The sequence below is a fragment of the Phlebotomus argentipes genome, unplaced genomic scaffold (genome assembly GCF_947086385.1).
Source record: "Phlebotomus argentipes unplaced genomic scaffold, Phlebotomus argentipes genome assembly contig_42, whole genome shotgun sequence".
In the NCBI taxonomy this organism is placed as follows: domain Eukaryota; kingdom Metazoa; phylum Arthropoda; class Insecta; order Diptera; family Psychodidae; genus Phlebotomus; species Phlebotomus argentipes.
In genome coordinates, this window is record NW_026776171.1 from 1,656,232 (window position 1) to 1,718,056 (window position 61,825).

The 61,825-nt window shown below is 40.7% G+C and overlaps 1 protein-coding gene across 1 annotated transcript; it reads left to right on the forward strand.

Moving 5' to 3' along the window:
- The first annotated feature begins 17,932 nt into the window (after positions 1–17,932).
- Positions 17,933–60,042, forward strand: LOC132257169 (alpha-2A adrenergic receptor-like). The gene is made up of 3 exons (XM_059753956.1): positions 17,933–18,577; positions 58,933–59,094; positions 59,164–60,042. The coding sequence occupies exons 1-3, from the start codon at positions 17,933–17,935 to the stop codon at positions 60,040–60,042; spliced, it is 1,686 nt and encodes a 561-aa protein (XP_059609939.1).
- The last annotated feature ends 1,783 nt before the right edge of the window (positions 60,043–61,825 follow it).

The following is a 61,825-nucleotide window of genomic DNA, read 5'->3' on the forward strand; positions in this document are numbered from 1 at the left end:
TATATGTTTACTTTTGCAAAAGCGTAGTGAGTTTTTTGACAGGAACAATACGCAACAAAAGCATAAACAATCATGGAAGCTAACAAAGTGCCTAAAATTTCTAGAATGAAAAAATATATATATTCTGAGTCATGTGAAAAAAGCAGAAACAATGCATTTGTCGATTTTAATCGTGGATTTTTTGCATTTTTATGATGTTTGTGTTGAATGAAGCAGCACTTTGGCAAGTGTCTTTGCCTCCATCTTCGGCTCCTTCACAAGCCTGTCCGACACACCTAATTTAACACCACTTCCCACTGTCTTCTCATCCAGTTGTGTGTCAGTGTACCTGAATAAACAGGATAAACTTTGGTTCAACATCCATTTCAGCCCCTCATGCATAAAACAAACATTCAAAGTGGAGTTTCTCGAAAAGTTTCTGCAAAACCCGTCCTGAAAAATTATATGAATATTTTTTATCACTAATCTATTGAGATAGAAGCACTTGGGGAAGCAACTTTGACTTGCTCGCCGGGAGTTTTGGGCGGAGGCGCAAACAAAGACGCGACAGGAGGGAAATTTTATGCGTTTCTCCGTCGGCCAGAGAAAGCCCGCCTTCGCGCGGAGGACATGATAAGGAGATAATGATTTATATGAGGGGGGGGGTGTAAGGGGTGAGGCGCATGTGAGGTATTTCGATTGTCACAATATTTCATTTCGCTCCAAGGAACGCCTGAGTGACGGTCTTCTGCGGCGGGGTGGCAAAATGAGCGGCAGCCTTCAATTGTGCCGCCTTAAAGCTCTCTCCACCAGTGCACGAGAGCTTTAATGTCGCCTCTCATCACTTCCGTCACATTTCCTGCAATTCTTCCTTCGCAATTTTTACCCGTCATTTGTTTTTGGCACAATCTAATCGAATTATTGTCGTAAATTACCCACACCGTCGAGCGAGAGAGCTTTCACTGTGAGCTTTCCCGTGGGTGGCGAATGGAAGACGCAAATTGCGGCGACGAGTCTAATCCGGGTCCCTTTGCGGCGCTCCTTTTGCCATATTTTCAACGTGGGAAAAAGTGATGTGACATCTGTCTGCCGGAGAAGTGATTTCGTCTCAATTGAAGCATGAGAAATGCTCCTTCGAGACGCGCTCTCAAGGAATGGACACCTCTGGCAAAAAATAGGACCTCCTCCACCCCCCGCGGCCGCCATCCACCCCGCTGTTGATCGGCAAACAAGCGTTGATATGGTAAATTGAACACGACCAAGCATGATGACATTGGAAAATGCTCGTCAGAGATAATTAATTTTCCTCATTAAAAGATTACAAGGGACAATTCGATGAAATTTCAAAATTGACAAAGAGATACTAAACAGAAATTCTCGCATTTCATTTCAATTAAATTTTTTTCCTCCCCTACAATTTCATTTATTTCCACGTCTTTGTGTTCACACCCTTCCTCAGACTGACTACCCCGCAGTTAATGGAAAACTCGCCACAGAGTGAGAATTCAATGCTCACCAACAGTTTACATTTTCAATATCGGAAGCGATTCGGTTTTTTTATTCGACCTTTTCTAGCATTAGTAGTGAGATTTTCCCTCATAATACAATGTAGAGTTTTGTGTTGAGGATTTTGAAAAAGTTTTATTGCGCTTCAATGCGTTCGTGGAATCTGGCTTAAGAGCATCGCAGGAAATATTTTTGTGACTCATCATTGAAATGTGCAAATCAAGGGGGAGAAAAGGATGTTTAAAATCTTTACAACATCCAAAAAATATGTGTTTTTTTCATTATTGACGAGAAATTCACTAGAAATTCTGAGGTTTTGAACTAAAAGCGAGGTTTTAAAACAAGTTTTCCTCCAAATGCAGCGTTTTCATGGCAATAATTCTACCAATATTGATCTAAACATCCTGAAATCTAACTAAAAAAATTATAAATAAAGTTTCGAGGCTTCTCCCGTTATTAATCTTCAACCAGAACATTTAAATGGCAAAAATATGTGAAATTAATATATTATGACTTGATATATCTTCCCCTTGATGCAAAGCACATATTTGTTCTTATTTCCCAATTAAAGTGAAAAACTTCATTTGCAGAATTGGATTCATAGGTTGAGTAATAAAGCATGGAATACATATAATGAAAGTTTCTTATTTGAACACATTGCAGAGGCAGTGAGTGGAATGAATGAGATATTTAAGTCCTGTCTTCATCATTTCAATAAAAATGAGCTTTCACCCCCTCGACTGGATGCTCGAGGGCCACGAGAAGCGACTAATATTGCACGATGGGGTGAGTTGAGAGCGTAAGCAAAAGGAAACTTTGATCCTGTGCTCACCTTTTTCCCCCGTTCCGCCGCGTTGCACATTGAAACTCGGAGGAGATTTCCCGACATTCTGGGAATCATGTCGAAATCCGCAAAAATGGAATTTCTGCGATGCGACCACCAGAATTGGGCTTTTTCCCAGCCAACACGTGCTGAATGAGGTGGGAAAATTAACACAGTGAGAGAGAGAGAGATATGGCTCCAAGGACCCACATCACACGACCTCATGGGTGAATTAATTGCTTTTCCAAGTGACTGATTTATTAGGAAATATTGCATGGAATCCACTCCATTCTCTGTGGCTTTTTGCTCGCACAATTGGTCCCTTTTTTCTCCACCTCCGCGCTCGCGCCACGTCTGTGAATTTCGCCATTCAAGTCCAATTTACTTTCCCGCTAATATTTCGCAGACTTTAACAAGACACTGTGTCACACCAGCGCCTTTTTCTGCACAACAAATCCAATTTCTGCCTCGCCCTCGAAATCTCTCTCACACTCCAAAACACGCATAATGACGAAGAGTCTCTCACAGAGTGTGTGTGTGTGTGTGAAAATGTGTGAAAATTGATAAATATAGGCGTCATTCGTGGTGAAGAGAATAAATATCTATGCCTAAAAGGGTTCATATGTTTTGCCACACAGGGAAAAAGAACGCACCAAAGACATATTGCAGCCTGGAGTGGCGAAAATGAAGAATAATTGCGATAATGGGTGAGGATATTATTCACAGATTCATCGTGTCTCTTCCGTCACCACCGCCCTCAAAGTGCCATGGAAAGCTTGGAAGAAAAAGTGGCCCTCCAATTGAGACTCGACAAGTGACGAAATGCCATTTAATAGAAACAATTTTGGTCAATTTCTTCAAGAGTCTCTCTGCTTTTCGGGGTGGGATTTTCAGGGCTGCGTTGTGCGTCCAGAACCACTTTTCCCAAGACTTTTCCTCTCTCTCTCTTCCTTTAGCTCTCTCTCTTTTCCCCATGCGGCGAATGAAGTTCTCCTGTTTGCACACTCTGCAAACTATTCCACATAATGCGATGTGTGTTGGGGGAGGGTGAAAAAAGCTCAAAGCACCCTCATCAATAGGTGTGAAAGCTGCCTAAGAAAATAGAATGATCAATAGAAATATACGACACACTCCAACAAATATGCAAGAAACATTTACTTAAAAAGTCAGAACATGTGATGAAAATTGTGTGAAATTTGTGCTTTTTTTTGTGCAGCATGATTTTCACATGCCATTGGCGTATAGATTATTTCTTTATACCCAAAGAATTATATAGAGGTAATTCGCACACGTTCATTTCCAGCTCGATAAATATATTCGTAAAATATGCATGAACTTTCCTGGGTGTATGAAAGCCGATACATGAGGGAAAAATCGACCAAAACAGTATTTCCCAATCCCAACAAAGTCTCACTCGCCACCCTTGGCAAATGGGGACATTTTTGCTGTGTGAATATCTCGCCTTCAAGCGCACACGTTGGTGGATGAAATTGAAATCGAAATTGTTGTGTATTTGCGATGGCTATATGTGATACACCCTGGCTACATTTCGATTATTATTAATCATTTCCATTTATCACAGATATATCCTCGATCAATCATTTGGAAATCTCGCAAAAATAAACAAGCGCCCATTCGCTTTGTTCTCATATCCCACCAATGGCACTTCTTGCGAGCCAAAAGCTTCTTTCGCCCAGCGGAAGAAATCGACTCACACGAGGCGAAGGAGTGAACGGCAAAAACGGGGTAAATCCAATGTGAAACACATACATTCAATTGCCATTCTCCCCTTTTTTTCATCCCTGTGGCCAAAGCGGCACAGCTTTCATTTGACTTCTTGCGATGACTCTCCCCGTCTTGTGCCTTTCCTCACTGGAGGGGGGGGGGAAGTATTTAAGAAAATATAAGTACATAAACTCAGTGGATTCCTACATAATAAATTGTATGTAATACAAGTAAGATAAAAAGTTTCTCTGACTCTTGTAAACATTTTAGCAGTTTTGGAAGTTGCAGATTATGTAATGGGTCATAATAGCGTTAGCAGAAACTTCCGTCGCTCCTATCTTTTCTTGCCTCATTTAATTTTCCCTTGAGTGACTATAAGGTGGACACACAGGATAATTTATTCCACATTAAGTGGTGGAATATTGGGACACAAATATAATTTTTAAGCATTAACATCGTGTATAAGAGAGAATTGATTTTCCCAGAGGCAAGTCAAAAGGCGATTTTTGAGGAATCTTTATGGTCTCAATCAAATATTTAATTTATTACCTTGTTTTTTAATTTGAAAAAAAAAAAAAATTATATTTTTGACAAAATATTTAATTAAATCAATATTTACTGAATTTTTAATTGATATTTTAATATTTTGTAATTATACACAGATTTTTTATTCAAAATTTAAATATTTGAATAAAATTTCTCAATAATCCAGTAAATTTCCTTTAATTTGATCACAAAAGCTGCCAATTTATCCACATAAAGAGTTGAATTGTTGAGTCAACACGCGGGAGACATAAGATTGACGCTTAAGGGTTGATTGTGCACGAGAGAAGGACGATACATATGGATGAAGTGAAGGTAAAGGAGTATCCCGAAGTGTCCTTATCGAGAATGACCGTCGATTTCTCCTAATGCTTTCATAACCATGATTTTATTAGTAATTCAAAGAAATGATGCTCATTTATTCATCCATTCGCCCAAGGATTACACTCGATGGACAGAAAGGAGGATCTGAAGTAATTTCTCGCCCAAGAAGGAATTCTTCCACGTCAAATAAATTGCACTTAAGCTATTCCCAGAGACACTTTTAATGCTCTCTCTCTCTCTCGCAATTGTATATCGATTCAGCAGCGATTTGCAATTTGGCTCCACCAGAAAATCATCCTGTTCTTTATCCCTTTCTCCTGCTTAAGCTTTTTCATTATCTTCCCACGAAAGTCGGCAACGATGCCGAGCGCACACAAAAAAAACCAGCAGAAGCACAAGAGCTCAATGGAAAAGACTCTAGAAGGAAAATCCCAAAGTTCAACCTTCGTCAAAAAATTTTATTCTCTTCCTGTGCACGAGTGGAGGAGAAGAATAAAAGGGACTTTTTTCGGGGGGATGAGTGTGGAAGAGAGAGAAAAGAGCACAAGATTCCGTTCTAGATTTCCCAATGAAACTCCCGTTGTTCTTGTCAGCTTTAAGCTCACTGTGTGCTTTCATTATGGGGAGCCACAGTGAAAATCTTTATACTTTTTTTTTCGGTGTCTCCACAACTTCTTTTCCTCTCCTTCGGGAGATAAAATAATTTAATTTTCTTTTCCTCCTGAGAGTGGCCGGAAAAAGGGGTTTGGTGTGTGTGTGTGTGTGTGTGCCCATCGGTGGGAAAAAAGCACAGATTTCCACAATCTCTATAGTCCTCTTTAATTTCCCATCTCAGCCTGTGGCGCTGCGGTCAGATTTAACGGATATGGAATCGTTTATCAAAAGATTTAGGGGGAGGAAATTATGGGGATTTTTCCACTTTATCCTTCACTGTGGCATTTCAACTGAAAATTATGGATTTTTAATTGTTTCCCTTGGATGATTATTTCAATTTCTGTATCACTTTACTTGATTTTCTTGAGGTAGGTCTCCCAGTGTCTTATCTTTAACATTGTTATTTGCAATATGTCTTGACATTAAGGGTGTTTATTCGGGGTGAAATTAATCCAGCACAGGCAGAAAAAAGACAGAGTTAAATAGCAACATTGTGTCTGAATTAGTGAATTGAAACGGAGTGAGTAAATGTTGCACGCGATGGTCGGTGAAACGCGAATTATTGAGTCATCAGAGGGTATTTTTGAGTACCCTTGGTTAAGGGGGAAATAAATGGTATATGGATGAATATCTGGCTCACGCAAAATGTGCGCCTCCAAACTAATGATGGGTTCGAGCGCGTCAGCAAATTGTTAGTTTCTGGTTTTAGCACATTGTTGGGCAATATCCTGTTTGGGGGGGGGGGTGGCATTTTTTCAAGGGGTGGCAAAAGTAGCATTTCGGCGCAGCCATTAATGTCAAATTACACTATAATTGCAGAGCTTTGGAGGCATGGCACAGTGTTGTTATTTTATGATTGCATGTTTTCGCATTTGTTGAATATTATAATTTTGCAGTTGATTTATCCCTCCAGCCCGAAAGGGATCGACAGATCGCATTTCTATGGCGGCGCACAAGTGATACATCGGTGGGTGGAATTTTGGATGGAATCGGCAATCTGTCGCATCGACAGAAACGTGACATTCAATATATATGAATTGCTAATTCATCCTGCACGGAAATTTCTCCATATATATACTCACCACTGCGTCCTGGCGGGGCTCAGATAAGCAGATGTGTCGCCGTGTGGAGTGGGACTTGACAGAATTATTCATCATTCATCCCTTAAGCAGCCGAGGGTTCTCTCAAGACACTGGCGGGAAAATGTTTGCCAGCGACTTTCAAAAAGTGACAAGGGAGGATCTGCAAATGGAACATCTGAATCACCCCCAACACCATCCCCTCTCATATGAGGAGATTGTCGAACTAATGATGCGTTGTTCAACCAAATTGCACGTCAAGACATCAATTCGCACACCGCGCGCGACACCATCGCGAATTGAGGGCAAAATCGTCCGGAAGAGAGTGAAAAGTTGATTCACACAAAATAGATAATGATTTCAAAGAGTGCCGCGAAAGTTTCATTATCATTTCCTATCTATTAATTCTGTTCAAGAGGGGAAAATTATGAAGAGCTAAGAAGTTGAAGGTTTTACATTCTAGAATGCCTATTTCTTGACGAATTAGCAATTTTTTCTTTAAATTTCTCTTGATCCTGACCTAGAAAAGAATTCATGTTGATGTTTTTTCTAGGTTATGTGATCAATTTAGGCCAAATTTAGTGAGAAATTATTATTTCAGCACATCAAATCTTATGCTCAAGCCAGAAGAAATTAAAAATGGTTGATAAGATTGCTTTTCTTGACTTTATTCTTTGTCTTTCAAGTTGGAAGAAATGCAAATTGGCTGACATAACCTCAAAAATAACGTTTCGGAAAATCTTTTAACCGTTTTTAGAATGTAAATCAGTAATTTTGAGTTCAATCTCCAGATAAAACAGAATAAAATCTTCTATTTGTGCCTTTTAGAGACTCTGAGATATTTTTATAGGTTATGTTCACACGACATTCATTAAAACTTGGAAATCAATGTACAAAAGGTCAGAAGTTTTCAGCTAGATTATCTCCCCCGTCATTCTGTTTGCAAAAAAGCTAATAAGAAAGCTTCATTGAAAAATGTGCAGCGGAAAATGTGCACAAAGGAAGAACCCAGACTGAATATATCCAGAGATGCGAAAAGAAAATCATGATTCGAAGTAATGTCATCCCATGAACATTAACTGCAGGAATTTTCTCAAGGATCAACTTTCTTCAAGTTAATTCTCGAGAGTTGCCAATTTTTTCCTTTTCTTCCCAACTTGCAATATCTTCTCAATTTCGAGACTCACGACATGCGATTATCCGCTGGATCTTGCCTTTGAGGGACACAAGACTCCTCTTTCTATGCAAAATGAGAGATGGTAATTGCATATTCGCGCGGGGTGAGTCTTTGTTGGGACGATAGAGTGATTTTTATCAATTTCTGACCTTGTTTGCATCGCTGTCGTTGGCAAACTTGCGCGAATGCTCTTCTTTTGTCGCGAAAACTTCATCAGCAAAGACGCCTTGTGCACTCTAAAAGAGGCATCTAGCTGCTAAATAAAACTCTTTCCCTATGATGAAAATCGCGCAAAACACCCTTAAGAATTTGCATGTTCACCAATGAGTCTAAGAAGTGTGTCTAAGAAGTGCAGGTATGAAATCTTAAGGGGGAAAGAAATACTCTTCATTGTGACTCTTAAATTTGATAATTTCAACAATTATCTCTTCCCTCTCTTCACTTATACAATTCCTCCGGCATTTCTCCCCATAACGATAAATCCAAATTACCTCGTATTTTTCACATGAATGCTGGAAAATTCGACTGCGATGCTGTTGGAGTTCCTTTCGCCCATTCGGAAAATTGAGTTGAGCAAAAGTGGGCCAAGAGTATTGGAGAAAAGCAATTTTGGCATTTTTCATCGCTACTTTTGTGGGTTAATTTCTCCTATTCACGCATCTCCAACCCGATACACATGAGAAGGGTCTTTTTTTCACCCTCTCATCCTCCCCCCTGAGAAAGAAAAAAATCAATGGGCTGTGAAATTTAACTCAAGTTGAAACAAGTGGAAAGTTCTGCCGGGAAAATCAAGTCGATGGCCACAAAATTGTCTCTCCTGGATGGAATTGAGAGACTTTCATAGGGTTTGGCGAAAACAGAGTCTCTTTGATGAATTGTTGTTTAGGAGGGCAAAAAAGGATTGCGAAATGCTGACTCTTAAGGGATGGGATAATAGGAGGATTTCATTTATCATAATAAGTTAAATCACGCTGTGTCACTGACATCACAAAGGCAAGATTCCTTCCCAATGTTGGGGGCTCAGGAGATATTTAGCGATATTTCCCAAATGGATTAATTAAAGCAATTTGACGTGAATTGGTGAAGTGTATCAGTGGGAAAATAGGGAGAGAGAGAGACTTAATCAAAGTCTTATTAGGCGAAATTTCCCTTTTATCTAATTTGCACGTGTTTTCTGCCACCTGAATGGCAGTTGTGAGCACATTTTGAACGTGACAGGAAAATATTCTGGAATATTTCTTTGTGTTCTATTTGAATTTCTTCAAGGCATTCATCCAAAATCTGCACACATGTGCAAAACACACACACAATTTGAGCAGCTTGCAATTTTGTGAAACGAATGAAATTTACATTTCACCTTCCACAATTAGTCGCTATAATTCCACAGGTGAAAATTTCGCACAAAGAACTAAGGCATCATCCCCGAAGCGTTATCATCTTTCCGCCCTTGTCTGCCATCAGCAGCTCAAATATGCCACACAGCCAGTGTGTGTGTGTGAAGGAAGAGGGAAAATTCACCCTTGAAATAATATCTAAATTATGGGAAAAATCCCTTGATGAGACCCAATGAAGAGGCAAAATGCTAATCAGACCGCTGAACGAAAGCTCCGTCTGCAGAGGCGAACAAAAAGCCGTGGGTATTTTATTTCAATCTTCAGCATACACGAAAATGACGATAAATTTATGCAAAGTGAATTTTTATGGCGCCCTTTCATGCATCCATCGATTTCGAATCGTCCACAAGGCACTTTTTCACTTTTCCACCCCCTCCGCCGATGGAAATGGTGAGTATTATTAACTGGTTGGAGGGCTTGGATTTTAATTAAACAACCTCTCACCACTCCTCAGCAATCATATTGCGCCATCCCCCGGCCCAGATCGGATTTATGGCATTTAACAGTGTGAATTGGAAATTTTTGGGTGACATAAATTGAACTGTGAGTCGGTCTGAATTCATGCAAATGAATTTGCAAAAAGCTTTTGTGCGCGACTTGTGTGTGTGTGTGTCGACTTTCACATAATAAAACATGTAATTTCAGCACTTCCATTTCCTTTCCATCCAGACCTTAAATTTAATTACATCTCGCAGTTGTTTGTCGGTGGCTTTTGTGCCACACTTTTTATGTTCGCCACTCGCATTCCTGTGCGAGCAATTTTTGAATGATGGAAATTAGCAAACAAATATTTTTCTCCTTAATGCACTGTTAAAAAACGAAGCTCAGCGATCCAGATGGATGAAGAGTGCTGAAAGCACCAGAATTTTCACCATCAGGCCAGATTAAGATCGCAGCTTGGTCTCTTCAAGACACGTGGCACCGTGAAATGTCAAACTCTTACTCAATTTTTAAGGAAAAAAATGCACTTTATGAGCGTGGAAATGCCTTCTATAGACTCAATTAAAGGAAGAAAAGTCATGTCTAATGTTCAGCATACATTAATGAGTGTTCCATTGCAAAGATAAGGAAGTCCATGATATTTAGTAGTACATTTATGGGTATATACTAAGAAAAAACAGCCAATTTGGATTGAGATCACGCCTAAGTGTGACAATCCAGCAATATTGAGGCTGTGTAATTGGAAAATTTGCCAATGATGCAATAAAACATGAGCTTTTTATCTTCGAAAAGCAATTCCAACAAGCTCGCTGACAAATACTAATTTTAACTGTGTTTCCGGCATCATCTCATAACCCCTAAAATGCCACACATTCATCCTTTCGCCCCCCCCCCCCCACCCTCTTCGTGGCACATTGGAAAGTTGTGTATTTTTTGCTCAGGCAAAAATTTTTAAGGGCGGTGCGAGTCGAAAGGGATGCGCGCAAAATGTGTGAATGTCGAGGGTATATAGCTTAAGTGGTATAAATATTTCATCATTTTTTCATTCCACCCCACCACGCACAAAGACACCTCTCTCGAGAGATATAAATTAGTCTTTTTTGCGATTCCTGAATATATTAACACCGCGGGAATGTTTAACAACCACAATGGTGGCAATAAATCTTCTCCACTTTTGTACATTTTTTTAATAAATTTGAAGATTAAGATCAATTTTCCGGTACGTCAATCTCACTCCACGTTCTAAGTTTTTGGCATTTGTGAGAAGAAAAGTGCAACTCATTTTTCTGCATGCATAAATTGTCTTCACTTCTTGACACACCTTTTGGGGGTGGGTGGAAAAAGGCGCAGCGATGATGACTAAAGTTTCATCGACCAGCGAAATTCTCTCCGTCTAACTTTCTATACTCCAAATCAATAAGTGTTGGGATAAAGTGTGAACTTTTATGACGCTTCCCCATGTGACGTCACGTCTCAAGGGATGTGGAAAGGCGACTTCCTCTCTCGTAATTGTGCCCCAGAATCTCTTGCTATCGACCGTAAACTCATGATGTTGTGTCTGACATTTCGCTGTTTTGTTACATCAGCAAGACGATGGGAATTCGCGTGACCTCTGACTTTTCCACACACACACAAACCACTCTCATAAGAGGCTGTGTGCGGGGGAAATTCGGAGGGAAATACTGCGAGGAGCATTTTAAAAATGATTATTAGAAATTTTCAATATAACTCACTCATAAATCAATGTCTTATTTGTTCTCCTGCTGATGGCAGTCAGCATTAAATGTGTTCAGTCACGATATTTCCGCGATTCCGCTGTGCTGATCAAGGGGGAGATATTATAGTCAGAACTGGTGTAAAGCTCAGCTGAAGTCTTTGAAGTACTTCTGAAAGACGTTTCTAAACAAATTGGTGCAGTTTTCATAATAGAAATTTGAATTTCTTACGATTTGTCATCAGAAAAAGATCATAAAAGTAATTTTCTAGGTTATGTGAGAAAAAGAAATAAGAAAATAACCCCTAAAAACATCTCTTCTTCACGATCAAAGTGGAAATATTCTTATTTATTGGCAAAATTCAGCATTTTCATGCAATAAAATAATAGAAAATGCCTAAAATTCTACGAAAGTGAAACATAACCACTAAAATGTGACTCAGATTTGAAAAATGTCTGATTTTTTGACGTTTTTCCCCAAGTTTTGAGTCAAAATCTTCAATTTTGGGATTAAAAGAGAATTGCGACAGCTAAAAAAATATAATTTCTGTCTTTTAAATGCTGTTTTTTAGGTTATGATCGGAAAAAAGTACAGAAAAGTGAGGTTAAATAATTTCTCACAAAAATATTGACAGAAAATCTTTTAAAATGTCTTCTCCTCAAATTCCAGAAGATTTTAACAAGTGGTTGTACAGATTTTCTCCACGTTATCTCTCCCTTGGCAGTGGTAAAGGGGAACATATACCCAGTAAGAACTTCATTCGTCATATGTAAGAAAGTCTTGTTTTTAATCACAAATTCAATTTCAATTGTTGCCATAAAACCGCACCAACGATTCGAAAGCGCGCGCGAGATCTTTCAATGCTGCGAAAATTGTCCCTTTATCGATTTTTGTGCCTTGCTTGGTTGGGAAATTTACATTTTTGCTGGCATCTTCCGTGTTTAATTAAATGTGAGGACAATCGAGAGGCATTCTGGGTTCGCCTGGGAAATTGATTGCAAGCGCTCCGACCGAGGGTGCTCTTCCCCATTGAAAATGGCCACAATATGCGATGATATCTCAATTGGTGGAGAGCTCTCAGCCACGGCGACTCGATATCGGTAAATAATTCGTCAGACTATGAGCATCCGCTGGGTGTACTTGAGAGGGCACGGCATTAGAGGGAAATGCTCTCCAATTCAATTGACATATCTCCTGGTGGACGGCCGCAGGAGTTGGGCGCGCCTCTGCGGGACGGATCCTGATCCGTAGATAGTCGGCATGAGTTTGCCCATTGCCCAGTGGCAGGGTGGATTTGAGGGGCGAATCCTTGGGTATTTTGTGTCAAATGGATGAGTCGAGAGCAAATATAAAATAGATGTGCAGCTTATATACATGGATTACACAGTTGAAATGATGATGATGGCTCGGTCGGCTGGTCATAACCCCATTTTGGCCATTGTGCGAGAGGGTGAAAGACAAAGCGGGGGGTGGCCACCATAAGATGGACCCTAGAGTGGAATGGAAACCAATTATGGTTTTTGGAACCACTGACCACACCAAATAGGCAGCTGTTTGTTGGAAATTGTTTTCATGTTCTAAAATTTTGTTCTTGTTTCCTCTCCCCCACCCCCCCAGTGGGCGCGACCAGGGGGGGTCGCGCCCACTGGGGCGCAAAAGCGTCACAAATGTGCAAAATTCTCGTGGCACTGCATTCAGCCCTTCAGGACTGCCGTACTCTCTCTCGCTCTCACTCACCCTCTGGGAAAACGGCAGCCCTAAAACCACCGAATTCATGCAGCCCCGCTTTGAGCTCGTTTGGTCGCTTTCGCATGGAACTTAATTAACCTAAAATACAATTATGTTTATTCCGAGAGGTCTTGGGGGAAACTCACTATCAGTATCATCACATATTTCGGCATCACATTGTTTGGCTCAATTCCTCAAGGCGAAGAGGAGCGTCTGGGAAACACTTAATCGTCAATCCTGCGGGAGCCCAGAAAAGTTCAACCAGAAAATAAATACATAAATCGACTAGTTTAGCCTCACCATGATTTCTATTCAAGCTATCATATTGAAATATCTGTCAGAATTGCAGTGATGAGCGAAATTCTTTACATTTTCAGGGTAAAAAATGCTTTTCTTACCATTTATCTACCCATATCTTCCTAAGTTTTCATCCGATTTTCACAAATTGCACAGATTTTGAAAGGTTTTCAAACGACTTACAATTTTCTAGAACCTGCCAAGCTTGTCAAACCACCACAAGATGGCGTTTGAGACCTTTGTAGTCAATAAAGACATTTTTATGTATTTCACACTAAAAATATTCATATTGGCGCTATTTCTTGACGGATTTTCAAGAATGATGGCATTTTGAAAAGGGCAAAAGATAGTCTACAATTTTCCAGAACATATAAAAAAAATTCACAAGTTTGTATTATTTTTCCCATGTAAATTCACAACACAGATCAGAATATTCCCATTTAATTCCCCGCTCGCAAATATTCCCATTAAATCTCTATTTATAGATATGAAAATTTATCCATTAAACATGTGATTACATGAAAAAAAAATGTCACGTGAAATCTATGCATGTGTTTAATCCTGAATCGCCAATATTTACAGTTGTAGTTGTGTAAATCCCAACAGAGACAAACTCTCCTGAAATATCCGCGTGTGATTAAATTGGTCCTTTTTTCAGCATAGACAGTAATTTGCTGGGGATTATGAGGTGATTTTCGCGAGCACAACAATTGATTGTATTTGATGTTGAGTTATGTGTCACTCTGAGCAATATTTTTGTTTATCAGACCAGCAGAACACTGTGCAGAATAAATTGAGTTGTGCAGGCGCTCGCCACGTCCGCTTTTCCCACGGAAGTTTGGCATTTTTCACACAGGCGGCGAGATGGCGGATTGCCGGGAGGGTGGGAAAAAAGGGCGCCAAGGGCGGGGGAAAGTGCAGCAGAGCCAATGAATTTTATACACGTGTGGAGTTGTAATGCTTCTGTGAATTATGATAAATATTCAATGGAATTTATTGGTAATGCCACTGACTTAATGAACTCCGTCTGTTGAATATTTATTGCGGCTTCCACGACGACTCTATGGCATCATGTGTGGAGCCCTTTGTGCGCCATTGGGGCAAGACAAAGCGACTCCCTGGGAATGTGTGCTGACATTGAGCTGGAACTTATGTGCATTCTCGGCCGGAAATGAGGACAAAAGTGCCGATTAAAAGCGCCTACAAGTGATATTCATGCGATGGAATTTAGAGACAGTCAGAGAGCTTCAGTGGACAAAGCGCGCCAAACAGGAAATATTGCACAAATTTGCAAGAAATTTCTGAGAAATTGTGAAACTCTAAGTTACTTTCTGGTCCAAATGATTGCAACGAGATAATCCGCGTTGTGAATATGTGTGACGATCGCTCACTGGATGCTGAATTTGGCGCTGGAAAAGGCTATTCAGTCAGGTATTCACTGGAAAGCTGCGCTTACGGAGCAGCTTTGAGTCCTGTTGCACTCAAGGGAAAGCTATTGTGGCCAGAAGTGGTGTACAACTCAGTGGAAAGTCAATTCTTGAGGAATCCTGGATATCAATCAAATATTTTATTATTTTAATAGTTAAAAATGATTGTTTTCCAAGGAAAACTGCTGAATTATTAAAAAAAAAATTATTATTTATGACAAGATATCAAAAAAAAAATTCAGTTGTATTTCTAGATTTTGAAGAATATTTTAAAAAAAAACTTAAAAATAAATAGCAAAAAAGTTACAAAATCTTCCTTAAGTTGGATTTGAACACCTAAAATTAGGAGGAAATACAATTGGAACTTCAAAATGCTTTTAAAGTTTAAATTGCTGCTCAAAAATCGCGAGTAAAATTTTCCTCGTTTGTATGATTCGTTTTCTGAGTGCTTTTTCCTACGAAATTTACGTTATTCTTTGAAAATCTCTGGTTTTGTATCACAAAAAGCTCTTGTTAATGTTTTTTCTAGGTTATGTGACTTATTTAAAATAGATTGAATGAATAATTTGCATTTTCTCAGTTGAATTATGCTTAAGTGTAACATAACCTCAAAAACAACACATCGAGCTTAAAAAGTATGTATTTGGAAGTCTTTCAGAGCAATTTTAGACTTGAAATCAGCAATTTTTAAATGTTTTCTCTAGCTTATGTTCGAAAACTGCTCAAAAGAGCAGTTTGAGGAAGTGAAGTACAGATTTCAACCATATTATTTCCCTCTTGGATTGTACTCTCAAAGTGTAGCGCTAAATAGAAATCGAATACTGTACTTTTCATCCGTTCTTCCTTTCTCCTTTATCCCTTGAATCGCTCCTGTCGATTTATATACACTGCAACATGTTGCAGCTCTTGCACAATTATGTACGTTCGAGTCTTTGTCCTTCCTTTCACTCTATTTGGCGGACGATTTTTTTTTGCTGAAAGACGTATACGAAATTCTCCCGGATGGCGCATGATGGAGCCCCAAACTTGTGCGGCGATGGAATTGCTGGGCCTTGAGAGTCCTGGCGAAGGAGCGAGAAGTAATTAAGCAGAGCACGAAGAGTACACTGCACAGTCATCCGTCAGCGGCACATCTCATCATATTTCCCACCGTTTTGTTGATTACACTCGGCCTGGTGTGTTGCACGCCAGGCGTCGCTGCGCGCATGTGCGACATCGCGTGAATTTGTACGCGCTAGAATGAGTCCGACACTCTCGGCGGAGCCAGCACGTTGATGCTCTTCCATCTGCAGATATTTCCCCATGTAGTGGAGCAAACTCGCACACATTGTGGTGCGTCTGGTGGGTCTTCTGGGAGCTGCCAACCCTCCGTCTGCCGCTTTTTTGCTCCCACTTCACCCACCCAAATCCGCCTTGTGACTCTCGAGATGGTGCGTTCTGTTTCAGTCTCGATTTGGATCTATCCCAAACTGGTTAGACTCCAGCCAGACCTCGGCACCGATCCCCGATTGCACTCGCGAGCGTGTGTTCTCTGTCGTGTGCAGGACAGGCATTTCTCTTTCCCTGGACACTTGGAACGGCGAACTCTCTCTGTCCGGTGGCCAGATAGATTATTTTTTCCCTGAGATGTGTGCGGTGATTCGCGGGGCTGACGCTAATCCGGAAGGTGTGTGATGGGGTGCTCAATGGCATCAGCGTCTTGAGTGGCCATCGGAGTGAATGATGACAAATCGAACTGTGAGCGGGAAGTCTTAGTGTCCGGTTCAGCTTAGCAGCCCTTTCGGCCAGTCCCCAGGACACTGCAGGGAAGCTCTCTGGCGAATCGCTGAAGAGTGTGGTGTGACACAGATAGCCAGTAAACATCTAGGGTGCGCATCGGCAACACGGGGTAGAAGGGAAACGACTATGGGCCACTCCAAGTGGCACCCTCACGATCCAGGAAGCCAGAGCCAGAGCGAGAAGTGATCTGAGACAGTGGTCTTTGACTGATGAGGAAGAAACGCAAATCAAAATTCAATGTCTAGATGTGATGTGCTCCTTATGATCATTTCAATACGCCGAGCGACACCCACAACATGTGAGAGCGCGGCCTCAATTGCGCTCTTTCTTTTATTTGCCTATTAATAACACTCTTCCTTAGGATAAAATTACAAACACTGTGCGTGGAAAAGTGTGTGGAGAAGACAGTATCTATGAGCGGATGAATCCGGGCATTGACATTGATATTGTCGCGTAGTGAGATTGTATTGCTTAGATGTTAATAATAAAGGAGAAATTATAGGTGAAAGTTATTAATTTGTGTGAAGATAATAGAATCAATTCCTACCGAGTCGTTTCAACTAACTAAGAAAGAATCTGTACAAAACAAAAAAAGAGTCGGCTTTTCGGAAAAAAACGGGTAGTTTTAGCTGCAAACACAGTTGGTGAAGATTTATGGTATTTAGGATAAATCTATCTTTTATATACTTAGCTTGCACTCTATCGTCCGAGTTAACACTATACAACTTTAGGCACTCAATGTGGCAAAAGGACCCACACACTTTAGTCAGTACAGCGTGAGAGTTTGTGTGTCGGCCCAGGTGTTGGCTGCAAAGTCCTTTCGGAGCAATTAATTATCTCAGCCATGATTAGCGGACAGGGGAATTGTTGAGTGTGCATGATTCAGTGAAGAAAGTGTCGTGCGTGAATTGGCAATGGAGCTCCGATGCCAGGCAATTGAGACTGTTGAACACTGAGTGTGGGTGAGAACTTTCCATCAGGGCAATGCCGGTGGCAGCCTCGAGTTGTTGTGTGAATATTTGAGCGCACACACGGCAAATGGTGTGATTTAGGTGTACTCATCAGCTGTGGGACCAACGAACAATACACACCATATTCTCGATAGCAATCGATGAGCAGATCGGGCCATCAACATCACCAGTAATGCCAGAAACATCCATTTAACGAATTTATCATCCATATATTGGTCGAGAGTGTGAGACGAGCGAGCATTTGAGAGTGAATTTAATTAGAAGCTAGAGCGTTTTCGTATGCAATAGATGGGTATATATAATCACAAGCAATAAGAATCACACAGAGACGCGCGCTTAGTGGGCAATGGAGAAGCAACAGTGGCCAATGATGGAGTACCCAGTGGGCAACATCACCAATGAGGACTTCCTGGCCATGATAGGCAATGTCACGGGCCTGGCGGAGCCGACAGGGGGCGCCAATGACACCCTCATCAACGCCACCCTGTCGCCAATCTCCACCACGAGCGCCGCCGCCATTCCCGGCATCTATCCCAGCGGCTACACGATAGCGCACATCGTGTTCGCCTCCATCGTGGTCACCATCCTCATGGTGATCATCGTGGTGGGCAACATGCTGGTGATCATCGCCATTGCCACGGAGAAATCGCTGAAGAACATCCAGAACTGGTTCATTGCGTCACTCGCCGTGGCGGACTTCTTCCTCGGCCTCGTCATCATGCCCTTCTCGCTGGCCAACGAGCTCATGGGCTACTGGATCTTCGGCGCCTGGTGGTGCGACATCCACTCCGCCATGGACGTCCTCCTGTGCACATCCAGCATCATGAATCTGTGCCTGATCTCCCTGGACAGGTACTGGAGCATCACGAAGGCCGTGGAGTATCTCAAGACCAGAACACCCGCGCGCGCCGCCATCATGATCACCGCCGTGTGGATAATGTCCGGCCTCATCTGCATCCCACCGTTGCTGGGCTGGAAGGCCAAGCAGCCCGAAGGACCTTTGCCGCAGTGCCAGGTGAGCTGACCTTGTGCGCTGTGGCGTACGAAATGCCAAGAGAAATTGCCATTCTTTCCCTCCCCCAAATTATACTCTCACACATAATATCAAAATTACATAAATCATCATAATCCCAAGCACAATGGAGAGCTTTTATTCATACGGAACTTTCCTTCTCGCTGCACAACATATATATAAAGTCCCTCTAACCCCCGAACTTTAATACATCAAAACTCACTTCTCCATATGCACTTAATCTTCAAAATCTCTCCCACGACGAGTGAGAGATAAATAATAAACATGTAAGTGAAAGGAGATTTTCCCCGAAATTGTTACTTCTCTATTGCAACCAAGGGGCAGATAATGTGCTTTAAAGCTGTACATCACTTTCACAGTCTCTGTGCAGAATCTTGAACACTTCAGAGACACTTCTGACTGTCTTTAGAGGCATTTTCTAACTCATTCCTTACTTCTGCTTAGATTTCGGATTCTAAAAACACGATTTTTAAACATTTTGACCAAATTGTGAGGTTATGAATGCGACTTGAAAAATCCTTCAAGCCTGGAAATATATAAATATGACGAAAAAACAGTTTTTCCTAGATAATGAGGTTGAATTTGTCACTTTGAAGCACAATCCGCGGAAATAACGAAGGAAAGAAACATTTTTCTTTCCTTCTCTTTGCGGTTATGATTTATTTGAAAGCTTTTTCCACACCAATTTGAAGTGTTTTCGAATACAAAATGGTTTTGGTGGTTTTTTAACCGTCAAAAACTGTTATAAAATCAATGTCACAATTTAGAAAAAGCAATAAATTTGATTTTTCTATGCAAAATAATAAGGAAAATGCACCAATTATATCTGCTCCTTAACTTGAACCCCCAAGAATTTATCCCTCAGTTAAGATTCTCCGGTCACAGAGCTTTTTCACAGCCACTGATCGTGAAATTCCACGGGAAAATGGCATCTGTTTGATTGACTTGAGCTCAAAGTCAGTTTGGATTTTGAGAGGAAAGTCTTTTGGACGAAATGATGATAAATTGAAAAAGTTTCTTATCACCGAAAAACTTGGACTCACGCGGATTGTCCAGAGAGAGAAGGGTCACACTGTGGAGGAATTTCCGTCAAAACAAGACTATTAGAGAGCTCCTCTGGGTCATTGCCAATGGGGTTTTTGAGGGTTAGAGAGTCGTTTCTCCGCAGTTTTCCTCCCCATATCTCCACTTAATCGCTCAATCCTGAATATTTTGCCAACTGAAACCACCCTCGCATTCCGTTGTTTGGTCTTTTGGGGGGTGCTGACATGCTGTGTGTGTATTTGCTGTTCTCCTGCTGCAAATTCCATCCGCAAGCTCAGGGGGAGAGAAGCTTTTCATCCAACTTGGCGCACACTGTTGCAGAATTCCGAAGAATAGAATGAAGCTTTCCGCTGAATCTCGTGATTCATTCATTATAATAGTCTATTGAAGCGCGATATGAATGCACCGCGAAGCATCTTGCAGCGAAGTCAGACGCCCGTCTGTGTTATTTCGCCATGTACACATCGTTAAAATAGCATTTTTTCCCCCCAACCCTCCATGGCCGCTCCTGGTCTGGCTTTTATTAAATTCTAAAGGCGCCAACCCATGAAATTTCACCTCTTCAGCAGCCACCGAAGTCAAGTGGGTGGAAATGCAAAATTCCCAGCTGGTTTCATTTCAAAATTTTACGATCCAGCACTAAACGGAGTTTGCCAATTGCCGCGATGCTCGATTGTGCCAAAGAAGGACTAAAAAAAAAGGAAGAAAAAGTGCGCGATTCTTCCTTCAATGTGTTAATGAATTATGGAAATTGTCAGTGAAAAGACCGCATTTTCACTTTTTACTCCTCTTTCCAGGGCATTTGGAGATTATCTCACGATGAAAAATCGCCTACAAAATAATCATCTTTACCTGGAAAAATTATTGATGAGCATTAAATCCAATTATGCAAATTCTCCACAGAATCCTTGAACACTGGAAAATATCTGACGTAAAAATTCCCCCTTTTTTTCTGTCGGAAGTTCAACACTGAGAAATATTTTTAGAATTTATAGAAGTTTGTGTGTGAAAAAAAGAAGAAAATTAGATTTTAATGGAAATTAAGGACTTTTTCTAGGCTGTGCAAAATATTCGCAGAATCACAAGAAAAAAAAACCTACAATATTTGCTTTGCTTACTCGAGTGAAAGCTCTGGCGATGCTTCTTCTCAGTGCCGAAAAGTTGCGTTGGCGGTTTTCCGGCGAGTGAAAACTTTTATGACTGTTTGTTGAATTTGACTTTTTGTTAGGGCAAAACTGAGTGGGTTGACCTATGGAGATGTGCAAAAATAAACCCTCAGCCTGATGAGTCACGATGGCAAACTTGTGGGTGAATATTTGAGAGATAGACTCGATGTCCTGACGCTTGCTCCTGGGCCAAATATAGAGAGTGTCCCAGAACGTGCCTGGATTCGGGTGGGAGGAAATTTTCATGAAACCCACCCCCATAATGTCAGTCTGCATGACGCTGGGGGTGAAAACAAGGGGCAGATAGTATGCCTTAAATCACACACACACACTAATGCTCAAATTAAATTGATCTTTGAAAACTTCGCTTGGAAGCTTTCTTACTTCGCCAATGAGCATTAAAATTGCTGATTTTTAGTCAAAATTGTCCAGAAAGTTATCATAAATATTTGTTTTCTGTGTTCAAATCAATATTCTTGAGATTATATTAGATCTTAGCACATTTTGCAGTATTTCTTGGCATCAAAAGCTCAGAATATGCAATGTGCAATGAAAACAGATCATTTAAAACGCGAAATATTCTCTTAAACTGTCTTTAATTCGCTACATAACCTAGAAAAGAATTATCATGATCTTTTCTACGTAAAAATCATATGGAAAGAAGTGTGTTTTCCTTCCTAACACTTCCGCTGAATTGTTCACCACTTCTGGGTGTATTATCTCCCCCTTGGGTGGAAATGCATGGAGAATGAATGATCATGTCCGGCGACATATAATTAATGATTGGAGGCGAAAGTCTCTGGAAAATTGTAGTGGAATTTTGACGAGGCGCGCGCGAACAGTTCGACGATCAATATCCAATCATTAAAAGTGGTCGCCATAATTCAATTAATGCCAACCCCTCGGATGCGTGGAGATATGGGAATTATCGCAGTCACCCTCCAGATCACACTCGATTAATCTTCCGCACGGGGGTTTGCAGCGACGAAGGAAACTATTAGCTTCGACCAGCCCCAAGGTGGCCGATAAATTCTCAGGCTTCACCGCCGACTTTAGTGGGGTTTTTGGATAATAGCAACAATCTCTCCGTGAAGCCCCTCCGCCACCCGATATCCGCCCCCACATGTCGGCGGGGGGGGGGCGGGGGAGGGTGGCGAAGAAGCCCCTTGAGAAATAATCTCTTTCTCAACTCCCTCAGCCGCACACGCTTCGCCATTGCAATTTTCATGGCTCGTGCGGCAGTGAATGGCGGAATGCCCGAAAGAAATACTTCCGCCGGAGTTATTTCAAGTATTTTAATAAAAGACCCTCCCCCAAAAAATCACAACTGAATTTATGTCATGTACAATCTTATCTGGGCACAGCGGAAAATACATATTTTGCACGCTCAACCCATTCGCCGTCGCGCCTTTTTCCGGGCTCTTTTTCCCGCGCTGCTCTATCAATGCGATATAAAATAAGCAATTCACTTCAAATGGAAATGCCATTTTGGAGTCGTACAGAAGTGCCCAATTCTTCGGATAGCGACTCAATAAATTAGTATAACTGGGAAGAGATACTTTGGTATGTGAATCACCCCCAAAAACGGTTCTCATTGTTGAGTCTCCTCACTGAGAGAATTTATCTCCTATGCAGACTTTCCCTCATGGCCAGATAGTTTCACAAGAGTTATTTAGGGTAGTTTCCAGATCTGAAGGATATGTACATATTGAAATCGGATGTGGAATGCTTTTCAGGTGAAACTTTCGAGAGATAAGTACGCATAAATCAGAGGGAAATTTGTAGAATATATAAAGCTCGTGTGGGGATAATTGTCGGAATGAGAAAGAGAGAAAAGCTTCAGACGGGATTTTAGACTGGATTTTTTTTCCCTGTTTGAAGATAAGATGGATGAGATGCTATATTCCATGCAATTCTATTGATTAAGTGTTAGTTCGATTGTTTGATTCTTCGCTCCATTTCCGAATCAGTCAATATTAGATTCCTGTGCTTTCCTCTCAATGTACATTGCAATTAAGGATGTCGATTGGAATTATGTGAATTAATGAGAATGCAATCTATCTAATAAAATTATTCCAACCAGCACAACACTATCGATTTCCTCTGGCTATGAATTATGCAAGGGGGAAATAATTATGCACAATTTCCTGACATTTTCCAGAAATCAACTTGAATGAAACATTTTAAATAATAAATTTTTTATTTTATCACCCGGAAAATTAACTAAAATCTAACTGACAACTTTATAATTCAGATTTTCAGACGTTTTCTTCCTCTAAATTGACATTTAAAAATTCTTTTTGACCATAATTCTTGAGCAACTCTGAGAGAATTTTTTTAGCTCAAAATCAAAGTGAAAATCTTGAGGTTATATTTAATTTTAGTACGCAAATGTAATTGTAAAAGCAAGAATCTTATTTAAAGCTGTTATTGAGCCTGAAATAAATCGAAAAAAAAGCTTATCTCCCCCTTGGAAATGAGTTTGTCGAATGAAAATGGAAAATTAAAGCGAAACATCGGTTCTCTCATGTTATCTAAATATTGTGTAGCCGCAATACATGAAAATTGCTGTAGGTTTTCCATCACAATTTCCACACTGTTTAGCCCTTCAGCGCCCCCTCGATTTGTTTACCCTGGGCGAGAAGGGGTCGCAATGTCTTCTGTCTGCGGTTCCACCCTGCAGGCACATCGACAAACCTGGCCCACAATCAATACGGCTCCTTCTGTCGAAGACTCTCAGGTGAAATTGAGGTGACAATGATGGGTTTCATGCCACGCAAATATGTACATATTTTGCTTCAAATATTGAGTGTGATAATAGAGAGATATTCCAGGCAATATTTGTCACATATCTGATTAATGTTTCACTCTGTTCGGGGGCACTTTTCTCGAGGGGGGGGGGGTGGAAAACTCCAGCGCCAACTAATCGCGATTGGGGCGAATTCTCAGAGGATTTATGGTAGCTCTTAGAGCACTGATTTCAGGGGTTTTATGTCCGAGAAAAAAAGTCGTCCATCTGACTCAGAGATGAGTGTCTCGAGTTTGGTATATATCACGTTGTGGCGTAAAAAGAGCACCCACTCCACCCCCGCAGAGTTGTAATTCACAGCTGAAGGACTCTCAGAGCGCCACTTCTTTGACGGACGCAAACACCAATTTCGTGACCATTGACTTCAATGAGCGCCTAATGAGAACTGTGTGACACACACACACAAAGTTTAATTGAATTGCCCATCCGAAGTACACTTGGTGAAATTTGAAATTGGTCCAAATTGAATGGGGGTGGGGGCAAACGATATATCGGATGTGGCTTTGATAAACAAAGTGGGAGAAGAGTTGGCGAAATTCACATAAGAAGTACATCGAGTGGATGTCAATATTGGCCATGGGAGAGAATTCGGAGAATTTTCCCAGCACATGACTTGTAACTCAATTAAAATCAAGGACTCCTTGTCTAAAATCCATGTGTTTGGCAGCATTTCGATATGCTTTCCCGGTGTTTGCACTTCAATTAAGTCAATTGCGCTGCACGCCAGTTGGGGACGAAGAAAAACAAGGGCGGATGTTTTGCTCCCCAGAGAGAGAGATTGGCTGCCAAAAACATCCGCCCATCCCGTGAGATGAGAATGCCACCCCCCCTCCACCCTCAATAACATATAATTAAGTGGATTGTAAATCTTTTTACATTGCCATAAATTACATTTCGCCCAGCACAGATGTAAATTTTATACGGCGATCTCGTGATGCCCAAGAGTTTGTCGGTCATTGTGTTGCTCTGGCCCCATTTTCTGCTGGGGCTTCCAATGGGGGGGAGGGAGAACCATTACTAACCACCGTCAACAGCCCCTGCGGCACATTGAAAAGCAAATACTGTGGCGGGATGCGGAATGGGGTTATTTATGATGGTAAATATGCGGTAACAAAAGAAATTTATATTATTCGTGCAGTATCACCCACAATAAGGTAAATGCGAAGGAGCACGATCGACTACAGGGATGTGAAACTCCTTGGCAGTGCCTGAAAAGGACGATGAGAGAGATTGGTTGCTTCGCTACAAGTGTAAAAGCTCAAAAGTTACACCAAAAAAAAATTCATATCGTTTCTCAAGAAGCTCTCCCGGTAAGTTTGCCAAGTATCTTCTCCCAATGGAGAAACTATACACAAATTTCTTTTCGTGAAATTTGCTTCATTTCACGATGAGTATAATTAAAATTGCTAAAACGATAAAATTGCAAAGAGTTTAATGCGATATCTTGCATATGCACACAGAGGAGAAAAAGCTGAGAATCCCCCAGGAAGCAGAAGCATTTTGAAAGCTTCCCCCGCACTTCAAATAACTCCCTTGGCGCATAGTTGCAGTCAAGGGGGAGATAATAAGGTCAAAAATGGCGAATAGTTCAGTGGAAGTATTTAAAAGTGCATTAAAAAGTCACTTTCAAGAGGAATTAATGCAATAATTTGAGAAAAAGAATTTTTCTTGGCATCTTTCTAGGTTATGTGATTAATTTAGAACAAGCTTTGCCACTAAATAACCTCAAAAATACTGTTTCGGGATACAAAATTGTCTATTTCAAGAGCTATTGGATTGAATTTCTTCTCCAGAATTGCAAATTTCGACACATTTTCGATTTATAACAGAATAATTTCTAGGTTATGTTCCAAAGTGCATTCAAAAGAGCGCTTAAAAAATTATTCCCATCAAAATATCAACTGAAAACTTCAAATATTCCCAATACACTGTTTCTCTGTAAGATTTCAGGGTCAAACAAGTAAAAAATTGCGTCTTTTTAAGGCAAAAACTCCTAAATTTGAGGTTATGTTACTTTAGGCGGTTGGAAAAATGTATAAAATTCCGAATAAGGAGAGAAAAATAAGAAAAACACATGTTTAAACTACTGCCAAAGTGTCTGGACGTGTCTGTGATCCTTCACAGTTGAGTGTACAGAGTTTAGCCGTATTATCTCCCCCTTGGTTGTGGCAGCAACAGTGAAATGCTGAAACTTTAACTTGTTGCCCAACTCAGGCCACGAAACAATGCATTTCAAGTAGTATTCTCGCACCGTGAGTGCTCAGAAGAGTTTTTCATCCGAGCTTTCATTGGCTTTTGCTGCACACCTCTTTTGTCTGGCGCGTCGATTGTCGGATTGGCCGTCAGTGGCGCGAGCTTTGGCATTTTCGGCGTGATTAGCAAGTAAAGAGAGCCCTTTATTAATTTATTCTCTCATTTTCAGTCTCTCTAATCGAATCACTTTGCAACAGTAGATTTTCACACTTTCCCCGCCTAAGCTTCACAATTAGCGTTGCATGAATTCCCAACATAATTCACTTATGAGATTCGGGAGAAGCCATAGAGTTTGCAGACTCTTCAACCCAGGAATCTGTCTGTTGCACCCGAAATTTAACAATGTTGAGCTTATTAAATTTGTAAAACGGGCTGAGAGCTTTCATAATCCATCCTGGGGGAGGAAAGTTCACTATATATGGTTGAAGTTGGTCTGCTACTGTTAAACCATAATTCCACTAATGTTTACTGTGATGAATTTCATTCACCAAAAACTATTCTTGTAAAATCGAAAAGTCATTGTAAAGTGATGATTTGCAAAAGTTGAATATATAACCTATTTTTCCACGTGAGTACCTGGAAAATCGTTGAACTTTTCCGTACGGTTATGAGAAAAGTTTCTCCACTGTGTCATGTGATAATGCAAGTACCTTTTTGGAGAAGAACACACGTCAGAGTGGAAATTTTACACTATTTCAAAATCTTCTAAATGCGAAAATACGCAAATATCACTTTTCTTCTCCTCCTGCGCGAATTAATTGAGACAGCAATTTTGGTTAATATGAAACCACAAGTCATATGATGAAAATTTACAGGGTTTTTGGAAGAAATTCGCCCACTTTGGATTCTTTGCAAGACAGAGAGAAAGAGAGAGCTTAAGACAAGTAAAGCTCAACACCGCATGGCGAATAATTTATGAACGATTACGCCACGGAGGGTGGGATGCATAGAGACGGTCCAAGGGGTGGTTTTTCCCCACAAGGGCGAGAGGATTTTCTCCATTATTGAGCAACTAACACGAGCCCAGAGGCAATACAGACGAAATAAACTCATGGCAAATGTCTTTCCTCACTTCATTAAATTATTAAATGACTCAGAGGGCCTATGAAGGCTTTCACGGATATTAACAAACGAAATGGCGCTCAGTTTTGAATGCTGGGACAAGAGGAGTGGCGAAAAGCGGGGTCATTTTTCCCGCGGAAAAAAACTTCAGAGAGTAAATTGAGTTTCTCAATTATTCACACACTGATTTTTATTGACTGTGCCACGAATTACGAGAAATAAACTCCGTGTAATACATATGCAGTTATGAATTTAGAGCTTTTGCAATTGACTTTGTATTATATATAAATGTTTTATTACCCAGGAAAAAAAAAAGAGAAAAATCAGCGTGATTGTGTTATTTTTAGCGCGTCTGTTGGAAATTGATTTAAAAGCCACTTTTCAACCCCCGCCAACATTATAATGAAGGAAGCTGAATTTTTAATTACACTTTTAACAATCGTGCATTATTGTCCCAAATTATTATTTCATTGGGTGTCGTTAATTAACGCCATGCCCATAGTCAAGGGCTGCTGTGGAGCTTTTAAAGCACGATGAGTGAAAAATGATTAGGGCCTTTCTTCGCCTTCATCATCAAGCGCCGCCAAATGAGTCGCTTTTTTTCCGCTTCCCACGCAATTCACCACAATCAGGAATTAATTGTGATGCATTAATGAGGAGAGCTTTTATCTGGGCAAAAGTTTTCGCGGTGTAAAAAAGCATGGCAGAAGCCTTTGAATGTCAGTGTCTCGTGATAAAAGGCAGAGCATTTCACATTGGAGGCAATAATCAAATATTTAAATGCCTTTTTACGTCAACCTTTCGGTGGTGAAATTTGTCTGAGGGGCTGAGATAAATCTCACGAATTGCGATAAAGCTCCAGATTGATCATCGTCAAGAAAGGGCGGCGTTGGGGTTGTGGGGAGTATTTTTTATTTACACACTCTCTCGCAATGCGACAAGGATGGAGAGAGAGAGGCTCCTTGTGTAGTGTTGGATGTTGTCGTAAAGATGTTCAACTTTATGAGGGGCTGATGGTAAATATTCCGTGGCGTTTGACTGCATTCTGACGTTGGGGAGTGCAGAAAACCCCCAAAGAGAAAACAGACACACACATCGAATGGGGAGGAAAAGTGCAAATAAAGTATAATTTTTTCACACCATCAAGTACTCTCTGTGGCAAATCGAATTAAGAAAGAGTGTAAAAGTGACTCTCCCTCATCAAGAGGATTTTCTCCAGCATTTGCCACTCATCTCGACTTGCCAGCAAATTATTTGCTGCTGGAGAGGCGGAAAGAAATTTTAGCTCCACGATACCATCGAAGAGCCTCAACAATGGGGCGATGGCAAAAATTCACATGTGAAATATTCCGCCAGAGACATATTTAGTGTGATGTGTTGAATAGTCGAATGGCTGTCGCCTTGGGGGGGCGGAAATTCCGCAGAATTCACAAAACTACCCCAGCAATAAGTTCGCCGCGCGCGCGCGAGGGTTGGTGTGAGGAAAAAGAGAGTGCTCTGTGGAAATAAATCAACTCATGGATGGTTTGAATTTTCTTATCGGCACAGCGATAGTTGCTGCCGAAGTGGATGTGCGGAAAATGGACTAACAGCCAGTGGACTTTTCTGCTCCATTTTTCGCAATATATGGCGCTTTTTTCTCCCTTCCATTCTTCTCATGTCATCCTCTTCGATTGTCTTGTTGTTGTTATTGAAATTCAGAGGCGTCAATTCAGCCCACCCCCATTTCTCCCCCCCCCCCGTCATTGTGTGCTCAGCGAGACAAAATGGAAATTCATACCAACCCCCGAAACATTTCCTAATCCATCAGAAGACTCCAGAGATTGATTGCCAGCATCCAGTACGGAAATAATCGAATGTTTTTGTCAAAGTCTAACTTCATGACATGAATAATTTTGCATCTCATATGCATCATTAAGCATAGCATTTTTAATCCACCCCCAGAGCGTGTCCTCGGATGCTCTCAAATCTTGCAATCATTCCAAATTATCGCCAAATGGATAAACATTGACTGGGAGGGAGGGTGATTGAGGGAAATTGATTTGAAGGACAATGCTGGGAGAGAGAAGCGACATCAATAAGGAAATTGACTGTCTTTTTGATGAATTTTTATCAATTGACTCCTTGAGATGTCACCATCCGAAGAAATTCAATCAATTTATACGGAGAATTCGCACTGTTGACGATGATGATTCGCATGAAAAGAGGGTGGCCTTTTTGAATATTTATGCGTCGCATGGTGAAAAATTGATGGAAATTTTGCAATTCAGAGGAAAACATTATACATCGCACTATACTTCTAATTGAATATTACTTCGTACTTCACTCAAATTCATTATATATCAAAGCGTGAATGGCGTTCTTTGAAGTCACTTTTGGAGAAGGAACAATCTTTCGTGTGCATCAATTCAAGTGCTGCTGAGATGTTTATTTACCATTCCAACACCTGACAATTGCAATCAGCATCAACAGAGTCATTCACTCTCTGTCGAGAGCATCACTATAATATTCCTTTTACTTCCAGCACTTCTCGAGTCAATGGAGTTATTTGGGGGTGTGTTTTGCTTAAACTTCCTCGCATTTTGACACACTAAAAACTTTCCTTTATGGAATATGTCGCAATCACGGGGGAAAATTGTGTGAAAATTTTAGGGACAGTATTTCCCTTTCCTCCCTTTCTGTCTGTGGGGGTGAATAAAATTTTTATGAGTGCCTGTAATGTTACCCCAAAAAAGGCGACAACAATTTTTCCTCCCGGTGTGACTCAGTTACTTTATATTCACGTTAAATTACTCATACAGCACATTGAGGCGATAAGGGAGAGTTGGAATTGTGTATGCACGCATAGGATAGGAAATCGTTGTTGTTCCAGTGCTACGCAAACAATATACCGCTTAATTGTTAAAAGATAAAATCAAACAAGCTCCCCAGATTTCACCTGGTGCTCTCAAATTGTCGAGAAACGATTCGTGTTGCTCGTGGAATGTGCTAGATTTTATACCATTTCGCCTGGGTGGGGGGTGTTTTCGTGACGAGGGGATGGGGAGGGACATCCCTAAGTTGGTCCCATGTGTGATGAGTTGTGTGTGTGTGGGGAAATCCAAAGTTTCCAGTTTGAAAATTAATTTTCTTGTTTATTTCACAACTCATTTAGAAGATGGATGGGGGTGTGGAACATTATTTACATTCTCAAAGGCATCCCTCAGATATGTGTATTTGCTTCTCACACAGTATTTTCGCAAAAGATTATGTGTATATAGCTTTGGGTTGCTCGGAAAACACGCGACACACGCGGACTTTTTTTTTATATATATAATATTTCTCATGCGAAATTCATGAAAATTACGTCAAAACTTTCATTTTAATTTAATACCATGGCCTCAGATGATAACACTTGAGGCTATTCTTAGTCCTAATTCTCTGTTTTTCACTCTCAAAACTTTTCACACCTCCTAACAATGTTTTCTGCGCAGCGCGACAAAACTGTGTCTTTGAGATTTATTGCAAATATCAAAAGAATTGCTACAATTTTAATGGGGAAAATAATTTAAATTTGAATATTATCAGGCAAAGTTTGAATATTTTCCGGATATTTCATTACAAAATTAAATATTTGATTATTTTCTCCACATATCGCCGCCAGAGGTCAGTAAAATCGGCATGAGGGACGCTAATCTCCTCGCATTTTTTGCATAATTTTCTCTCTTTTTACGCATTTTCACACTTTATGACTTCCTCACGTGATCCTGGTTAGGATAAGAGGAATTTTGAGTGCAAGAATGAAGCTTTTCGCTTAGAAGAAGCCAAGTTTCATCATCAGCTAATCAGCTGATCAAGTTTGACAGTCAGGAAGAAGTTCCGATTGTATTTCCCAAAGGCGAAATTTTGGCAAATTTGTGACTTTTTCCTTATTTTTGCCAAAGTTGATATACAAAATTTGAATAAAAATCACAAATGCACCAACATTATGCAAAATGCCTTTCATTTGCTCTTGAAATATATGCTGTGAAATCGTTGTAGCAACATTTTATGATACACTTTCGTGATGGAGAATCTCACACAACAACACTAAAAACTCATGACTGGGGTAATTAAAGTTTTCTACTTCCGGAAGGGAGGTTTATATATATATGAATTGTAATGTCATATGTGGCGCCATTACTCAACCATTCACGATTCATGCAAATTGCATTAATGATGTTATCTGTAATTAAATTTATGTGACTTGCTATCTATCTGATTTCACCCACAAAACCTTCTTCCTCGCTTCATTCTGAATTTTTTGGCACTCATCTCTCGTCCCGAACACATCATTCAAGAGAGGCGCTTTCCCGCCCTCCGTCCCGAGAGAGGACGGTGGAAATGAGGACGAAGATGAGGAGCAGGAAAGACAAGAGCAATGACAATTAAAATGATGACTGGGGAATATTGTGGAAAAAAATTGAGTCATTTCAACTTTTTTCTCTCTCTCTCAAGAGTTTCATTATTTCAATGGTGAAACAATTACAACCATAAGAAAGCGCCCAATTTTGCCGTCTTCCACCTGGAAAGTGGCCAAACATTCTTATGGCCATGAGCGCATTTCTACAAATTTCTTACATCCCTTTTTCCCGTTCCCTCCCCCCCTGGAAATGACAAAAACCATTTCCACCCAGCGTCAAAGTCCAACAATTGCTCGCCGGAGAAAGGTTAAACAGAGGTGAATTTATGGAGTGTCTGGCAAATTTCTTGCTGCAGAAAAGCTCTCTTGCAAGTCTGAAGAATCTTCATTCAACATTGGCCAAATGTGACATGCCATAACTTTGGCATTTTGCTGCAGCAACAATATAAGATATATTGCGACTTCTATGGCACTATTTTATGAGTTAAAGCAGAGAAAAAGCTCACCATCGCACTTGCATGATATGTGCATATATAAAGCATACGTTTCCCTTTTTTTCTACTGGAAAATAATTTTCCTTTCATTGCAGAAGTGAATATCCTGAATAAGTGAAAAATTTCACAGAGAATCTGACTTGTCACGAGTGAAACTTGCAAATTTGTGTGGTTGAAAGTGCAAAAAAAGTGCTTTGCATGATAAATTGTGTTGTTTGCAGCATTTTAATCGTCAAATTCACTGCTCAGCATCTCAAATACTGTCAAATGCCATGCTCTAATTTGGAGAGAGTTGCAAAAATAATTCCCCAAAACTGTGACTATGCAATTTTGTTGTTCGTAATAATTTGCCACACTGAAAAAGCTTCTGAACTTTGTATTAATCGAAGAATTGAGATGCTTTGTGCATTGAATTGTTGGAAAATTCAATGCAATTTTGACGCCATTTGCCGGGAAAAGAGACACAATGTTAGTTTGTAAGTACATAGATGGAGTGTGACACTTGAGTCGCCTGAAATTTCAACTAATTGTATCACTTTGTTGCGTAATTCTGCTCGTGCGATGAAAAGGGAGAATTTCACGATTAAATTAAGCTGCACTTCCCGTGCATTCTCCAAGTTGTTTCCAAGAAAATTCCAACACACCGTGCAAAAGGGTGCGCCTGGGATAATCATGATGGATCACGGCGTGGTATTAAGGTTTTCACATGAGCTTTTCATTCCTCCAGATCATGTTTTTGTTGTCTTACTTTAGGCACTAAACTTTTTGGGGGGGAAAAACTTCATGTATTTCCAACATGCATTCGAATTTTGGAAAATTTACCCTCTCTATTGAATGATGTTGAACATTCTCCAGAGAGCGAGAGATAGGGGAAAAACTACCGACAAAGTCTAACAAGAAGTGTGTGAAAATTGAGAAGTTACTCAATCTGTTGCGAGTAGCATGTCGAAAGCTTGTTATGTGCTTGACCAGGAGAGCTTTGTATGTTCATCACGGCATGACCAGCGGGTGCACTTCCCTCATTGCTGCATGCGCCGTTTGTTTTGGTCAAAACAACTTCACAACTATTTCACATAACATACAATTTTCATATGAACATCACTTGAGGTAATGGTTGGAGTGTAAATTTGAGTAAATCACGACATCACGAGCATTCCAACATGACACAGTTTTCCTGTACTGAGAGAAAAATCGAGCAAAAATCGAGGGCTTGAGCTGCTCAAAACCCTTTTTCTGTTCTGCGTTGGATTAGATTTGCAGCTTGGTCTTGAAACAAGACACGTGGCGCCGCGAAATGTCGGTTTTTGATCGTAAAGATCTATGAAAAGCAATAGATTCTCATTCCGAAATCGACTTGATTTTAGATACTAATTACTAATTTTAGTATTTTTTTTATTATTATGTCTTTTATCATTATTAAAATTGCCTAAAAAGTGTGTTAATTTAATGAAAAAATAGTCAAATCTCAAGAAAACGTGAAAAACTCAATTTTATGACTATTTAAGCTTGTGAATGTTGATTTTTTCTCAAGAATACATTGTTTTTCCGAGTGTGGGCATAAATGTGGTGCTGGAGAGTGCATGTCTGAGGCGGTGGAAAAGTTGCCAATCCTCTTCAATCCACTCTCAATTAGGGTAATTATCTGCTCAAGCTGCATTGTGCGGAGTGTATTTCTCCTTCTGTACTTGATGACCTGTAAATGATATTTATTGTGGAGCCATTGTGCTCCATCTAGGGCCAAATGGTGTGCGAATTCGAGGTGCACGTGTGTGTGTGTGTGTCGTGGAAATGGGGGAGGAAATGTTCAGCTCGCACAGTCTTTTTCTCATGATGGAGGTGAGTGAGGTCATTATTCACATTTCCGGATTCCGGTTTGCCATTCATCCATCAATAGCCAAGGCTCCTGGCTGAGGTATGGAACGGAGAGGTGCCAAGATTAAATGTCTATCAAATCAAACACCCAAGGATGTGTCTCCTGACACGAGTGCGATGGAGCGTCTTGGGCTGAACAAGGCACCCGGATTTATTTGGAGAGGTGTACAAGATTGGCAATTCCGTGACATGAGCCTTCACACGCCTTCCCCTCCTTATCTATTGAATCTATCACGTCAGAAAAGTGGAGGAGGGTCTCTTCGATATCCAGAAAAATGCGGGCAATTTTTATTGAGCTTTTGTCCACTGTTTGCTATCTCTATTTGCGGGGGAGAATTTCCCAGGGCAGAACACACATTTTGCAAATTGCTTGATGACAAAATACATAAGTATTTTTCATAGTGGAAAATCGCTAATGTGGTAAGAGTTTAATTACAATTTCATCGCCAAACTAATTAAGCTTCTTTCATAGCCGCGAGAGGAGCTTTTTTGGGGGCGACAATAGTAAAAGCTTGAAGGGATAAATGCAAATTGTATGTGGTTTCCACTTCATCTCAGTCTCTTGGTGGCACTTTCAGCCCGTCCATTGTGGCAATTAGTGTCAAAGAAAGCTGCGGACGAAGTGCGACAGAAGCGAGAGAGCTTTCAATTGCCATATATGCAGATTTTATTGGATATAGTTGGAGAAAAGTTGGCAAATGCGTCTATATTTCACGTTCTTTTGCAGTCGATTTTAATTATTGGTGCTCATGAATATGAATGGCTGGTGCGGCGATGATCTTCAACAAGTCCCTGATAAATGGCCTGGACTTCCTCAGCAACTTGCAGAATTTATTCAATGCCACCCCATCTGCACGTCTCACTGGCGTCACTGCCAGGGGGGGTGTGAAATTAAATTACTTTCTCTGCGATAATCCCAGCATAAACAAAAACCACAAAGGGAGTGGCGAAGGGAAAAAGCGCACTGTAATTACGGAATATCTCTGGACAATCAATGTCGAGGGAGCTTTCAGCGTGCCGGATGTGAGTCGCCGTCAGACTGTGGCTACAGAGGAATTTTCCAATTTCATTCTGCAGCGCTTATTGTGGCAAGAAAAATGGGAGATGCGGTCGTGGCGGACTTCCTGGACTATTTGTTCGGCGTTGTTGGCTCGGTTTTAATTGTGCTCTCTCACTTGTCTTATGCGCCAATCGCCTTTGGGACGTCGTCCCACAAAGTCACCCAAGGTATGAATTTCGCCCCCCCTTTTCATGCCTACTAAACCATCGCGAGCCATAAAAAAAGCGACAAAGAATACTCAAATACCCGGCGTCTCCATCACACTCTTGACCAACTTTCATATTTATCGCTGTATTTATTGTATGTGTGCCACTTTTCCCCATTTCCCACCCCCTCCCCCCACCCCACTTTGGTGTTGTTCTGCAAACTCCGTATTTATTCTTTGGCGGGTTTGAGGGTGTTATCATGAGCTTTCAGTGTGGGAATAATAGAAAAACAGAGAGAATGATGGAAAAAGCACGCAAGGAAAGTTCCATTTGAAAAGGCATGGCAATCGAGGCGGTGGATGAAAAAAACACACTTCCGACCAGAATTACCTGGAAAGTTGAATTTGATGTGTGTATTTTTCTCCCACCAACAATATGGCCACTTTCTCGCCGTTGAGCTTTTCCACGCCAAATTTGCTCATTTATTTGCACGACAAAAGCGCGGACAAAAGGTGCGAATTTGGGTGTGGAAGATCAAATGGGAAATGTCTTAACTCGTCCTCTCGCTTAAAGGGATGACGCATCGGCCAGTGTTATGAGTTATCAGCAATATGTTTAGTAACAATTAGCTGTATTCTCACAGTGTTATGAGCCGTCGACACGCCAATGTCTCATTGAATTCGCCTTGAAAGGAGGCAATCAGGAGGGCAATAAAAAGAAAAACAAATGCTCACAACTGTGAGGACCTTTCTTCGCATTCTATTCACGCTATTGAATGATTACATATATATTGTGTCTGCAGATGTGCCAAGCGACGTATCAATTAAATTTGCTGAGGGAGGAGAAAATGATCTATGAGATATCGTGAATTAAAATACTTTGTCATACTTTAGGCAATTAGAACCATTCCTAACGAAGCTGCCAGCAAATATATTACAGCCTCTCTTTGCGTCAAAGGTAAAAGCTAAACTTTAGCGTACCGAGAGAAATTGATGGTAATTCTCTACTACTTCAGCCTGAAGTTTATATCTGATTTTAATTGTCAATGCTTTTCACCGTATCGTATGAGTTATATTGAATAATTTATCAATTATTTCCACGCTTATCGCAAGTATCATTAATAAAACATTATTAGGTGGAAAGCAAAAGGTATCTTTTGAGCTTGTATACGTTGGGGCTTTTACGCTGAGTTATTTGCGTCAAAAGCTCTCTTTCAAACATCATAAATTGTTGTAAGTAGAAGAGGGAAAATTACATCTAATTTATGACCCTTGACCTGGGCTATTTAGCCCAGGAACTTCTTGTTGTATTCCGTCGGGACGAAAGTTTATGTGAATATGCAGACGCAGAAGAATTACTTCACAACCCCCAAAGTGAATCTCTCTTTTGCCATCCTCTGAGATTATACAATTGAAAATTGAATTTTTAATTACGCAATATTTTCCATCAAACTTCATCGTGAACCATTTTCCCCATCAGCGACGCAAACAGAAAGCTCAGAAAGCTCTGCTCTATGCAAATTAGTAACAAGACCACGCACAACTCAAAGCTCATTAGGTAATGGCGACTATTTTGTCGATGTTCGAGCAAAGCTCTTTTATGTGCATGCTTTTCAGCAGAAAAATAATAAAAATGTTTCTTCTTCACTCTTGGATGGCGCGAGATGGACGAAAAAAAATATGGCGAAGAGAGAAAAAGCGCACAAAATGAAAATATTTATGCTTTTCCACCCAAGTTGATATACGTGGAATTAATTCACCGCTTTTTCTGCCCTTCGAACTCTTGTCAAGGCGCGTGTTTATGAGTTGGAAAGAGAGTCTTAGTGGCATGAAAGAAAATAAATGTCGTTACAACAAACACCTCACAGAGGGAAAATTGAATACGTGTGCAAAAGAGTTTTCCCTTCATTTTGCCATCCAACGCCCAGCAAAGCCGAACACTTGCACTTCAATGGGGGGGGGAGGATTTTCCAACCCAGAGGGAGAAATTTTCCCAGAGCTTTTTGCACTCTTTATGGAGTTCCTCTCGCGCACACAGCAATTTGAGTGCCCTGGCAAAAGCGCTCCGCGCGTCTCGCCAAACTATAAGCTGATGGTGTGTATAAAGGCGCTGCGGCAGCCCTTTGGAATTTTGATGAGGGGAAATTTATTTAATTTATTTCCCTTATGAATGGCACTACATCTACATAACAATAACAAATTTTTGACGAGATTGCGCGCGTCTTTCCGCCCAAGGATATGCGGAAGACATGGGTGGCCGCCGGGGGTGTGTTTGGTCGCAGCCTCTCGACCGCAATGTGCAGAGAAGCTCCCTCCACCCACTCCACACTGCGACAGAATACCGTCAGCGGGAAATTTATGAATGAGCCCCACCTCCCCCCATCAACCCCCGAAAGCACTCTTGCACGGGGCGGAAAAAAGCGCGTGCTGGGAAAGTTTTTTTTTCCTCCGTACATCGCCATATACTTGCGTTCTTGTGATTATTCCCATCCGCCGATATGTGGGGGGGAGCTGAAGGCGCTTGGTGAAAGTTTCATCCCTCGTCGGTGAAGAGGATGCTGTGCTAAATGGATATTGAGCATATTTCAGCGCGGCGGAAATTGATAGGAGAACTTTTCATCAATATCACACTTTTTGCATGACATCAAAACCAAATAACACACCATAAGCAACGCTCTTCACCCCCACTTCGGCGGCACGGAAACTTTTCCCCTTGTTTCTGATTTATTAAATAAACTTTCAGCGCACACACACACGATTTTTTTCCTTCAGCGCTATTTATAGGATTGAGGTCTTAATGCGGTGTGGAATTGAAATAATAATGCATTTAAGACGACGCGTGACTCGAAAACTATCATAAGACCTCTTATGATTTCCATTTTGATGTCTTCCACCACTAAATTGTCGGTACATCGCCAAGAAATGTAACAAATCGGATTTTCCTTGAAAATCAAGTGAAATAAAAAGTCGATATTTGATAGTTTTGCCGCACTTTTCGTTTTAGCAAGTATTAAAAGTTGATATTTGATAGAATTTAAGGTGAAATATTAGATTTACTGGATATTTTTGTGTTTAGCGTGATGAAAATCGCAACTTGGTCTCTTAACAAGACACGCGGCGCTGCAAAATGTCAGAAGATAGGAAGAAAATATCAGTAGTTTTGCTCATACTGATGAGTGTAATTAAAATTCGTCTGTCAATTCTCCATATGATAGAATTATAGAACATAATAATTAAAGTTGAGCAATATAATCAATTTAATTGCTACTGATTTTGACTTATGTATGATTTAAACCGCACACTTTGGGTGAGTTCATTATGTGTAGATTGTGCTTCTGAGATATTCAATTGCAACCAGAAATCAATGGTAAACAATTCGTGAGAGTGTTTCACACAGAGATAATCCAAAATTAATTCCCCACTGCAAATTGTCAGTTGAAACCACATTATATGAGTTAATGTGACACGCAGCATTGGCTGTTTTATGGCAATACACAGGATCTTCGCAATTGAATGCGAAGGTGGCAACAAAGCCGCAGCACTGGGTAGTTTATTTTGTGGGCAAAATCACGATTAATGGGTGGTAGCATTTGCTGCGGGGTCTGAAAATATCCAGCTGAGGTGAATTAAATTGGCCAAATTGCGACATCACCGGAAAGCATCTCCGCCAGTTCAATATAAGCATGGAATTGTTATTAATATGTGGCACCGCGCAAATTCATCCCCCGCCCTTTTTCCACCCCCGCACACTGTGGAAAAAGTGTACAGCAGGTGATTTATTAGCAATAACTTAATCCTCCCGCCTCGGATCCCGAAGAGGCGCTGCATTAAGCATCTCAGCCACTCTTGCTGACTCGTCCTCTGGTTATCGCTTCCTGCGCTGGGGGAGAGGAAATCTTCTGAGATACACACGCAGAGTTGATGTCCTTCCAGATGATATATTTTCTCCTCTCGCCGCGCACTTCGGGTGGCATCAAACCCGGGCTATTAGTCTTGATCGCAATCTAGGCTATCTAGGGCATTTTTCGATCCGCACTCCGTGCGAAATATAAAACTGGGATGTATAAGAGTCAACAGCATTACAAATTATCCTGGATGCCGAGAGGGATACGATAGAGAGAGAGGGTGGATTTCAGGAGGGGTGTTTTAGATATTCCCACGAGCTTTCTGCCAGTCAGCAGAGTAATTTATGTGTATGGATGGGCGGATGAGGGTGCAAAACAATCGACCACCCTCGGCATCGATTGATTGTGGCCAGAATGGAGCTGTAAAAGTCCAAAAGCTCCACGCCACAACGTGTTTCTTCCATTTACTTCATTTTACATTTGTGAAACCCTTTCGAATTGAGTGGGTGGATATTTGATAGGTGAACCACCACCCCTCAAACCATTCAAAGCTACATGCTCACCTTTCGCCTCCGTCGTTTGGCTTTACACTCGTCAGCTGTTTCTCAGAAGGGCTTTCACTGGGGGGTTGGGAAGAAAGCCCCAGTGGAGTGTGAAGAACTTCCAACGTGGCTTTTGCGGTTCTATTTTGGTCATATTGCCTTCCTTCGCATGCACGTATGGTGAGACATCATTCAAACACTCGTAATCCACTTAAGTTGCTTCCCCACTTTCCGGGTTTTGATGCGAAAAAGGGGTGGAAAAAGCTCGAAAGCTCCACTCGAGTGACATGCAATCACCATTGGCTGCCCGCCACCCAATGAAGAATGTGGCCCAATTAATTGCCCAAAGACGGGATACAGAAGGAGATTTGAATGGATAAAAAAAAGAGTGGAAAACCAAAATGATTTAATTCCCTGAGACAGAGACAAATTTCTCACAATTTCTGTTGCCATGTCATTTACCCTGGGATATCAAGGGCCGCACATGTGTGTAGATGTGAATGGGGGATGTTACAGGGGGTGTTTGGGGGGGGCGAGATGTATAAGTTCCTGTTTTGCGAGTAATTTCGTCTTCTTCATTTAATCGTTTAAGCGCGCACAACCCGTGGAGAACTCACACTTGAGACACATCATGAGGAATACGATGAAATTAGTAAAATGTCTGAGATTATGGCATTATAGAGGAAATATGAGGGCATCTTCCAGATATATCACTATTACTTATACATGTTTATGTAACTCTCATCGTCTCTGGCGGTGTGGGAAATTACGAGGAGCGAGAGACATGAGAGCGGAAATGCCGAGCTCATCGTCGTGGTGAATTGCCAAGAAGGGGGTGAGAGAGAGAGAGAGAGAGGGTTTTCCCGGTTTTTCCCTCCACCCCGACGACAAACTCAAAAGCAGTTAAAACTGCGGAGACCTCAACTCACCCAAACCCCAAGCACTAATTTGGGATTTTACTGCTCTAAACACGGCTTTTTCCATGTTTGCATTGCACACTCTTAACCCTTCACTTCGCACAATTAAATTTTCACTTTCATTCATCTCCAAACATGAACATTTATATATTGTTCACAAATTCAGACTCTATCCTAAGAACTTTTTCATCACTCTCAGCCGCTTAATTAACCACCAATTTAGTGTGCTAACTCGGAAAATTTCGTTAAACAAACGCCAGAACAGAAGAGATTTTATCAAATGTCACTCGATTCAGGCAACAGGACGCTTGTGTTATGTCTCAATTATGGAAAATATTTCTCAATTTCTCCAGGATGATTGCCTGATTGTGTCCTGTTGCTCAATAGCCTGGGCATGGAGATTGTGGGGTGAGGCGATAATATTGAATGGAACAAATAGAGGGATTCGTCAATAAAGTAACCCAAACGCAGGGCCACAAATGAATCCATTATGCTAATCCCCATCTACATGACGCCCCCCACCCCCCACCCCCAAAACTAGCTCAATTCATCCATCATCGTATCGGAAATTGTGTCAACTAAATACAAATACATTCGTAAGTGCAGAAGGAAATTCCATTTCCCTCCTCGATTATTTATAGGGTTTCACTTAGGTGCGTTTCAGTTGAATGCTGTGCCTGGCATTTGTGTCATAATACACGGCCAATAGCTGCGGTTGATAGCACATAATTCCCCCTTTCGAATCGATGATATTAAAAGTGAATGACAAAAGCGTCCCAATTTCTGGAATGATGCATCAGAGTTAGTTCCACCGTCTATGAAACCTCAACCTATAGTCTTATGTGTCTAATTTTGGCCATAAAATTCACTTATTTCCTACCAAGATTGCAGCTGGGTCTCTTAACAAGACACGCGGCGTCGCGAAATGTCAGAAGAAAGGGAGAAAACTTCAGGCTAATTGTGGTTTTACCCATATTGATGGAGGTAATTAAAATTGCACTATTCTCTAAAGTATTTTCGGAAAGATATTCTTAGCCAATATGTAAACATGCAAAATGGCTCATGCTTTCATTTTGCGATGGGAAATGCGATTTTCCATTGCGCAGAGTGGCGCAAATGATTGCATAAAGCAAACATGATGATAGTTTTCGGTGCTCTTCAAACTATTACTATGCGTTGATGCTATTTTTGAATTCACAACAACTGAGAAATATTACCAAAGCATTTTCTCTTGTGCTATAAATGTTCTTGAATGTATTGAAAATTCATGGTGAGATTTATAATGAATTTGAGTGGAATGTAGAGAAACATCAGAGGGAAAGATTGTCTCGCATAAATTCACTGGGAATGCAAGTTATGCTCAATTGATGTACCTTCAATGAAATGTCTTTTCGCCCAGTGAACAGTATACAAGACACATTCTGGTTCGATTGGCAAATTGGATGAATTTCACAAATATGCATCAGAAATTTAATTTGTTTTCCGAGAGAAAAACTTTTCAGATCTGTATCGAAAGGAAGCTGGGCGCGTTTCACTTTGAGTTTTTGGCGGCAGACAAAGAAGCAATAAATTCAGTAGAAGAGAGCTTTTTCTGAGGAGACCAATTAAAGAGATTTAAGCAGGAAGAGAGGGGAAGGAAATGGTGGACCTTGAGGAAGAAGCATGGCTCAATTGCTTACACCTTAAACCGATTTCTATCTCAAAAGGCTCGTTGAGATTTATTCACAGAGGCACTCTGAATATTCCTCCTCTTTGCACAGCCATCTCCCATTGCTCTTCTAGGCCCAGATCCTTTTTCATCTCCGCCACCCACTTCCACTGCCGTGGAAAGCCCTCTGCCACGGCTCTTCAGCTGTATGTACAAGGTTATTTAATGGCATTTTTATAAACAAGAAGGCAACATGAGATGACTATAGCAGGAGATATTACGCGAAAATGGAGAGTAATTAGTGTGATACACCGCACGGTGGGCATTAGGGGAGTGGCGAGGATGAAGAAGAATGGAGGAGAAATGTGATTAAGAATGAATAAATTTCATACTAAACAGGTGTTCTCTAGGAGCTTCTCCTCTTAATATCCCTGTGAATTAAGACGTGCTCTTCATTCTCGAAATACTCTCACTCTTCCCACCCTTCTCACCCTCCGCAATTGTCTTATGCGCCATTCCGAATGTATTAAGTCTCCGGGAATAAAAGAAAATGACTGAGCGGATATTAAGTGAAGATGTCTCGCGAGAACGGCTTTCGGAACATCTTCCAAAATGCTACACGGAAAAATTTCTCCACTCAAAATTTAAATACCTTTTCTCATGCTCAGAAGAGCGTGAAAGAGGTTATTTTCAAAATGCAGTATTTTTCCACATTACACCGCGTGTATTCCATCCCCATTTTCATATGCCAAAAGCTCCTTTCATCCTCCTTTTTGGCCATGGAACTTTCACCCCACGAGAAATTATTCGAACGGCATGCCACATCAGTGAAATAGATATGGAAAGTAATAATGATGATGGTGCATGGAATGCAAACGCCGAGTGTGGTAATGGAATTTCCGGCTCTGTTTCGCCACGGACTCACCTCTCTTGTGCACAATGAAATATGCATTAGCAATCATGAGGGTTTTGCTATTTGTGAGCCAAACCCAAAAACACGCGCTTCATCCCTTCATTGTTTCACATTTAACGCCACCGCGTCATTATAACCATTGCATCGCAGTGGAGATTTCCATTTTTGCCAAAGGCAAAATCGCTCTTGTGACGGATGCTTTCACTGCTGGAACATCATTTTCATGCTAATGAGCTTGACGAACAGATTGGGTGCAAAATAGAGAAATTGTGTTTGTTAGAGTATTATTTGTGGCTCAAAAAACGTCAGCTTTACTCTAATTTCTGTATTGTGCTTTTATGTGGTAAAGAGAAAAATGGAAAACATCTATTAGCTGCGGATAAATACTGTCGTAAACAAAGAAAGACATAAATTTAACACAAAATAGCTAATTAAGCATTTTTTCATGGCGACATTTCACGACGCCACGTGTCTTGGCTAAAGACCTTGCCGTGATTTTTACCTGTGATATTATCGATTCAGAATCAACTGTGCAATATCTACATTTAGAAAAGCTACTGCTAAATGAAATGTACAATACAAACAAGCATTCACGGCAATTCGTGTCGCAAAAACTATGGTTAGAAAATCCGCTGTACTTATGAGCGATAAATAAATGCAAAAACATAGTTGTAGGCTGTGAACTACTGTGAATTTGCCAAAAAATAGCGTGCTTTGAGGATTTTCCTGCGAAATGCATTAAAAAATGCTTTCATGAATCATGGAAAAAAGGGCAGAAAGCTTTTTGAAACCATTTTTTCCCATGTTAGATAAAATGTAACAATTTCCAGAGTCTAATACGGAAACATCCTCCTTATCTTGTCTGTGATTAGCTCTGCAGAGTGTCTCTTTGCCATTTCGGATATTTCATTGCATGTTCTTTGTGCTTTTTTACGTACTGTTGTACGTGTAAATGTAGATTCCTATCAACGCTGTATCTGCTCACCATCATCACAGCACGCGTGCAATTCTGCTGGTGTGCTTTATTGGGGATATCATCGATAAAATCTCTCATTTATTGCATTGAATTCCACTGATAGTAAACACACTTTACTGCTATATTTATTTTCACAATCTGAGCGAGAACGCCAAATGAATTTTCTCCGAATTTCCAGGACTGTTGTGAACATTAAAATTTAAATATTCACCCACATTGCAAATATATTTCCAATATCCCCACTTTAAGTGTCGCACTTGCTAATGCATTTTGACGAAATTGATTTTATTCAGCATAAGTTTTTGCACTGGCAAAAATAGTTTTTGGGCAAAAAAGACATGTCAGAGTGAGAGAGAGAGAGAGCAGCAAATGGTGCTGAGATGGAAGAGTGGTTGGTAAATATTTCAAGTGTTATGGTAAATTTCCCCCACATGAGCACGTAAACTCTTTTTGGGTGAAAAATCGGTTTTCTCCCCTCATGAATGGATTGATTTGCTCATGCAAAATACAGCCAGTATTTGCCACACTCCTCCCCCGACCAGTGGGGGGATGAAGAGACTCGCTGGGGATGGTGAGGCAATTGAAAATGAATTTTCGAGGCACTTTCCAAAGCCCACCCCCGCGGGGTGAAGCCACACAGCACTTCCACGAGGGGTGCAATTGTGGAAAAACCCCATAATGATATTCTTGTAGATGTATTTCTCTTGCCGCGCTATTGTTTTAACATTTATCGTCATCTTTACGCTCCGCCTCAGCATTGACGCCTGAACACACAGAGATACTCCACCGTCGAGGGGTGAAATGGCTGCGAAAACTGCTCTGTGTGTGGATGTCTGAAGGGGTTTCCCGGCGCTGTTCACCCCTTGGCGGATATCGTTTGGTATTTCGGTATTCTACGGGTGTTCCCACCGATAGACAAATAAATTAATTTGAACACCTTTTGTGGGTGAAACCGCCGAAAGATGCCTGTACCTGAGCTGAAGCCGCAGGCAATTTCTCAAGCCAGGAATTCATATTAGAATCTGCAGCTTCCCCGATAAAGCCCCGCCGCGCACGTGAGTGGCGGGCGTGAGATAAGGTCTCAAGGCACCGGCTGCAGATTAAGCATCCCGGATCTCATGCACCTCCACTGTTTGCCCTGGCAAATGCTCAAAATAGCTCCTTGGCAAATGTCACTTCCGCAGAAAATTCATTTGTGCACTTTCTGCACAATCTAATTATCTACTTGCATGATCTTCTCCTTGCCGTAAAATCCTCTCAGCGCTGCAGAATGCAGAAATCGCCAAATGACTCCTTGACAACTTCTCCCAAAATATTCTCTGTTTTCATTGCCCGCATATTCTAAAAACTTTCTAAAACTGCACTTCAAAAGGCTAGAATTTAAAATATTTCACAGCAATTTTCCTGTCGCTCCCAAAAAGCTCCTACTTTACCTCGTAAAACTATGTCTGTTAAAGCATAACTATTGAGGCATATATATATAGTGGGTGTCTTCCGCATAACTTCCCATATTTTATGAAATATTTTCTACTATCGCGGAGAGTATATTTACTTTCTATTAGAGGAAAATGTCCAAATGTCACTAACATTTTCCTATTGTGAAAACATGATGCAATTTACTATTTTATTTGAACGAACAAAGTGCTTCTGTAAATCAAAAAATATATTTTCTCAAGGGGCAGAAAATGTGCCCTCAATCTGTTCACCACTTCCTGAACACTTTTGAATGCATTTGAAGGCATTTTTCATCACTTTTTAGACTCCTTTGAGTGTTTTTCAAACCTAGAAATGACATATTTGAGGTTATTATTGAGTTTTGAGCGATTTTCTTACTCAATCTGAAGTCTTTTCTTACAAAAATGCACAATTCTGTCCAGAAAATGCGAAATAATTCCAGTTAAACAAAAACGTGATGATTTTGGAGATCTTTTAACCACCAGAAACTGTTTAAAAGCAATCACATAACCTTAAAAAGAGCAATAATCTTGATTTTTCTAAGTAAAATATTGCAGAAAATGCCTCATTTTGTTGCAAACGAAACTTTTTCAATGCAAAATACTTCACTTTTTAATATCTAATAATTCCTAATACTTCTTTAAAAGCTGTACACCACTTCTGACCATAATGTCTGTCCCTTGAACTTTACGTATTCACGACGAACTCTCGCTTTGTTGAACAGAAACATAAATTACACGCACAGTTATTGTAATTCTGAAATGTTTTTGATTCATTAGATTTGTGAGGTTTTTACTATACAAACATGCATTAATGCAAGTTGTACGAATTGCCCTCGATTTGATTGCTTGCTGGCGTGGATAAAATAATAAACCACGGAATTCCGTATATATGAGTTAATGCATAAAATATTCCCCCCCCAGCAATATATCTCAACTTGCAGGCAAAATCAATAAGATTAGCAACACCATCATTGGGAACCTTGAATATTAATTCACTTGGATATCATCAGTCATCTTGGGACGTAATTAATCCATATCTTGTGGCACATTTTCTCCAGAAATATCCCCCAAATGAGTTCATTATCCCATCATGTGTGCCACGAAGATGGCGAAAGGATTAGGTTTGTGGGGGTGGTGGAGGCTTCCCCAGAGGCTATCAGTTCTCTCCATCGCACGCGTGTGAGTTTAAATCAAGAGCTTTTGGCTTCCACCAATATTGATTCGATATATCCGGGGCCACTTGCCAGGAGGAGGAAAGCTCCCCGACGCACACTCTTCCAATAATAAATCTCTGTCTCTTGACAATTAATCTTGCAGAGATCGAAAGTTCCACTTGCGCGCCACTTTCGCCATGGAAAATCCTCCAGACTCTGAGGAATGTCTGTCGCTATCGGAGGATATTCCGGTGTGCGTGTGTCGTCCGATGTTCTCGTGCTCCTCACCGTGTCACCCTTAATAAGATTAATTCGTTTTAAGCGAGCCTCTGCGTCTGCAGAGCACAAATTGCCACAAGACAGAGACTGGAAGTCAGTCGGGCGGCAGAAAAGCCACTTTAGACGCGAAGAGAGGTGATATCGTGGGGTTATTTATGTTTGTCCTCCATTGAATGATAGTAAAAAAAAATATATATTCAATTGCTTCTGTGCGGCGCATTTTGTCCAACGCACACAAGACACTTGGAATCCATATAAGAAAGAATATCACTAAGCAAAAGGGCGGCAAATGACAATCCTGCAGGGAACCGGAAGAGGGTGGATAAGAAAGTGGCGGCAAACAGCTCTGCCAGAGAAATATTCGATCAAACACAGCTGGGATGAGAGTTCCTGCTCGATTTATGCTCATATTTCATTCAATAAACATTTATGGGTGAAAATTGGCTAACAGGGAGCAGACAAACAAATTGTGTATTTGTGCGTGAGCGGAGTTGAGCAAATATTCAGTGGGTGTTGAAGAGTCACGAGCTTCGCACACTCCGTAAATACACCCGGATCCGAGTCATGGTTGAGGTTCACAGATTATGTATATCCGATCGGGTGAGAAGTGAGTCGCACAGCTGAAAATAGATCATCGGCAAATCTTGCAAATATTGTGCGTTCAAAGTCACTTTAATATGTGCGTGTTTTTGAGGTTCAGTTTGACACATTTTTCCGCAGAAACACATGGAAAATTTCCTGGAAATCCGTTCTTCAGGCGCATTTTTTTTTGCGTGTTCCCATGATTTCATTCGGATTTCACACCCTTCCTCGCCATGGGCGGCAATCCTGAGGGGGTGATACCTTTTGGTGCCGCCAGAAAGAGGATGGCAAAATCCGACAGAGGATCTCAGGCACAAAGGAAACTCCAAAAAAAAAGTAGTAAATGTTTCCATACAAGTATAACATATCACGTGTCCCACATTTTCATTCTTTTATTATAATATAAATGGATTTGATTTGGGCGCTCTGTATTATATACACTTGCAAATGAAAATTCCCAGCACGTTTGGGGATGATTGCAGGCCCCTCTCCAGAGGTCCGTGCGCAATGTTTTCAACAATCCATAGACGAATGGAGAATGTCTGAATTGACTCCCGAAACTTGTACATTTCCAACAAGTTAGTCAGTCACTGTATTATTCCACTATACACTTCCCTTATTATCCACCCCTTTTTCTGCTCCACCTTTCACGCTCTCCTCTTTTTCGGGGGGGGGGGGGCGGCGGTGGCCGTGTTCATGAATAGGGCGACACGTTTTGGCCGCCCATCGGATGAGTTTTCCACACAATATGTGTTGGGCTTTTCATCGGAAATTTGTTCATCATGACCAGAAGCCCTTTTCGCTATCAATTCCAGGTGAGAATTCTCTCCCCACCCCCCACATCTGCAGGTAAAATTTCACCCTTGTGCGCCTCCCTCTGCAAACCCACTCTCTCTCTCTCTCTCTTTCCGGCCCGATCGGGCGGGGTGGGCCTGTTAATGAGGGTGGTGTGGGTGTGACTGGCGAAGACGTAGAACTTCATTTTGAGGATGCGATGCTGTGCTATCCTTCAGTGTGCGCCTTTGTGAAACTCGAGTTGCTGAGAGGGTTGAAATAGAATTTTTTGGAAAAAGACTGAAGCTTGTTTTGTCACACGAAAAGCTTCTGCGTCGAAGGGAGATTATGCCAAAGTAATAATGTAAATGAATTTATGATCCTTCTTCTCGCGCCCAAAATCCTCAATTCTTCATGTTGACAAGCTCACTTGGATGTCAAGCTCAATTCCACAGCTTTCGCATGGCCTCTCTATGCTTGCCGGATAGCATAGATTCGCCACCCTCTCTCCAACCCCTAATCACCGAGCAGAGAGAGAGAGAGAGAGACTGTCGCACATGTGGAAAGAAGTTACTTTTCAATACAACGCTATATGGCGTATCATTTTCAGCCACACCCGCTTGGCGTCAGTATTTCCCGTAATTTGATCCTCATTCATCAAGATATAATCGAATATAACGCTCAATGGATTCAGTTGAAGCCTGGCCGTGGAGAATGATGGGCGCCGAGGGCACTTCAGAATGGACAATTAATGTCCCCGGATAGCAAGGGGGAAATAGTGTGCCCTAAATCTGTACAGAGTTAGAAATTTAACCTCAAAATATCACTGAGAGACCTTCAAAAACTTCATTTGGAAGCTTTATTGCTCACAAAATCGCCATTAATACAATCAAAATGTCCAGAAAGGTTTTTGAATAAACATCTTCTAGTTTCGAAAGACTCTTTGCGAGGTTATGTTTGACTTTAGAACGATTCGCAGTGTTTCTTGGCATCAAATGTTCAAAATAGCAATGTTTATTGCATGCAAATGCTTAATTAATTAATCAATTGATGTGTTAGAATCAAGGGAAAAATAACTTCGGATTTCAGATCATTAAATTTGTGATTTTACAATCTTTTTTTCTGTTTTTCGTGATTTTCATTTCAGTTTTTATGATTCCATACAAATTTCAATCGTTTTTTATTATTATTTGCTGGCTACTTAATAAAATTTTAATTATATTTAAATAGTTGATTATTTTCTCCACATATTGCCGCCAGAGGGCAGCAATTTAAATTTTAAAGCTATGTAGAAGTTTCGATTGTATTTCCCTGCTGTAAAAATGGCCTTTTACTTCTAATATTCAGAAAATATGTCAAAAATAATAATTTTTGATTAATTTTATACAAATTCTGATTCTCAAGATATCCTAAAAACCCGCTAGTGACTTTTTCCTTAGTTAGAATGTGAATTCTTCACTAATTCTGTCTTTGATTCGTTACTTATATCAAGAGAAAATCGAAGATTCATGATAATTAGTCAAAATATTGGAAGTTTCTGATCTGTACACTTCTTCTGACTACATTATCTCCCCCTTGAGCATGAATTATAATTAAACAAGACACGTTCGACAGAAACCCCAAATATATCGCTTGGAATTTAATTGAATAGTGATTAAATTCTAATGGGAAGCAATTGATCTGAATTTTTATGTAAACATTTATATATCAAATTTGCCAATGGTGTAAATTTTTATGGCACAGCGTTGTGCAAACAATTTATATTTAAAATATGCTTTGATGCAATAGATCCAATTTAATCACTTTAATCATTTGCCAAGTGTTTGCTAAAATTACATGCGTAATTGTGATAGTGATGAAAAATGCAGTATTTCTGCGTTAAACGTCGATGGAGTGAAAAATTCGATAAATTAAATTTTTAGTCTATATAGTTTTTGCGGGGGCGCGTAATACCCTGCGGAGTCGAAATCAATTTTCTTTGTTGATTCAATACAAATTGATGATCAAACAGAGAGTATTTCGGTGATTTTATTGGTCTACATCGTCGGCCTCCTCAAATACGCTCTGTGTGTATGATTTCGTCCTGTGTTGCATGCGCTCTCCTTTCCAGCCTGATTTTTCCCCATCGTGCCCGAGAGTTGAATACGGGTCAGTTGTGGACGCTTTGTACCTTTCGGCCACCCACATAATGAACAACAACGGACCAAACATGCGCCCCGGGGCGAGTGGAAGGAAGAAGAAAAAAATGTGAGGAAAATTGTCCCGGAGGGAAATTTGTCCAGGACTCTCTCTTCGGATATCATATTCCATTTGTGTTTCTTATTGCCTCAACTGTGCATGCGAACGAGGGCGAGTTATAGAATCTGGGAAGCTACACGAGGCGGAAATCACATGTTGATTTGGGATGCAGACAGCTTTATAATTTGCCCTGATGCTTTATTCCTCGGCAGCCAAACATCCATGAGATGCATACCAAATGGACTGAGAGCGACTTGTGGATCACGAAAATTGAATCACCAATGCCATAATTCCATTGCCTCGTGCCTGAAAAAAAAAATTCCCTCTTCAGCCCTTTTCCCAAGGCGCGCCGGGTGGAACGCTTCCGCTGTGGAACTTCCTCCACACGTGGACAATTAATTGCCCCGGGGGGGGAATTTACATGGGTCACGGATTATGCAGTTAAACTGTTGCCGTGTGTCGAAATAAATTTCATGCGGAGCTCTCTATCCAATTGTTACAAATTCCAAGCGCCGGATGGCGAATTTGCTCTGCACTCAGTCGACGCGCCATTTTCGGGCACGTGAAGAGATTCTCATAATTTCAACTTTCCAAACAATTCACATGGATCAAGAGATAACGACCCAAACTTGGCCCACACATGACAAGAGCCCATCAAATCCAAGGGGAAAGTCACTAGTCGCTTTTTTGGGGATATTCAGGACCTCAATAAAATATAATTTGAATAAAATTAATCAAAAATGAGTATTTTTCAAGTAATAAAATTGCTAAATAATTTAATATTGAATATTCTTGATGAAATATTTAAATAAATCTAATTATATTAAAATATATTCCGAATATTTAATTAATACTGCAATTTTTATAATATTCTATGAAGAAAATAAATATTCCCGGTCAAACTTATCTCTGAGAAATACAATCGAAACTTCAACATGTATTTAGAGTTGAAACTACTACCCTCTGGCGGCAATATTTGGGGAAAAAAATTTAATTTTTAAATATATTTAAATTTCAATGAAAAAACTCAAAGAATTATTAAATATTAAAATATTTTATGGCAAAACAAAGAGAAAACAATTGAAATTTGCGTAGAAAAATAAAAGAAAATGATTGAATAATCACAAAGTTTCTGGTCTGAAATCTCTAGTGATTTTCCCCTTAATCAAACCATTAAGATTCTCTTTCAGTCTGGGAATCACTAAGAAATTGAGGAGAGAACATTTACAATATATCTAAAGAAAACTACAGACTTTGCACGATATTCAAATGTAAATATTTGCAAAAAAAAGCTCCTTGACTTGATACAGGAAATTGAAATTGAATTGTCTGGAGAATATAAGAACTCTTGACGAGCGGATAAGAAATTGAGTTTCTTAATTTGATGAATTTTCCACATGAAGGAACCGAAAAATATTCATGAATAGAAATTTTTAGTCAGGAATTTTATAAATTAAAGTTTTCCCAATTATCTTTTTATCTTCAGAGCTATTTAGCGTCAGAAGGAAGTCTTTTGCAGAAAATCCTCTTCATCCTGATGGATAATATGCGTTTGAGCAATTGTAAAATTCCTTCCTCACATTGAATGTCGAATATAATCAAGAATATAATGAAATTTTGATATTAGCCAAAGAAGTTCACATCTGATGAACTCATGCAAGTATTCGGTAGAATTATTCTGGCTAAAAAAATCGATGCTCTATCCTTGCCATCTCGTGAGACTTTATCCTTCTGTGCTGTGAGCTTTTGCCGTGTGTGTATAAATAATTTGAAGGCGAATGTCTTCCGCAAAATCTCTTATCCATGCAAATTTATTCGTGTCTGTGACGCTTGTTGGCGAAATTTGTATTGTCTTCCATTGGATCACGGAGTGAATTTTGGCGGCTGAAGCATTTTGGTCTTGAGAAGGAGAAAAAGGAAAAAAAAAAGATTGTACACTGAATTATTTCTTGCAATTCACACAAACTCCATCCAGCAAATGCGGAAGTGTAAGCACACCCATGTGTAATATGTTGAATAAATATGCTGTCGAGTGTGAGTGTGAATCATATTGCGAGGATTCAGCTCAAGATATGTGCATATTTCACAATTTTCTACACTCTACGAGGAGGCAATATTCAATATTCCACGATTTTGGGCAATTCTCACCAAGAGGCAGATGCTTGCTCGCTTCCATACATCTCGCAACATGCTCCCCCGGGGGGTGGTGGTGGTGGAGAGGGATGAGCGAATGCCACCCACCCTCTCGCCAGCGCGATCCTGTGGCGAATCCTCAGAAATTGTGTCACATTCACCTGACTGATTTCCCTCTCTAAATTCCCTGATAATCCACTTTTGGTCTCCACAATTAAGTTTATCGCGTCCCAAAAGCCCTCACTGAATTTTTTTTCTTCTTCTTCTGCCTCCTTTTATATTTCCCCCCCTCCCCACCTTGGGAAAGGGAGAGAGGGAAAAAATGTCAGATTGGGGAGTGGAAAATGAAGAATGAGACGAGAGAGAATCAGAGAAAATCCCATGGGAAAAATTAACATAATCCTGGAAGCAATTTCTTTTATTAATAGAGTCTTTTCCGCGGCATTGAGAGGATGGTGTGAGTGAGTCGTTTAAAATTGATTGAGATGAATTTTATATGCGGAAATTCTAGTCTCACGTGAAATGATCAATTTTCCAAAACATGAGATTTTGCCTCATGAGCGAGGCAATTTCACAAATATTGACTCAATTTCATTTCTCTTTTCTTTCCACTCACTTGCCGTTGATGTTTTGTTGCCAGCGAAACAACCATCATTTTTCCAATCAAATCGCCCCAAACCAGCCAATCTGCACCCCCTTGAGTGCCTATGGAAGTGACTTCTGTCTGAGACTCATCTAGCAGCGCATTAAAGCCCGTTTCTGGAAAGTTACTCTTGGGAAACACGGAAAATTAGACAAGCTTTTCTGGTGCGATGTTGAATTAAATTTGACCTTATTTCGCATTCACCATCGATTTAATGAAGGATATCGATTGAAGCCTGAGGCAATGATTTGGAGTTTTTCAAGTGGAATGAAATGTTTCCAGTAAGTTCTTTAATTTTCCTTCCCCGTCATTCTCATTTTGTCTGTCACTTCCGCTTTGTCTGCGACATTCCAAAGTGTCACAGAGGGAAAGTTCCTATATTGATTTCCCTCTGCAGCTCCAAAACTGACCACTTGTGTGAGCAAAATTACAATAAATAAACACACACACACACACACGTTCTTTGTTTGAATGTCCTCATTTTCAATTCAGGTGGTTAAATGATAACATTATTATCTTTTCATCAGAACATACATTAATTAAATTGACAACCAACATGTGGATCATTCATCACAAAAGCAATCTATTTGGGTTTCAGGCAGAATTTTCACAATTGAAAAATTACTTTATGTTTTGACTAATTAGAATTTCCCATAGAATAATTCTGGCTAAATTTCATCTGACATGCGAAATATCTTTTTTTTTCTTTATTCACCGTGACAAAGAAAAGCCAATAAAGTTGCTTGTTTGTCTCCCGAAAACCCCTATTTTGCCAAGGGGTGAGTGAAGGGGAAGGTGTGCGGCAGAAATGGCAATATTTAACGACATGGCACCGAAAAGAATAGCTCTTGTGGAATTATTAAATTTAATATTTATAGAGGGTTGAAGGGTGGCTGGAAGGATGTGCCATGAAGAGTGGATAAAGAGGCTCTTTTGCGGCATCTGACGCGCCTACAATTCCACATGCAGGCATTCCAGGATCGTCGTGTGACACGTAGAAAGTTCAAACTTGAGCACACCCTGGGAAAAATGCCCGAATGGCGGTGCGAAAACAGAGAAATTGATATGGGAAAAGGTGTGTGTGTGTGCGAATTTGCTAGTCTCGCGCTATCCACGTATATGCAAATGAGCGACGAGAGCGCAACTTTGGGCCTCAAACCAACCCCCAGCAAATAGTGGTAGTATTGTGACAAACTCTCTCTGGGTTGTATAATGTAAAATAATTTATAATGGCAAAAGTGGTTGCCAGCGCTCTCGTGTGTGCTATGTAATTATTCACATAAAACCACTCTTTAATCATTTCAACTGGTGTGTATTCAATTTTCATGATTTACTCAAACATTTCAATTATTCACTGAATATTACAATATTTCAAACCGCCTCTCCAGAGTCTCTATTGCGCTTATTTATGACGAAAACAGCCACTCATTCACAGTCAGTCTCTCCATCTGCCCTCACATTCAAGTAATTTAATTCCTCCACCATTCGATTTGCCATTGTCAATCGATTGAAATGTGTTCGCCATCGAGGAATATGTCTCTTTTTAATTATACTCTTTTCACCTCGGACATTCGCGCGAGTCGACCATTTGAGAATTGAATTTTTAATTTAGCCATACATGAGGTTTTCCCCGATGAAAAAACAAACACTTCCCGGAGATTCATTAAAAGCTCAACGCGATTCAACCTATCCGGGAATTTTATAGTGTGGTGTAAATTTGAGATTCAACATTCTCAGGCTGATGACTCTAGCAACATTTCTGCAATACTCTCATCTTTAATGACTTCGCTTGAGGAATACAAAATCTGTTTGCAATTTATACCGCTCATGAGTGAAAGACTTGAGCTTTTGCGGATTACGTGGAGAAATTTTCCGCTGACTTCATTACAATGCAAGAGAATGTGTCGTACTTTCCTGGAGGTTAAATACATTTAATGTATTTTATGCTGAGTTGGAATTATCATCTGACAAAAGGTAATCTTCAAATACGAGCAATGAAAATCCTGTCATGCTCACGCTAGCACAATCATGCTTCTTATTGACATTTCTATGGCACGATAAGAAGATGTGCAGAGCCTCGAATGCTTTCAGTTTCTTCTGGCTGTTCAACAAATTCCCAGTATTAATAATGCATTTTATTTGTCCAGCATTTCGCATTGTGTCATAAATACAGTGTCAAACTTTCGGGAAAACTTGACACTTTTCCGCTGTAAATAATTTAACTATCAATAAAAGTTCCGAAACTTTTCCGCGACTAAGAAGTGGGATATTTATTGAGGATTCAGCACTTAATTTGTGAAAGATTGAAATAAGCGCACAACTTTGGCCCTGAAACTGTGGCAATTGACATAGTTTTTCATCCCCAAAAATTAACTGTTAAGGATGTCTCGAAGGCGAGGGATTGTATTTATTGCCTAAGTCATGAGCAGTTGTCTGTGTATCAAAAAGGGGAAAACTTTCCAAACCATATTTTCACCATTAAATTTTATACACTCTCCCAGATAAATTACGCAGAATTTTGTATTTTCACCCTTGCATAGCATGGAAAATCGGCGGGGTTTTAAGTCAACTCATCCCGGACAAACCCCAGCGATGGAATTTTGCTGATACAATATCAAAATTCTATCTATCAACATCTCTCTATCGCTCCAAGTCCACAGAAGCAACGAAAGTGCTCTATATATGCGTAATTATAAAATTACTTGCCTCTGGCTTGAATTCCCAGATAATTTATCATTGTCGCTGTTGTGTCTAAGAGAAAATTTCACTTGTGCCGGAGGTTTTCCGAGGATATCTCGTCACCCTCCCCAAAGGGAGAGAGAAAATGCCGAAGCGGGAATGTGCGGCTGATGACATAAGCGATGGAAAATGCTGGGAAGATTGAAAATGGCTTCTCTATCGAATCAAACTTGAATTAATTGGAAGCATAAAATTTAATTTGCGCCAATTAGTCTGAACCCAATTTGAGTGCCGTGTAGCATCTTATATTTTACATCCCAGCCAACACTTATAAACACATAAAGTATTTTCTTGATGGTGTTAATTAAATTCTTCAGTGTTAAATTGATAAACTGATACGAGGAGTGGATTTTCTGCCCGATGGCTGCCAAGCATTTTCACACTTCGCGTCCCGTTGTAACGGTTGAGGAATTTTCATTACCCCCTCGAGTGTGGGGTGTGTTTTTCGGGGGGAGAGAGAGAGAAAAAAGAAACTTTCCCTTGCCAGACAGTGTCACCAAAGACGATGAGGTCCACTTTTCCACAGACGAACAGCGCCAAATTTTGCACCCAGTATTTTCACAGCAAACAGTCGCGCTCACGGTGGTGTATCAGATGGCGCTAAGAAGGGCATAAAAAAAGGACGAAAAGGCGGTTTTTGTAATATATTTTTATTTTGTCTCACAATATTTATACTGACGCGAGATTTCTTGTGATGTCGTCGACGAGCAAATCTCCCAATGTGACACTTGTTTATACCATAAACATCCCTCAAGTCCTTCCCAGCATTGAGAATAATTTAATTAAATCCATCCGTGGGAAGTGTGATAAAGTATTCTACTCGTTTCATGTCCCAGATTAAGAGACAAAACCCAAGAAGAAGTATTAAATTCGGGGCATTTCCAAAATTAAAATCTGCGGCAATGACATCCATTCAATTCCATCCCCAAATGTCAGCCAAGGATGTGGAGAAACTTTCAATAAATTCTCCTGATTTTGCCCATCCTTCGCCACACAAACTCTGCGGGAAGCGAAACTCCAGCATGGCTTTGAGACTCCATGGGGAAAATGGGCGGGAGAGACTGGGAAAAATGGGGACACGAGGAAATAGAGAAATGCTCCTTAAATGGACCATTTTCAGGATAGCACAAGACAGGATTTGCAGTGCAAAGAATATGTGCTTATTTTCATAAATTTCTCCGCTACATTAGGCGGTAATGCGATGGCGAAAGTCCCTTAAAGTGTTCGGCAAAGAAATTATGAGCTTCCTTGAGAGCTTCCTTTGGGAATTATTTCATATAAATTTGAATAACAAAGATGGGATATTTTTGCGACTGAATAGAAAACTATGAAAAGTCAAAATTGCCATTTATCTCGCGGTTTCCTCAAAAATCCTTCCAATCCTTCATTAAAATGCTAATATTACTGTGTAATAATTATTTTCTGAACGTTTCAGTTTTTTTTATTGGTTATTTATTGACTTTTCAGTCAATTTTTAACAATCTTCTAAAAAATCGACTTTTTAGTCTTAAATCCCCCTTAAACATATTTAGGGGGATTTTTTGAGTAAACTCTTCATAGTTTTCGATTCACTCGTCGATTTATGTTGAACTTTCTTCCTTCTTCGGAGTTGAAAACATTAAGTTGACAGAATTTCTGCTTGCGGCAAAAGTGTCTCTGAATTGTAAGCAAACAATAGTGATGGAAATTGAAGAGAAATGCTTGATTGAAAGCTCTCTTCGGAGGTTATTTTTCTCATCAAAGAAAAACACACACACACACACAAGCGGAGACTTCTTATCGGCGCATGGAGGAGAAGAAGAAGTGAAAAAAAAACCGATTAAGACGGGAAAGTGAAACAAGGAAAAGTACTAAAGAGAGACTCGGCGTGTGAAAAATACGCTGATGCCAAGAGTTGACGCGATTGTCAAGTTTTCCTAAAATTCCACCCGGCTTGAGATGAAATGTCTGTTCTTTATTATTTGCCTGAAAAACTGGATGACTTTTTTCTGGTGTTTCTGTGTCGATCGGCATTGCTTTTTGAAACTTTTATCCTTCCGCCAAACTTTCTCAACCATGAATTCATTGTGACTTTGCCGCGTGTTCAATCTCAAATCAACGTAGCCCGAAAAAGGTTGAGTCTATCAAAATGTGGTGTGCGGCCTTTTGAGGGAGGGAAAATTCCAGGGAATTTTGGGAGATTTGCCACAAAGCTCAGGGAAAAGCGCGCGCGCGTGTCTCAGACGGGGATTTTGGCGAATCTGCTGGACAGATTGTGGCCCATTGAAAAGTCCTCACAGCGTGACAGCTGACCCGAAGCTAATCCCATTGGAGGATGACCACAAACTAAGGGCCAGAATTTCCATGCTTTTCGCCCCCGCCGTGCATATCTCAGACGATAAATCAAAATGCTATTTGGCCATTTTATATGCCCATTTTACCCTCTGGGAGTAAAGTAAAAAGGATACAGAAAATCCTGCCGGTGCCACCCATCTGTGGGTCTCGCAATCATTAAATACTCCCTCCCCCTTTGGAAGCAGAGAAGGAGGGATAAGTAACCCTTTCAGTCATACTTCTCCATAGTGAAACTGATCCCTTCTCTCTCTCTCTCTGGCTGTTTGATGAGAAGTTGAGTGACTCTCACTTGAAACCATCAATCAGGATGCTTTTAGAGTAATTCAATAGATCAGATCAGCAAATATCAATGTATTCCCTTCCATGTCATCCAATGCATTTTATCCATGAACTCGTAATTTGTATTTGCTCTGCAGCATTGTGAATATTTGCATTACACCATTATCTCCCAAGTTCCGCGATATGTTACAACATGATGCTTAAGCATGAGCAGAAATTCAAGCGATACTCTTCCATTATGTGTGTGTGTCCTTAATCAGGAAGCAGAGAAGCGAAGGAAGAAGTTCTCCACCTCTTCTGACTTGCTTTTTCCCCTCATTCACTCACATAAGAGTCTCATTTATCCATCAAATCGTGAATCAGCCTCCCCAAAAAGTGGCCCGATAATGGGAAGACACACGCTGAGGGAGTTTGAATTTGCATTGCATAATCTTTCTGGGGGGAAATCAATTTGCAGAAAATCCTCCTTAATTTACTGCCAAGTCACTCAATTAAAATCTTTGGCAACATTGCGAGGAGTTTTATCAGTTTGACTAACAAGGAAAGTTCGTTAAGTTCAGTAGTCTTGATTGGAGTTGTTCTTCTTCTTCAATTGCAGCTGAGCGAGGATCTTGGCTATGTGCTGTACTCAGCCCTTGGCTCCTTCTACATCCCCAGCTGCATCATGGTGTTCGTGTACATCAGGATCTACTTCGCTGCGAAGCGGAGAGCGCGACGCGGCATCAAGAAACCGCCTAGGAAGTCAGCCACGAATGAGCAGGTAAGAATCCGCGCGACTTTGATGGTGTTTGAGAGCTAGAAACCACGCATTTCTCCCACCCTGATGCAGGTGACCAGCTTCACGACCAGTCCATGCAAAGCCGGGACACGTCCAATGCCCTCAGTGCCTAGTACGGCGCCCAACACGCCGGTACAAACGCAGCCCGACCCGCCAAAGCTGCAGCCCTCGATCGCGACGATCGAGGCGCGCGCCAACGCGGCCAACTCGCCCTCCGTCATGGCCATCCCCAACATCACGTGCGACTTCGCGTCGGACGTGTCCACGAGCGAGGCGTGCGACGCCGTGGATCCCAACTACGGCAAGGACACCCTCAAGGTCAGCACGATCGTGACGACGCACGCGCCGGGCATTCGCGCCTCGTCAAATGGCACGGCGTCCAACGACATGCCGACCACGGTCGGCCGATGCAGGGCCCTGTCCGTGGGCATCGACACGGACATGGTCAGTGAATTCGATCCGTCGAGCTCGGACTCGGGCGTGGTGAGTAGATGTGCAGTTGTAAAACCACTTAAGATGAAACTTTGTCAACCAATTTTCGGGAAAAAGAACCACCGCAAGAAGGACCCGCAAAAGCACACCCAAATTCACATGCACAAGCCCTCCGTGGGCGCCATGGAGCTGGAGCCGGCGATACCCAAGATCCAGAAGCAGCGCGATCCGGAGAAGGAGAAGCGACGCATCGCAAGGAAGAAGGAGAAGCGCGCCACGCTGATTCTCGGCCTGATCATGGGCAGCTTCATTGCCTGCTGGCTGCCCTTCTTCTTCCTCTACATCCTCACGCCGCTGTGCACAAAGTGCCAAATACCCGAGTCCGCCTTCGCCATCGCCTTCTGGCTCGGCTACATGAACTCCGCCCTCAATCCCGCCATCTACACCATCTTCAACAAGGACTTCCGGCGCGCCTTCCGCCGCATCCTCTTCAAGTGATGTTTGGCGTACGTGTGCTGCTACCGTTGCGTCTACAGGAGCATCGAAAAGGCTACCGAACGGGCAATGGGCAGCACACCGATGGGCTATGGCGGCTATCTGGCGCGCCGCTAGACTCCCGCCGCACAACAACCCCATCCGCGGAGGTCCCAAATCCCCCCCACCCCCCTGTGATTCAACCCCCTCCCTCGAGAGCGGACCTCCAACTCTAGGCTAGCGAACTCGTCAAATTCTGTGTATCTGCGTGGAAGTGCGTGAATGCGTGATAGCCAAAGGTGAGATTGCTCTTAGACATAATTCTAACATCCAGCAATAAATAGAGATCATGTTGAGTTGTAACAGAGACATATTAAACATTAAATAGTTGAGCATATATAGAAGAATCTAAACACCAATTACCGTAGTTAAATATTCCTTAGCTAAGTCTCGTATTGAACTTTGAATTTAGAGATGGTTAATGCCAAAAAAAGAGAGCAAAACTTATACAAAGATGGTTTCCACAGTAATATATATATATAGTGTACAGGATTATCTCCGCAGGAGGATGCAAGAACCTCTCTTATCAGTGTTTATCGAAGTCTATTTAAATGTTATGGTATTGTCAAGCGGGAGATAATACGGCTAAGCAGTGTACACCACTTCCAGACACTTCTTAACGTCCTTAAAATGCATTTTCCATCACTTTTTTGACTCCATCAACTATTTTTCGCGCTCAATTCTGACTTATCACACAATGTTTTAAAAAAAAAGTTCGGAATAAATTGTGAGGTTATGAATTTTGCTTCAAAATATGCTTTAAGCCTGGAACGGAGTAAATATGGCGAATATCACAATGTTTCCACTAAAAAATTTGCGTTAAATTGACCACTTTAGAGCACAAAACGCAGAAATAACTAAACAAAGAGAATTCTCTGAGACTTTTTTGAGGTTATGTTTAATCTTAAGTTTTTTTCGAACGCAAAAGCCTAATTTTGGCCAAGAAAAGAGAAGAATTCTGAGTTTATACACAAATTAGATGATTTTGAGGATTATTTTATCACATAACCTAAAAATAAAGCGATCAAATTGTTTTTTCTAGGCAAAATTATTTTGAAAAATGCCTCAATTTGATGAAACTGAAGTTTTTGCTGTGCAAATATTCTTGTACAGTAAAAACCGCGAAAATAACCAAAGCAAAGAGATATGTTTCTGCATTTTAGTGATATTTTTGAGGTTATGGTTGACTCTTAGACTGTTTCTTAAACAATATGAAGCTTTTTCGCACTAAAATACTCAAATCTGCCAAGAAACAGAGAAATTTGCTAATTAAATACGTTTTAAATTAATCACATAACCTAAAAAAAGCAATAAAATTGATTTTTAAGCAAAATTTATTAGGAAAATGCCTCAATTTGGTTGAAATGGAAGCTTTTTCAGAGCAAATCTTCTAACAGATTTTACTACTTCCACTTCTATACACTTCCTCTCAAGCTGTACACCACTTCTGACCATAATATCTCCCCCTTGGGTATTGTAGGCAAGGCGCAGAGGATGTTATGACGCAACATTTCTCCCCCGCGGAGAGTCATAAACGAAGTGTAGAATATTTGCATAATAAACATATTGATGTTTAGGCCATAAAAATGAAATTCTCGATAGATTGACAACTTTTGTTGATTTTTTTTATCGATTTTTCTTACATCTCAATTTCTGTTGGATTTGTACGACATTGTAAAGAAAGAAAAAAGCGTTATTTCTCATGCACACAAGAATGTGTGCATTTGAAGCTCATCTTCCAGAGTGT

Bases quoted from the DNA above. Each gene is read 5' to 3' on its own strand.
- LOC132257169 (XM_059753956.1), top strand. From the start codon at position 17,933: ATGGAGTACCCAGTGGGCAACATCACCAATGAGGACTTCCTGGCCATG. The intron at 18,578-58,932 runs GTGAGCTGACCT...CTTCAATTGCAG, and splicing joins GACCTTTGCCGCAGTGCCAG to CTGAGCGAGGATCTTGGCTA. The intron at 59,095-59,163 runs GTAAGAATCCGC...ACCCTGATGCAG, and splicing joins AGTCAGCCACGAATGAGCAG to GTGACCAGCTTCACGACCAG.